This window comes from Populus nigra, chromosome 4, assembly GCF_951802175.1.
Source record: "Populus nigra chromosome 4, ddPopNigr1.1, whole genome shotgun sequence".
Taxonomy (NCBI): domain Eukaryota; kingdom Viridiplantae; phylum Streptophyta; class Magnoliopsida; order Malpighiales; family Salicaceae; genus Populus; species Populus nigra.
The window spans coordinates 14,497,066-14,569,154 of NC_084855.1; the positions used below are offsets into that span (position 1 = coordinate 14,497,066).

At 32.3% G+C, this 72,089-nt stretch overlaps 5 protein-coding genes across 6 annotated transcripts; 2 read left to right on the top strand and 3 right to left on the bottom strand.

Moving 5' to 3' along the window:
• Positions 1 to 4,283: 4,283 nt before the first annotated feature.
• LOC133692625 (protein ABC transporter 1, mitochondrial) lies at positions 4,284 to 12,103 on the top strand. The gene is made up of 8 exons (XM_062113702.1): positions 4,284 to 5,043; positions 5,346 to 5,571; positions 6,131 to 6,283; positions 7,091 to 7,246; positions 7,525 to 7,684; positions 8,397 to 8,506; positions 8,668 to 8,784; positions 11,414 to 12,103. The coding sequence occupies exons 1-8, from the start codon at positions 4,511 to 4,513 to the stop codon at positions 11,807 to 11,809; spliced, it is 1,851 nt and encodes a 616-aa protein (XP_061969686.1). The 5' UTR covers positions 4,284 to 4,510; the 3' UTR covers positions 11,810 to 12,103.
• A 1,426-nt stretch (positions 12,104 to 13,529) lies between these two features.
• Positions 13,530 to 14,354, bottom strand: LOC133691716 (uncharacterized). The gene has a single exon (XM_062112324.1). It carries the CDS (start codon positions 14,352 to 14,354, stop codon positions 13,530 to 13,532), a length of 825 nt encoding a protein of 274 aa, XP_061968308.1.
• A 13,467-nt stretch (positions 14,355 to 27,821) lies between these two features.
• Positions 27,822 to 29,349, bottom strand: LOC133691413 (uncharacterized). Its single transcript, XM_062111905.1, has 2 exons — positions 28,321 to 29,349; positions 27,822 to 28,036 (listed from the first exon to the last, which is right to left on the bottom strand). Exons 1-2 carry the CDS (start codon positions 29,117 to 29,119, stop codon positions 27,948 to 27,950), a joined length of 888 nt encoding a protein of 295 aa, XP_061967889.1. The 5' UTR covers positions 29,120 to 29,349; the 3' UTR covers positions 27,822 to 27,947.
• Positions 29,350 to 43,929: 14,580 nt separating this feature from the next.
• On the top strand, positions 43,930 to 47,940 carry LOC133691681 (uncharacterized). 2 transcript variants are annotated; one of them, XM_062112286.1, is made up of 4 exons: positions 43,930 to 44,099; positions 44,781 to 44,961; positions 46,057 to 46,214; positions 46,660 to 47,155. In XM_062112286.1, exons 2-4 carry the CDS (start codon positions 44,799 to 44,801, stop codon positions 46,765 to 46,767), a joined length of 429 nt encoding a protein of 142 aa, XP_061968270.1. In that variant the 5' UTR covers positions 43,930 to 44,099; positions 44,781 to 44,798; the 3' UTR covers positions 46,768 to 47,155. The 2 variants fall into 2 exon arrangements, 1 of the variants encoding a protein (XP_061968270.1); XR_009841723.1 differs by lacking the exon at positions 43,930 to 44,099 and adding an exon at positions 47,436 to 47,940 and having other exon boundaries at positions 44,442 to 44,961; positions 46,660 to 46,849.
• A 9,220-nt stretch (positions 47,941 to 57,160) lies between these two features.
• LOC133690894 (transcription factor MYB61-like) lies at positions 57,161 to 59,320 on the bottom strand. Its single transcript, XM_062111169.1, has 3 exons — positions 58,998 to 59,320; positions 58,735 to 58,864; positions 57,161 to 58,636 (listed from the first exon to the last, which is right to left on the bottom strand). Exons 1-3 carry the CDS (start codon positions 59,128 to 59,130, stop codon positions 57,505 to 57,507), a joined length of 1,395 nt encoding a protein of 464 aa, XP_061967153.1. The 5' UTR covers positions 59,131 to 59,320; the 3' UTR covers positions 57,161 to 57,504.
• Positions 59,321 to 72,089: the final 12,769 nt, after the last annotated feature.

Here is a 72,089-nt window from a genome sequence, read left to right on the forward strand (position 1 = left end):
GAACAACTCTGAATTAGTTAACAGTCATGGATCATGGATCATCTTCCATCTTTCTGTTACCTGTCATTGTCTTGGATTTTGCGAGTGCTTTTTGAGACTTCCCAAGTGCCCCCTTAACCCACTTCGCACATTAATATAGATTACAGGGCTTGGTTCGGAATTTAAAAGCAAAATCCCGTCCATAACTCCGAGCAGCTGCACAGATTTTAGAAATTAAGCCTGGAGTTCTTCAGATCAAGCACTTATTCTAAATATTTAATAACTTTTTAATTACATATCTTGGCTAAGAAGGTGACTAGCTAAATGCTAATTAAATCCATTATCTGGTGGAAGTGCCAATGAAAATAATAAAACAATAAGAATCAGTGCTCTTTTACGTGGCTAATAATAATCGTGCGTTTGGTTTTTCTTGGTTTGCAAGAAGCTACAAGAGAGGTTTGAACAAATGTTTTGGCATTCGAAGTGTGGGGCAAATCAATGGCAGGACAAAGTAAAGGATTCCGATTCTGTTTTGGAAGTGTTGCAATCCTCCTCCTCCTCCTATTATTATTATTATTATTAACAAAAACAATTATTTTTCTTGACAAACATAATCTTGGAGTTGAGCTTGAGCTTGCACTTTAGAGCTCTCATTTTGAAAAAAAAAACCCTCAAATTTGTCCTTGCGTGTGTATGTATCAATTTACCAAATAAATCCTTATAAAAAGATTTGATCAACTTTTATCCTATATTATCAAATTAAATTTAGTTCATTCAATTATATTTATGAATACCAATTAAAATCCTTAAAAATGTTTGAGAAGTTCTTTTTCTCAAACTCTTTTTCTAAAACAAAGAAAAGTCATAGACAATATTTGATAAAAAGTAATATTTTATTTAAGAATACTCTTTCCATTTTTAAAAAATAAAAAAAGTGCTAAAAATATTGGTTGTTAAAATCCTTAAAATTTTTAAGAGTATATATATATATACAAACTAAGCTTTCTAAAATGTTTAAGAAAGAAAAGAAATTCCAAAAAACTTGATAAGAGTTTTTTTTTTTTTTTTAGAAATTTAAATCATTTTTAGTTATTTAAAATTTTAAAAGAAACTTAATGATGTAGTTGGGTTTGCGATAAAATGTGATTTTGAGTCATCAAGTGTGAGTTTGCCACAACTAGATGATGATCTGTCAGAAACAAATTACATGGATGGCTTAACAGATGCATTTATGGACCATTGAGATATGTCAAGACCCAAGAGGATGTTTGGTCGCGTCAAGCTAGAATAACAACTCAAAAATATCATAACTTTTGATCTAATTGTTGGATCATTCTCGGGTTTTTATAGGAGTTTTTGGAGGCCGTTTTCCCTATATTAGCTACTATGTCGATATGCGGACTGTCAGATCTTTTCATATAAAAAATCTTGTCGAGACCTCCTCGATTTTGGCAGTTTTAATGTTTTTCATTATTATTTTTAGATTTCTTGCTTATTTTGGATTTTATGCTTTTTTGTGAATTTGAGGCTCATATTTATAGCTCTTTTCGTTCATTTAAAAGTTTTGTGTTCTTTATTTAATTGTTATCTTTAGCTTTGGCCTACATCACTTAATGTCAAAGTACTTTTTAATTTTTTTAAGCATTTTGATTTGTTTTTTATTTCTTAAAAATGTTCAAAAGCTTAATTTAAAAAAAAACATTTTTTTATTTATTATATATTTTGAAAAATTATAATGACTAATTATTGTTTGAATTATTTTTATCTCTCAATTTTTATTGAAAACATATTAATTTTCTAATTCTTAAATAAATTTTAATTGGTAATTATCTTAAAATATAACATGATTTAGTTTAATTGGATTGAGTTTAGTTAAATTTGAAAATATATAGTCAAATTTGACCAAATTGTTTTTCATACATATTTATCTTCCTTTCTAATACAAACATAAGGGAAATCTGAAGATGATTTTCCTGTTATTTTAATCAAAATGATGAGAAATTATTTGATGTTTATGATTCATTGTCCTCTCACAAAAAAAACACAACTCACAAATAGTTATCACAATAAATCTTTTTTTTTTGCTAGTGGAGAAGCTAGCTCTGAATCGGAAGTGGCTAATAATAATTTTCTTTGTTTTAAATTGTATTTGATTAATGTTTTAAGATAAATATTAAAGGAATAAAAATGTGTTGGCTAATAATGTTTTAAGTTTGTTGGGCTTAGTGAGCGTTTTGGTTGTTGGTTTCTTCTTTTCTACTTTAGTTTTCTCTAATTTTTTTTATATTAAAGTAGAACAAATTAAAATTTTAAAAAACTTTTAGATTAAGGTCTCACGGTATATCCAAACTCATTGCATTGTAAATTAAAACTATGCAATGATAAATTTTTCCTTCCAATAAAAATTTATTAAACTAGTTGCTAGAGATAATATGATTTTTTTATAAGTTCCATTAATTATTATTATATTGGTCAGAGATAAATCGATCTTTTCATATTTTTATAGTATATTGTAATGACTAAATTACCTTTCAAAGCAAAAATTTTAAAATTTATGCCAAGAGGTTTTTTTCATATTTTTATCCTAGCTTCTTAGTTATAATCAAGCTAATTAATGAACAATTTAATATTTTAACAAATATAAATATAATTTTAAAACAAAAACAAGAAGACACTAGTTAGCATGTGGAGAGCCTTAGCCATCTTTGGACGATGCATAAGGTGTCATACAATGACGAAGCCCATCCCACCCTAGGTGATGTTAGAATCATATCGACAACCTCTTAATCTCTAGGTGGTGTTAGAATCATCTTGACACCCTCTTTCTCCTTAGACGGTGTTGGAATAATCTTGGTAGCCCTTTATTTTCTAGGTTGTTGTTTGACTTATTAATCTTTATTTTGATGTTAGTGACCTTTGTTTCCCTTTTGTTTTTCTTTCTTCTTCTTAATTTTCACGTCTAGCCTCTAAAAATTTAAAGAAGCCTTTCAATTGGTTTTTCTTTCATATTTGGTTCATGTTTTTTTTATTACTATTTATTTTATATAAAATAATTTATAAATTTGGATTTTTTTCAATTTCATACTACTTCAATTTCTTTCATATGTTAAATTGCTCAAGATTATTTTGATTACTATTTGTTTTACTAGAGATAATTTTTAAAAATAGTTTTTTTTATTATTTCATCATACTTTAGTTTTTTTTCCTATCAGATTTGAGCTTCATTTTTTTATTGTTTTTTTTTACTTCAGCAAAAAATTTTAATTGATATTGTTTATTTTATTTTACCCTTCAACTTTAAATTGGTTGAAAATTGAGATTTTTTATTGAGTCAGGGTTTATGATTTTATTGGTTGCGAGTTTGGAAGGTTAACTTAAGTTTAAGAGATTTTCTCGGGTTTGCTTGGTGTTTTTTTTCCTTTTATAAGCTCATGTTTTTTTTTTAGTTTTATCATTCAGTATTTATTTAATTGGAGATTGAGCTGTTCCGTAATTTTTTTATTTGCTTTCTATAAGATTTTCACTAATTCTAAAAATTACTTAGGTTATCTTGGATTTTTTTTTTGTTGTTCTTTGTAAAATTTACCATTTTTTTTGAAAAATAAATTTATTTTTTTATTTAAATCAAACTAATTAATTAAATATAAGTATAGGATGCTTATTTCATGCTATTTTTATTTGATTTGCTTTACGGATCGTTGCTCAGAAGATGAGTGCAACCTCTTATGGTGTCACGATAGAGTTACGATGAGTCTCTACTGAATTTTTCTTTATTTTCTACTCGAATATGATATTGACAATTTATTTTTATAGTTAATTATCACCAAATTTTTTTATTCACTCTATTTATTGGTAATGTATTTTTAATTATATTATTAAATTAACTAAACTTATATAATCTAATCAAGTTAATGATTCAAGTCTTTGATTTTTTTCATGTATTAAAAAATTCTAGATATTTTTTTATATTAGAAAAAACTTGACCCTGCATCACCTATTTATTACAATACAATAAACGAGGAGACATTTGTTTTTTTTTTTGGTTTATGGGCTGTTACAAAGTAAAATAAACAAAATGCAAATAAATATACAGCTAGCAGTTATAGCCCGTATATTTGCAGCTGGGCTGCAATCCACACAATCTTCTTACTCAGGCCTCGTGGTCACTGACAAACCTAAAACATTTGCAAGAAGACTTTCGGGCCATGTGTCCCTTCGGCTTTGGGACGTCATCACGTGTGACTTCCCTCTTGGATGGCCTGGTTTCCAAATCCAATTTGGTCTCTGCCTGTGCGTTAGCAGGCTTTGCTTTTCAACTTCTAACCGATCGACTTTTCCTTTGCTTTCTCCCCAAACTCATGGAAGGGACGAGTACCACGTAGCCTCTCTCCCTCTCGCTCGCGTAACCAAAAGCTTTCGCTCTAAAATTTAGTGTTGACTGATCGATTGATTTGATTGCACTACTAACAACAATAATCGGATAAAGGTGAAAACAATTTAACCGAAAACCAAATCTACAGGGCGCCATGCAATGAGTTCGTTTAATCACATAGGAAGACTGCTGAGCGGCATTTCTCTAGTAGCCAAGGAAATTGCCAAACGCTCCAAAGCTCTCGAAACTGGAGATTTCGAAACCCTAATAGCCTCCACCGCTAAGAAAGCGCTAGTCTCCGTCACCGATCTATCGGGCCTCACTAAAGGGAAAGTACGCGAGTTTTCGCCTCCCAGGCACAATGGATCCGTCGCTTATTTCAACAATTCACCTGACTTGGCAGCAGAAGCAACCCCAGCTGAATCGCAGCTGCCAATTGGCGACAACGGAAAGGAAAGCAGCGCCAGTGATGGTGTCGTGACTCCTTCAGTTTCTTTTCAAGACAAGATTTTAGAGGAGAAACGAATTTCACAGGAGGAAATTGGTGATTTGGATAGAGATAATAAAGGCCATGCAGGTGCTGGAGAGGTGGCTGTGGCACCGGCGGAAACCGTGGCGGCGCCGCCAGTGGTAAAGAGGAGGAAGCCTCGGGAGAGGAGAGTTCCTTCCAGTCCGTTTACAAGAGCGCTTGGGTGAGTAGTTTTTTTTTTTAATTATTATTATCGATTGAAATTCATTCTTTTGTATTATTTGCTTTATATATATATATAATTTGGCTGAGATTGAATTAATGGCATATGCACACCAGTAAAGTTTATATATAACATTTTCCAATATATTTGGAAATCAAAACTTGATGATGATATGTTAATTCACATATTGGCTCAATTTAGTAGAGGATAATAGAGCATTAGTCTTGATGATTCAACAAATTATAAGTTAATGACATGAATAATGGAGTCTATGTTTAACTTATATCCTATAACTTCTAAAGGTTTGCTGGTCTAGGAGCCGGGCTTGCATGGGGAACAGTTCAGGAATCTGCAAAGAGACTTGCCTTTGGTACACCAAGTTCACAAGACAAACAATCTGCTTATTCTCCATTTTTGTCCGATAAGAATGCAGAACGCCTGGCTCTTGCATTATGCAGAATGCGTGGAGCTGCGCTCAAGATAGGACAAATGCTGAGCATACAGGACGAATCTCTTGTTCCTGCTCCGGTATGCTCAGTCTATTCGCTTATCTATTTCATTTGTTTATTTAGATAGCAGGATGTCATGTTTGCGCACCTCAGGTGCATTGCTGAGGAGTCCTCGTGGCTCTAAATTCTCAAAATTGTAAATCTTGCATTCCAACTTTTTATCTGAAGGTTTGAATTCATGAGTCATAGAAACTCATCTAAGGAGTAGCTATATGGGGTATCTTGAATTGGTACTCATAAATTGATAATAAAATGTCATCCCTTCCTTATCTTGGAGGTGCTAACTTCTCTTCTATGGGAGACTGTCGTTTGCTGAGATTTCTGGCATTGCTGAAGAATATTTGTTTAAGCTGCAAAATAGAGCAAGAGTAATAGTATAATTGCTTTATTAAAGCTTTTTTGGCTCTACTTTTACTGCCCCAGCTTAGAGAAGGTGTTTTTCGAAAAAAAAAAGAAAAGAAAAGAAAGGAAACAACGGATCATCATTTGTCTTGACTATGGCTTCCAAACTGTTGACTAACTTTTTGTTGACGTATTTTTCCTTCAATTATATATTTGATTTCTTCTACCTTTTATAGATCTTGGCTGCTTTAGATATTGTACGTCAAGGTGCAGATGTGATGCCCAAGAGCCAGCTGAATCAAGTTTTGGATGCTGAGTTGGGTGCTGACTGGTCAACCAAGTTAACTAGTTTTGATTATGAACCAATTGCTGCTGCAAGTATAGGCCAGGTGAAGCATTCTAGCTACATATCTCATTTTTATGTTCAATCAATAGCAGTTGACTCTTGGCCCTGGCATTCCATTCATTTTTTCTTTGACCTTTATGTGTCTTTTCAAATTGAGACAGACCGGCTATTGTTTAGAAGCGTTTTTTAAACCAACTATGGGGGTGTTTAAGAGGGTGATAGCAGTTGCTTTTCGCTCGGAAATGCATCAAAATAATATTTTTTATTTTTTAAAAAACTATTTTTAACAGGAGCATACTAGAACGATCCGAAAACATAAAAAAATTTAATTTCAAGCAAAAACAAAAATTTCAAATTTTCATGAAACCCCATTTGGAACGTAATTCCAAATGGCACATACAATGCCTTATATCCAGTTGGGCTGCTCTACACTGTTGTGCTACGCAAACAGTTCAGTACTTTGTTGTTTTTTCCTGCTTCAGTTTGATTTTCCAACTAAGATGTGAATATTCATTTAATTGTTATTATTTAAACTATTGGATTTTTATGTTCGTACTTATAATTATGTGAAACTTTTGAAGCATACAGCTTAAATTCTTATTCTCTATGAATTTTATGACCTCATAAGCTGATTTTGTCCTTTCTTCCCCACCTTTTCTCTTGTTTTTCCAGTTTACATTTCTGTTATTCATATTTGAAACGCTTGTCTCTAATTTATAGAATCCTTTTAGAAGCTTTTTTAAATATGTTATATGATATTTATTTTATTATGTAAACTTATATATCTTCCCCACATGCGTTTTCATGCTTCATACTCTTATTGTGGCTTAATTATTGTTAATGATTATAGGTGCACAAAGCGACAAAGGATGGTATGGAGGTCGCAATGAAAATTCAGTACCCTGGTGTTGCAGATAGTATTGAGAGCGACATTGAGAATGTGAAACTTCTTTTAGATTATACAAACCTGATTCCAAAAGGACTATTTCTTGACAGAGCTATAAAGGTATTCATATTTTCCCGTGGATTTGCATTACTGTATTAGGATTGCCACTACATGCTACCGAGTGGTTTTTAGTCCTTAATTAGTGAGATTCAAAATAGAGCCTGTCTTATGGTTGTTTGATCAGCTACCAATCGTGCCTTTTATCTTGTCTTTGGTGTATGCTTTGGTGCTATCCATCGCTCCTTGCTGCAAAAACTGGTTAATTATTGACTGTAGTTGTAAAGCTATGTTGTACTGTTGGGATTGGATGCTAATTTTCCTTTTGCCGTTCTTTGAAGGTGGCAAAAGTAGAACTGTCTCGAGAATGTGACTATGAGTTGGAGGCCGCCAATCAGAAACAGTTCCGTAGTCTGCTATCTGATGCTGAGGGCTTTTATGTTCCATTGGTTGTGGATGATCTTTCATGTAAAAGAGTCTTAAGTACCGAGTTTGTTTCTGGTAATTGCTGAGTATTTTGTGTTACTTTCCTGCATAAATATGCTGTTCTAATTTAACCTTGAAAGCTAAGGTTATTAACAAATTTATCACACTGTAAATGTCCACTTGCGAGAGTTTCTGATGGTTTCATGCACATGAATGATTGGTCATTCTTCATGTCTTAGATTTATCATGCTTTTCACCTTTGAAAATCTTGTTTTATGACTTGGTACTCCATTTTTCTATCCTTTCTTTATCTAGAATATTACTTATGAATGTACATTTCAAGATACTCTTGGACTGCTGCTATAAAAGTACGACATTTGATGAGCAAAAGGTTCATGTAAAAAGCTGATTTTTGGTTGAAGTGGTTGTGGCCATCAATTTAGATTTGCAATGGCGTTGGAACCTTAACTTAAAATTTTCTAGAAGCATGAATAGATTTAGCCCAAAGATAATCCTTTTATCACTTTTAACAATCTTCTAGCTGTATAATATGTATACAGAATTGACTAGCACAACCAATTCTTCTTAGTTCTTATCATGGTTTGTGTTAACATTAGCATATAACTATTCTTTGCTTTTTTTTTTTTTTCAAAAAAGAAAGCTATGGTAGCTTTCCTACAATATAATGTAGACTGTGCGTGCGCTTGAGTGTGCACCCGTGTTTCTCTGTAGATCATGAAACTTTGGTTTTGGTCATCTTTTAATGCAATGTTTGTCCTTGCTACAGGAATTCCAATTGATAAAGTAGCATCACTGAACCAAGAAACTCGTAATTATGTTGGGAGAAAGTTGCTAGAACTCACATTGATGGAATTGTTTGTCTTCCGCTTCATGCAGGCAGGCCCCTGTTTTTACCTTACAAATTTTTTGAGTACTTGCATTTGATCTTCTTTATGAAGTGTGCTCTCTCCAAGCATGCAAATATCCTTGCATCTTTTTGGTTCATTTCACATTGATCTGGTAGTCACCTTTACTTGTGTTGCACTTTTCTTATGCAGACTGATCCTAACTGGAGTAATTTCTTGTATGATGAGGCAACAAACACCATCAATCTCATTGACTTTGGAGCAGCTCGAGATTATCCTAAAAGATTTGTTGATGACTACTTAAGAATGGTAATCCTTTCGATTCTTGGACAAACAAGATTAGTTCAAAAGAATAAATTATTAATTTAAAGCTAAAATTAAAAGAAGATACAATAGCCAATAATAGTGCAAAGAAATTAGAAAGATTAGATTATCTTAGTTTAGAATTACCAGATAACAGAAAATACAAGTTAAGTGATCGAAAAGAGTTCAATATAAAGTGCAATTTTTTAGATCTAGGCTTTAATCATTATTTTCACATTAAAGAACATAAGCATCTAAACACAGTAGTAGATTCGATTATAAATCTAGGAGTAAAATTAGAAAACAAAAAAAAAAAGAAATTCACAGAAGAATTTAATCAATTTAAAAAAGAGTATAAAAATAAGTTTAAAGATTTAGCAGAACATTTTGATTATATTAAAGAACAGCTAGTAGATCAAAACAGAGCTATATCTAATCTTAAGAAGAACTTTAATTTAGAAAAAATCCCTACAACAGAGAAGTTAACTAGATTAATAGATAAAATAAATCAGAAGCCAAACGATATAGAGTTAGAATCTGAAATTTTTTTAAGAAATATAAAATCACCAACAGATAAGTTTAAAGATGAGATTAAGGTTATAGCCCCAAATATTAAAGAAATAGCACTTTCATGAGCGGAGTAGAAAACAGACCAGAATATCAAAGAGCTTTGCTAAAAGCAAAAATTTACAGGGCCCAGAAGGATTCACATCTTACGAGCCAACTTCTAAAGGAGATAAAATTCAGATGAAACAGAATAATACTATTCAGGCCTTAATATTAGAATTATCAGAATTAGTAATCAAATTAGGAGCTAGAATTTCACTATTAGAAAACAGAGTTGTTAATATTGAAAAAGAAGTAAAAAATAATAGTAAAGGTAAAGAAATAACAACTGATAATTCAGAATTACTAAACACTATCAAAAGACTAACAACTAGGCTAAGTGAAAAAGAAGAATCAGAAAGAACGTTAGCAGAAATCATTAAAAGTCAAGAAAGGAGATTAAAAGAAAAACAGGACATAGCTATATCAGAAATATCTACTGAGTTAGACAATTTTAAAATAGATTCTTCAGATAAAGGACCTAAAAAGATTAAAACCCAGCCAGCTTGGAATTTTATAGCAGTACAGCCTAAAGATAGCAAATATAAGATTATCCCAGGATTTACTTCAGACACAAAATGAGTAATTTTAGACCCTTCACCGGCACTAGTAGAACTATACAAGAAAATAGACACAACACTTCAGAGGCTAGTACAAGTGGTAAAGGTGGTATAATAGATATATAATTTAGTAGAAATAGAACAAGAGAAGATGTTCAATTAGACGAAGTTGTAGATGTAGATCAAGATTATAATACTTTTGTAAATCAGACGCTATGAACCATGAGAGCTAGAGCTTTATATGGTTCACCAGGTACTTTTGCAATAAAAACAGGGTTTTACAAGAATAATAGAGAAGTAACAATAAGTTGCTGTGGTAATGACACAGTAGATGTCAATCTTATTTCGCCAGATACAGGAAAAGAATTAAAAAGAGAAGAATATAACCTAATGCATCTAGGAATGATAACTATAGGAGTTAAAAAGTATGTTTAGAAAACATTTAGGAGCTAAGGTAATGATATGTATTTATGATGATAGATGGCAAGATCCATCAAGAGCTAGATTTGAATGAAAACAGAGGATTCTTATGTTGAAGTCCAGATTTCTTATTAGATATGAAAGACTTTAAAGATCATATAAAAATAGGAATTCAGACTAAAGGATTTGAACAATTCGAAGGCAATAATTTATTATTGTGTATTGGATTCCTAGGAAAAATGGGAAGAAGTAGTAATACTAGATACAGATTTGAGAGTTGATGATGCAGTAGAAATGTTAGGAAATAAAGGTTTAAAAATGATAAAACCAACCAAGTGTAGTGCAGAAGATTTAGCCGGTTTAGAATGGAAATTAGATGATTTTATAAAAAGAGAAAGTATATTAGCACCACAGTCACCTTTAACCTATAAAAATAATAGAGGAGAAACTTCAGTAAGGTTTACAGACTATACTAAGACACTAGCTAGAGATATAGATTCAGATCAAGAGACAGATATAGAAATGAATTTGGCTCATATTCATTTAGTAACAGATAGAATAGCTTTTCCTAAAGAATCAGGAATGACTAATTTAACAGAACAAGAATTAATGGAATTAGACGGACAGATATTTATAAACAAACAAGTAACTGAAGAAGAGTATCTATATTATTATGAAGAAAGAAATATAAGAATAGGAACTCAGAAAGATATAACTGATACAATCAGTACAGTAACCGGAAGCTTAACAGTAGAATTAATGGATGAACAAGAAGTAAGTTCAGTAGATAATTCACCTTTTGATATAACAAGAACAGGCTCAGTAGTTTATTCAGCAGGAAATTTACCTAGACATAGAGTAGCGAATATTATAAAAAGCCGACTCAAATAATTGTAGGGGAGCATCTTATTATTTTTGTTTGTTTGCGGTGGTTCTCAGCTTTTCATTACTCAAGTACCAAAAAGAAGACATTTTTGTAAACATGCTTGGACTTTAATTTATCTTTAATGTTTTATGTGCTGAGGGCTTTGATCTGGATATTTGATCAGGTTGTAGCCTGTGCAAATGGTGAAAGAGATGTTGTGATTGAGATGTCAAAAAGGCTTGGATTCCTCACAGGAGAAGAATCAGAGGCAATGCTGGACGCTCATGTTCAGGCTGGTTTTATCGTGGGACTGCCATTCTCTAATCCTGGCGGGTATGACTTCCGATCCTCTAATATCACTCACAGTATGTCAAACCTTGGGGCAACAATGCTAAGGCACAGGCTCACTCCACCTCCAGATGAGGTATATAGCCTTCATAGAAAGCTTTCAGGTGCTTTCTTGGCTTGCATCAAGATTGGAGCCGTTGTACCATGTAGGGAACTATTACTCGAAGTCTACAAGGATTATCAGTTTGGTGAAGATAGGGACAACCAGATGCTCAGTGGCTCAATTTCTTGATATATTTTTGACATTTGTTAATTTAATTTTGTTTTTTTTTACTTAATAAAGTGTGGGATGAGAACGTGTATCCCAAGCAAGTAAGAATATTTTGTTGCCTTTAAAATCAGAATGAGGGGTTTGTTTAGGATTTTGATGATTAGAGGGCTGTACTTTGCCCTTCTGAGATAAAGTTGAATCACCCCAAGGCTACATGCTACTGATCATTTGTACTTCATTCTTTTATGTACGAGAGAAACACATGTAGGGAACTGATGATTTAGAATTTTTAAAGTTTATTGCGCGTTAAAAATATATCCCGGCGAAATAGCTATATTGACACTGTTATTAAATGTTAATTTTAAAACCTTTTTACCAGATATTTTACCATTCCAATTTAAAATTAATTTGTGTGGGAATTGTTTTGATATAATATAATTATTTTTTTTAATATTAAAATAGTGATGTATTAATTCGATTAAGGTTTAGCAGTTTAACTTTCTAAGAATGTGATTCAAGTGAAGAATTATATTGAGTTGAAAATTTTTATTTTTTTTTAATTATTTTTTTTTAATTATATAATAACAAAAATAAATGTTTGAAAAATCAAGTAGAATTAAGTATAAATTAATTGTGAAGATTTTTGTTTGAGAGTTTCATAATGTAATAAAAATAAATTAAAATAATTTATAAATTAAATAAATGTTGAAGAATGAGAAAAAAAGAGGGGGAAATGAAAATAAAAAAAAAAGAAGAGAAAAACAAAAGAAGCTATTTCACCGAAAACGTGTTTCCCCCCAAGTTTTTTATAATATATAAAGTATAATGTTTTCAATTGGTGCTTTTATTTGGTGTAACCTAATTAATTGATTTTGAGAAGCTGGTGAAATGGAGAAGCCTGCCTCCTTTCAACTTGGAACATATTGCCTTTGGGTGGTGGTGGTTCCTTCGCCATCTACTTGGAATTTTCTCTTCTTTCTGTTGCAGTAGTCTGTTAGACAACTGATCGTCCCAGCTAGGGTGGAGGCCCGTGCACTTTCAAATTTTTGCTCTACTTCTTGCCAGGTGTCAATAATCTGTTGGCCAATAGTTGTAATTCGCAATATTCAGTTGTACGGCACAGTAGAATTTGCGCTATAACGGGTCTCTACAATATTGGAATTGGGAACAGCTAGGATCGTTCTTTTAAGGAGTTGGTTTTTGGGCCCCCGAAGAGAGTTTTACCCCTCCTTTGGCAAACAATAACGTTCGCAGCAAGCCTATCAAATTAATTAATGGGATCCAAATTCTAATTAAATTCTAATTTCATCAGGAGGAGCAAAACAGAATCATCAACAGTGCCATAAAATCCCCCCCAGCATATCCATACAGCATGCGCGCAGCACACAGCTCCCAAACACCCGACGACAAATTTAAAACGAAAACATTGAACAACACATGAATTAAAGCATAACTCTCATATATAGTTGTAAAATCTATATAGCATTCCTTCATTGATCACATAGGCCAGAGACTAATTATGATCAGTTGCATTCGCAAATGAAATATGACTGATCAAATTAAGATAGAGATAGTACTGACCAGTCATCCACGTACATGTCCAGAATATTCCACCACTACTCAACACCGCTGCTGCTGCTGCTGGTAAAATTAAGTAGTAACCAAAACTAAAGCGAGCAGCAACTCCTAATACTAGCCTCTTAATAGCTAGCCGGACAGAGACTAAGTAAGTCTTTACGAACTACCAAACCATACCATCCCTGAAATCCATCCTTGATCTCTTAAACAATATCTTGATCTTCCTTTTCCTATGATTCTTCAGATGCTTACTCTCCTTCTTCATCTTCTGCTTTAAGGCAACAGAAACATTGCGCTTACACTCATCCGCATCATATAACAGCTCCCAACCCATCAAAAAACAGAGATAAGCATCCACAGTTGCTAACTTCACCTTCTCACCAGTCTTAGTATACCACTCCGCTTTCTCCTCAGGCCTCACAACATCCATGTGTTTTCCTAGCAAAGCCTTAGCCATATTATCCAAGTCAAACTTGCTCAGATTCAGATCTAACAACTCTTGCCCTATCTTCTTCACAGCTAGCTCATGGACATCTATCACTTTCTCAAACTTAATCTCAAACTCCTTCTCTAACTGTTTAGCCACCGGCTTTATGTTAACACCTACAGCTATGACTTTAGGATTGGAGAAGAAGTCTCGGAGAGACTTACAGGTGTAGTAACACTCAGGGTGCGGGAGGTGGTAGATGAGACAGTGAGAGCCGACGCAGAGCTGCAGGATGTTGTACGGACTGTAATTCTCGGAGCCTTTACTGCCGGAAATGTACTGCTTATCGGTGGAGACACCGACAATGAGAGATTTCTTGGAGGAGGAGGAAGCAGAGTCGTTGTTGGTTTTGGAGACATGTTTGATCCACTTGCTGACAGTGAGGTCGCATCCAGAGATGACGGTGAGGATGCGGTGGTTCTCGACGTGGATGGTGTAGCCGTTGTAATGGTAGTAAGGGTCTTTGAGCGATTCCTTGAACATTTCAACAGTGATTTCCATTTTTTTGGTATTTGAGAGAGAGAGCGAGAGAGAGGTGAAGGAGGAGGTTGTTATTTTCTGTTGCCAAAGGCGCGAGGGAATGAGAAACGTGAATGCAGGTAGTTTTATAGCGAGTATCTTGAGGGGCCCACAAATTTCTTGCTTCCCAAGCAAGAAGGAAATGGGTGCAGTGTCTGTAGCTATAGATCGAGAGAGAGCTCTTCTCGTTTCAAAATGGTTGGAGTATTAGGGACTTAGATATGCTAAATGACAGGCCTTGGAGATTTACGAAATTGGGTTTCATTTTGTACCCTAAAAGGGAAAATAAATTTTCTTTTTTCTTTTTTTTTTAATGCAAGAAAAGGGAAATAAATGTTTCCAATTGAAATTAACATGCACAACCAATGCCATGCTTTAATTAATCACCGGCTTTGTCAACTAATTATAAAAACAATACTTTAAGATAAATTTGAAGAAAACTTCTAAGAATTAATGTGCTTTAGATTAAGTCATTGGAGATTGTTGTCAAAATTCAACTTCACACGCACCTGTACTAAATCAAAGTTTATAGATATATATTAAACCAGTAAGGAGTGATATTTAGTTTATCATAACTAGACATGCTAAATATAAAAAGGTTTTCAAAAAAAAAAACCCTAGAGTTTATACGATTTTAAATCTATAAGCATGCAAAGACATAACTAATGATAAATATGCTTTTAACATAAAAATAATAATAGAATACTAACATGCATACTAAGTATATGATGCGAAACTCATAATCAGGTGATCATGCAACCCACAATAAAATTAATAATAAATCCCAAGAAAATCAAATAATCAGGTTTAGTTGAACTTTGACCCAGACTTAACCGATAACTAAGAACCAGAGGTATTGGATGATTGTGAATAACGTCAAAGGATCAATTATATCCTGATAAATCGGATTTACTCTTTGTCCCAACAAAGAAGAAGAAGTTTGCTTAAGAAAAATTGAATTTTATTAATATCTAAAAGCTATCCAAATTTTAAAAACATTGTTCTCTCTCATCCAAATAAATTAACAGGCCTACTATATATTGTTAAAAGGTACAAATGTCTAATTTCCAATCCAATTGGAATCACATAAAAAAATCTTCATGTAGTTGAATATATGACCTGAAAAGTACATAAAGGTTCAGAGTGATAAATGTGAACCTTTTTAACCCAACTCTTTTAACTTAGTCCATTGAACTCCTTTTGAATCCATTTTATTTTAGGCTTTAGAATAGACCTAATGGGCACTCCTAATGGATCCTTTGATTTCATATCCAAGATTGCATCATTTCCATTTAGTAGCACCTTAGAATGGGGTAGCCTTAAAGTTAAGGGTGACGTTCAAACGAGGAAAGATTTATGGTGGATACTTAGTCTTGATAAAATCACGATTAAGAATGCGAGGTGAATTTACCATTATTGTTGTTGATTTACTAATTTATTGTTTTTGATTGATTCTATTTCTACACTCTATCTCTTTCTATGCGCTAGTAGAAAACTTTCATTTGGTATTAGTTTGTCCAAGAAAATTAATTTTTTTATTGGATGTATAACAATAAGTTTTAGATTTTATGACATGCTAAATATATTAGGTCATGTTCAACTTTAATAATAGCTCTTATTATGCAGTTAATTTGTTCATTCCTAACAAAGTTTGGGAATCACTGAGTTTTATGTTCTTGTGGCTTTGAAAATCACAAATGATGAGAAGATTGTCAAAGTAACGATGTCTTGCTTATGATTAAGCAATATAATTTGTTGTTGACAATGTTGTGCTCTATGATTTTAAGTGGATGAGTTGCAAAAGATGAAACCAGATGGATTTGCATGAAAAAAGAATATAAGATATAAAAAAAGAATGAACAAAAGCTAGCATTAATAAAGTATAAGAAAGAAATTGCAGTGAAGTTTAAAAGGAATATGTAAAAAAGAAAGGTCTTAAATTATTTGTAAAGATACACGAAAGATTAAGTCAAATGAGAAAGTCTTTTTAAAGAACTTCTAATAATGAGAAAGTATGTATTTTTCCATCGTAAACACATGCTACACACACACAATAAAGGTATCAATTACTAAATATATTTTAAAAAAATAGGTATAATAAATTAATTTAATCATAACAATTAAGTCTTTAAAACTTATTAATTGCTAAAAACAAACTATCATTAATTATGATTTTAAATCAAGATCCTAACAGAACCTAGTCAAGTCAATGACCCGAGTCTTGAATTTTTCTTGCTTCTTTAAAAACTATAAAGTCACATGAGCATCTTTTTTATGTTAGAAAAAATTTGGCTCGGTATGTGATGTAGTGTCACATCTGACATCGCGACAAATTAAAGTCGTCTTTCCTAGAAAGAGGAAAGGTTGTTTGTGTTTAGAAGAGAGGGAGATCTCATGTTAAAAATAAATCACCACCTAATATTATACTCACCATGTAAAGGACTAGTTATTCTAAATGGAAGATACTATCACCCTAAAACATCTTACATGAGATAAGCTGCATTGCTACTTTTGTTTTTTATTCCTAACAACTGTTATGCTTAATGTATCAGTATTCTATATAACTGGGTGATAGTACGTCTACTATTATGAGTTAAACTTTGGATGAATATATGGGCTCAAGCTTAACCATTCTAAGACATGATTCATCTTTTCCACCCCAACTTATTATCCTTTAATAATAATCAGTGAATTAACATGTTTATAGTTGGTGAATCTTGATCATTACCTATAATCAATAGTTTATCAAGTTATGCTAATGAATAATAAATGAGGTTATTTTAGGCTCATTGAACTCAACCTAAATTCTAGAAAGGGTCTATGAATAATACCTTATTAAGATTCATTTAAAATATAGTATCCACAATTCATTCACAATATTTATTGAATGAATGAATATTGTATGCCTCAATCCTACCTAAGTAGTGACCATAATGAGTTCATTTACTTGGAATAAGATCTAGTGCTATGAGGGTCCCTTATGGATTAAGTCTTGGCAATAACTCTTTTAAGGTTCATTTTCCATGTGGTATGCTATTTATCAATCACCTCTTTTCATTTCAATTTTAGTTGGTTACCCTTCATTAATGTTTGTATACACTAGTGCTATAACTTGTGTATGTACATAAGTGAATAAATTTTTGGATTCTTATTAACATGTGAGAAATTATTAAAGAGGCTAATACACTAAATTTATTTGGTGAATATTAGACTTAGATATTTCTATGACTTATTTTCGTTTAAAATCAAAAGAACAATCTACTCTTTTTAATATTCAAAGTAATGGCCCATGTTAATTTCATTTACCCTAAATATCAAGAGTGAATAGCAAGATATGATTTTTAAGAATAAAAAGGGTGTATTTTTAAAAAATTGAAATGTCAGCCCAAAAAACCTTTTAACATGAACTGAACCCTTAATAGGTTTTATAAATACGTTATAAAACCCAAAAAAATATATGTAAGAATGAGCATCGATTTTGTATCATTTGGAACAAAAGACCATCTCAATACATATTGTTTAATAGATCATTGTTTATACACAAAGAAATACATGTTACAATGCTAAGAATAATAATGAAATGATCAAGAATATGAGAGAAAACAAGATGCAAAATTAAAAGGCATTCAACACAAATATCAATTCAATAAACATTGTTTAATCCTAAAATATCATCATAAACACATCAAAATCAATAATAAAACAAGATGCAAGATTAAAGGACTTGGCCAACATCATTCAAATACAAATATCAATCCCATAAAACTATTTAATCTCAAAATTCATCACAAAACACATCAAAATCATTAATAAAGCACGATAATTATTCAATGGATATTTAGGTTTTAAAATAAACCTTTTATAAGTGGAAGAGAAGGATCAAAGGAGGTTGGAATAGTGGAGAAGAAGCCAACAACGGGCATCACGGACACAAGATTTCTAAGGCAAGTAGAAGAGTCCTCAATCGGTTTAAATAGGACTGTAGGTGAAGACAACTTTTTATTATAAAAATGGAGATTTTATTGAAAACAAGAAAACAAAAGATAGAAAAGAATGAACAACAGAGCAGCTAGTAGGAAAAAGGGCTAAAAAAATTGCATGTGAACACTGCTAAAACATTAAAATCGACAATTGTAGTTTATTTTATGACCTGGGTGATTTCCTGAAGGGTGGATAGTTTAAGTATAATTTCTTTTCTTTATTTTTGACAGGTGTGAAGCAGTTTAGCTTCACCATCAGCTGATCATAGTGATACCTAGAAACAATGTAAACAAAATCATGCACGATGTAATTCATCATAGATCCAATTTTTGCAAGGTAATTTATTTTGCTTGGTCTTTGAATCTCTGGATCAATATTCAGTTTGAAATATAACATATGATTCATATATATAGTGGTCTGTCCTTTGTCTATTATGGAACAGACTTCAGGAATCAAATGTTGGATGCCATAAAAGTTTTCACAACATCCCATCAAAATGGTTTGTTCATAAATTCTTGTTTTGGTCATTGCCAATATGAGAAACAAGAAACATGGTTCACTGATAATTCTCCCCATATAGGGATGATAGGATAGATATTCATATGTGATCTGTTTGTCCCTTATTCTTTTCAAAGAATATACGAATTATTTGGCGTCAAAAGTAACACTAAAATCTTAGAAAGTTTTGGTGCACACACAAGATGCTTGCGTGCGTTCATGTACAGAACTTCAAAACTTACACTAATTAAATTTCCACCGTGCAGATGATTGCACAATATGTTGGAGACTGGTATTATGAACGAGAAGTTGCCAAAACTGTTGGCGGTCCATACCCTTTTGACAACACCTGCTATAATCTCAAACCCTTGTGAGTGATAACCTATCCGTTGGCTCTCATAGCTTCCTCTTCTTTCATTCCCTGATTGTCTCATATAGAACTTGGCACATTTGTTTGTGGTGATGGTTACAGTTATGGCATCACTTGGTTGAGTGAAGGTCGTGAATAACATCATTGTCTCTTTGTCTGTTTACTATCCCAGTAGAACATAAAAGTACTCTGGGCTTAAAATTGAAATGAATAATTATTCTTTTTCCTACCAATGTACCCATCAATTACATACTAAGAATTGCAGGAAATTCAATCCAATCACAGATTTATATTCCGTTCATTGTATGAGGAAATGTCTTTTTTTGTCAGAATTGCAAGTCTATGTTGTTTACATATATTTTAGCTTGAGATCATTGAATTTGAATTAAGATGGGTAAAATGACGACACTGTTGTTGCCAAGAACACGTTAAATAATTTGTTTTGCCCTGGTTGTCACCATGTATCCCACAAGTGATGTGCTTTGAGTCATGTGAATGGTAATAGCAAGTTTATATCATCGTAGTTTATATCATCGTACAGTTTCTTCTCTTTCTATATAATTCGTGCACCATTTTTACTTAGTTTCAACTGTCGAAAACTAAAATTAGCATCTCCATCTACAGTGGTGTGGTTTCAAACATAACGTTCTCCTAGTCTACAAGGTTAAATTTTACCCCCATTAAACCTGTTTATCATATTCTTGGTGTTGTTATGTTTTATAAGCACCATGAGTTTAAGTTTGACCAGTGACAACTATCTTCCAAGGACATATCAATGAAGAAAACGGGGAAATTTGTTTGCTGACAGCCATGCGAATCCATTGGCTCTAGATTAAGGGTGTTGGACCTAAAATGCTCAAGGTTTTTATCAATGCCTTGTAAACAAATACAATGGTTGTTTCTGTTCTAAAAAAGAACGGGGGGCACACACCTAGCATAAAAAAGCTACCAATCCTGAAGAATCAAACTATCTTCTCTCTGTAAGCAAATAACAAGTAAAACAGGCTCCATCAATATCACCATGCAAGGCTCTAGATAGCCTCATACATTTTTTTTCCTTTTTAGATATACAATGTAACATAATCTCAATCGCAGTGCTGTTCCCACCCAAATCAATTATTTGTTACAACACAATCAAGAGGATAAGGAATGAAAGCACACGTGATACTAAAGAATATGCTGGAGGAAAACATGGGAAAGAAAAAGAAGCTGGAGTCATATCACTTAGAATAATAGTTGGATAACTAACCAACTATCATGTGATTGTGTTAGTTAGTAGTTAGAACTGTTAATAGTTAGGAGTTTGTTAGAATGATAGTTTCTTTTTTAAGGGAATCTTATTGTATATAGTGCAGGCAACTCAAGAAATAACACAAGAAAGTTCTGCGATGTACAGGTTCAATATTTCCCTCGTTTTTGCTCTTTTCCTCTCTCAATTTCTCAAAATCTTCTCTTGTTTGTTCATGAGCTAACAATTAGGTATCGGAGCTGCCAAAGATCCACCCTCAATCTTGTTTATACACTCAATCATTAACCATGGTAGAAAACAATAAGGTCAGAGCCTTGGAACAACAGAGAAAGAAATTGGAAGAGCAAGTACAGTGAATACACGAGGAATTGCAGAACATGCATGATGAATTCATGCAAATGGAAGAACTTAGTCAGAAATAACAAGAGGAACAACATAGAAATAATGATCAATTCAATGCACGGTTGGATTCGATCCTGGCAACATTACAGACCATTGTTAACAATCAAGAAGATGAGAAGTTTAATGGTAGGAACTGTTCGGTATCTGATGGAATTCTTCCAAATCCAAGGAGTAACATAAAAATGAAATAGATGGATTCTCATGAAGGAAACAAGATGGGATATAATATGGCTCTTTCTAGAATGGAGTTAACGTCATTTCATGGAGAAAACTTTGGAGGTTAGCTGAGGAGATGCAGGAAGTTTTTTAAGTTGCACCTCACTATAGTTTTCTAATAGGTTGAGATTGTGTGCGTCCATATACTTGAAAGGGAGGGCATTTGTTTGGTTTGACAACTTTGTTTTAAGTAGTAGAGATGTAGGTAAATGGGATGAGTTCAAAAAACAAATTTGTATGAGGTTTGGAAATAGAGAAGATGTGGTAGAAGAATTCAATAAATTGACCCCAGAAAGAGGAATACATAGAGAAGTTTGAAGAACAAATCTCTTATGACTATTTTGAACCCTATTTTGCTAGAATTATACTATTTATCTAGTTCAATAAGTAGTTTCAAAAAAGATTTTAAACTAATATTGAAGATCTAAAACTAATCACCTTGACGCAGGCTTTTGAACAAGCCAATGATAGGAGGAATAAAGTTTAGCTACACTTAAAAGAGTACGTAGATTGGTTAGCAGATCAATTGTTTCAATTGGTATAAGTACATAGATAGGAAATCAACCTTCAAAACCTTATAATCTAGTTAAAAAATGACACATCTCAAAGCCTAAAACAACATCCTAAGACATTTTATGAGCAAAGAAGACGACTGAGGCAACACTATAAATATGGAGTAAAATACAATCCAAGCCATCGATGCAACAAAAAAGGAATACATATGATTGAAAGCAATGGAGAAAATGGGGAGGAGTTTGTGGAAGCCGAGGAAGAGGGTAATAATAGAGTTAATGTAGAGAAAGAAAATGCAATTGAAGAGTATGGTTTTTTACAGAAAGCTATGCCCATCATACAATAAGAATCAAATAAAGCTATTAGGGAAGAGAATTGGTGATCTTGATTGACAATAAAAGAACCTATAATTTTATAGATGAGATAATCATTATATACAAATCAAAGTTATGGTTAGGAAAACTATTGTATTGGCTATGATTGTGACCAATGATAGTCTTATGAAGTGCAATACTTATTGTCCAAAGTTCACATAGTTAATGCAAAGGCATGAATTCTTTACTGATTTGAGATTGTTAAAGTTAGGAAAATGTGACATGGTTTTGGGTGTGGATTGGTTAAGAAGACAGTCATGTTTTATTTGACTTTATTAAGATGAAAATCTCATTTAAGAAAGATGATAGAATAATAGAGCTTAAAGAAATAGTTGATAAGGCTACATTGCATTTAATTACAGCTAAAAAGGTTTATAAGGATTTAAAGGAAGATATTTTTGGTTTTTGTGGGACAATTATTTTCTATCACTACCGCTAAGGAGATTACTTCAAATACTAGGAATGCAAAGGTTAAAGCATTTTTGGAAGAGTTTAAGATTGTATTTGAAGAACTAATGTATTTACCACCAATAACGAAGTTAGATAATATAATTCCTCTTATACGTGGTGCAAAACCTGCTAAAATCAGACCTTATAGGAGTTCCTTCATTCTTAAAGAAGAGATTGAGAAATTGGTGAAAGATATGCTATCTAATAGAGTCATTAGGTAGAGTTGCAACCCTTTTGCATCGCCAGCTCTTTTAGTTAAAAAATGACAGTACATGAAATTTTTGTGTGGACTATAGATAGTTAAATAACTTCATTATCAAGAATAAATTCTCAATTCCTCTCACAAATGAGTTAGTGGATGAACTAAATGAATTTAAGTTCTTTTCAAAACCAGATTGAAGGTTAGGTTATCATCAAGTGAGGATAAATGCGAAAGATAAGGAAAAGACTTCCTTCAAAACACCATGGGCATTACAAATTCAAGGTAATGCTATGTGACTTGACTAATGCTTTTACAACATTTCAACCTTTAATGAATAATGTGTTAGAGCCTTAAAAAAGTTTGTGTTAGTTTTTTTATGACATATTGATATATAGTTATTCTATGGAGTTGCATATCAACCCCTTTAGAACTAAGTCAGTGACATTAAGAAGTAACCAATTATATATTAAGTAGTCCAAGTGTTCGCTCTTTAAAGAAAAGGTACAATATCTATGTCATATTATCTCTTCTAAAGGGGTGAGAACTGACTCTAAAAAGATTGAAGATATAAGATCCAAGTTTATTCCATATCTATCAAAGAATTAAAAGGATTCCTTTAATAAATAGGTTATTAAAGAAAATTCATTAGAGAGTATGGTATCATCAATAATCCACTCACTGAATTATTTAAAAAGACAACTTCAAATGGAATAAAAAAGCACAAGATTGATTAACTTAAAAAAGCATTGTGTGAAGCTCTAATGTTAGCTTCACCTGGTTATCACAAGGTTTTTATGCTTGAAACTGATGTTTGTGTTATAAAATTAAGAGTTGTGTTTAATCAAGAGGAAATGCCTTTAAGTTTTATTAGTAAAGTCTTAAGTCCTTAGCATATAGGGTTATCCATATATGAAAAACAATTCATAACCATTCTAATGATAATTGATATGTGGAGACCCTATTTAGAACATGATTAGTTCATCATAAATACTAATCATGAAAGTCTAAAATACCTATTGGAACGAAGGATACACATACCCTTACAAAGAAAAGGCTTAATTAAGTTTTTTGTTTTGAGATATGTTATATGGTATAAGAGAGGAAAAGAGAATCTGGTTGCAGATGCCTTATCAAGGAATGATGATTTGCTTAATAGTTTAATTACCGGTAAGGAGTCATGACATGAAGAGCACAATAACATTTATACTATGACAACAATTGTACCATTATGGTATGAAGAAATTAACAAGTCATATGAATTGGATCCTAAGCTAAACAATATGGTAACTAAGAGATTATTGAATATGAATAGTTGGCTAGAATGTACTTTGTCAAATGGAGTGTCGAGGTATAAGAGCATAACTTTTATTGGTAACAATGAAATGTTGAGGAATAGATTTGTAAATGTTGCTCATGAATATTATATGCGAGGTTATGTTGGAGTTTAAAATTCCTATAAGAGGCTGAAGGTTTGCTTTATTTGTCAACCATGAAAAAGTTGGAGAGAGTGATATACCATTAACTGTTACAACCTTTACCCTTATCAGGTGGCACATGGAAGAATATCACAATGGACTTCATTAAATCACTACCAAAGTTTGAGGGAAAAGACACTATTATGGTAGTATTGGATCAATTCATGATGTATGCTTATTTTATTGTATTAGCATATCTGTTTTCTACTCAAGATATTGCTCGGACATTCTTGGATCACTTTTATAAGTTTCATGAATTATTAACCTCAATTATGATTGATAGAGACAAGATATTCATAAGTCTGTTCTAGAAAGAATTGTTTAAAAAAGCTTAGAGTTAAGTTACTCATAAGTTCTGCATATCACCCTTAAACATATGGGTAGATTGAAAGATTTAACCAATGCTTAGAAATCTACGTAAGATTTATAGTGATGTACAATCCTAATAAATAGTATTTGTGGCTGACAATGGTTTAATGATGGTACATACTAGTTATCATTCAACTATTAAAATGTGCCCCTTTCAAGCATTATATGGATACTCTCCTCTTAATAGAGAGATTGTGACACAAAAGGTTTCTTTAGTAGCTATTGTGGAAGAAATACTTCAAGTTAGGGTGAGCATGGATCAATTTCTTCATAAACAATTAGAAATAGCAAGGTATAGGATAAAACAAGTAGTTGTTAAGGGTATATCAAAAAAAGGAATTCAATGTAGGAGATTTTATGTATTTGAAATTGCAACCCTGCAAACATACTAATGTTGCTTTAAAGAAATCTTTCAAGGTTAGTCCTTAATTTTATGCCCCTTAAAAGGTAATTCAAAATGTTAGAGTTGTGGCTTAAAAATTACAACTTCTAGAAGATGCTAAAATCCATTTTGTTTTCTACGTTTTATTATTAAAGAAGAAGATTAGAGATATTTTTTTTTATTGTACTTTATCATGTCCGGAAGCTTCTTATTAAAAGGAGACAATCAATAGTAAAATTAAATCCATTATAAATAATCATACATAAAAACTAGTAGATCTTCTTACCAGAAATAAACCATTAGGCCATAAATGGTTATACAAAAAAAAAGATTAAAATTGATGGCATTATTGATAGATATAAAGCTACACTTATTAAAGGTTTTAAATAATAAAAAGGTGTTAAAATTTTGACACATTCTCAAATGTGTTAAGAATAATTCATATGAACGTTAATAGCCATTGTAGCTATTAATAAGCTTAAAATACATCAAATAAATATAAAAACAACTTTTTTTTTAAAATAACAACCTTTATGAGGAGGTTAATATGGAACAACCTGAGGGGTTTGTTGTTAATGAAAAAGAAAAGAAAGTCTGTAAACTTGTCAATTCATTATATGGTTTGAAATAAGCACCTAAATAATGATATGAAAAATTTAACAAGGTTATGCTATCAAATAAATTTAAAATTTTAAAAAAGTTAATAAATGTGTTTATGTGAAAAACACAGATAAATATTGTATCATTGTATATCTCTATGTGAAAGATATGCTTATTTTGTGCAGTAATGATTACATAATCAAGTCTACTAAGAAAATGTTAACTAAACAAGTTTGACATGAAAGACTTGGGTGTTGCACATATCATACCAGGAATAAATATTTCTAGGACATATGATGGATTGGTATTGTTCTAATTTCATTATGTTGAGAAAGTTCTCGACAATTTTTTTAAAGATGACAATAACATTGTGAACACACTAATGGACATAAATGTCTATTTGTCAAAAAATAAAGGCAAGAGAATAGAACCAATTAGAATATTCTTGGATAATTAAGAGTTTAATGTATGTTATGAACCATACAAGACTTGATGTTGCTTATTGAGTAGATTTTTAAGTAATCCAACTATGGATTATTAAAAAGTAATACGAAGGGCACTCAAATATTTGAGTTACATCGCTAACTATGGACGACATTATACTGGTTACCTAGCAGTATTAGAAGGGTATAATAATGCTAATTGGATATCCAACACTAAGGATATGTCTTCACACATTGTGGATCAGTTGTGTCATAAAAATCCTCTAAACAAATGTGTATCATTAAATCCATGATATAATCAAAGTTTATTACTCTTGATAAAGCTGAAAAGAAAGCTGGAAGGATTTGAAATTTCTTAGAGGATATTTCATTTTAGCCAAAATTTGTTTCAGTTATTTATGTCCATTGTGACAATTAGTCAGCAATTAAAAAGGCATAAAGTGGTATGCATAATTGTAAGTCTAGATATATATGTCGTAAACACTTGCTCTCAAATAAAATTATTTTCATTGACTTTGTAAAGTCAAATGAAAATATTACGGATCCGCTAATCAAAGGTTTGTCAAGAGAGCTTTTGTGTAATTCTTATATAGGGAAAATAAGCCTAAAGTTTTTGAAAGATGAAAAAAGTGTAATGATAGTAACCATATCTAGTTGATTGAAGATCCCAATATCTAAGTTCAAATAGAAAACTAAGTCATATAACATTCTCGATAGCACTAGGAGATTATTATTTCCTGCTTGTTTCTATGATGAAATAAGTGTTAATTGCAGCGTGATAAAGGATGAGTTAAGCTCCTATTAATTTTCATATCTTGGTATACCAAGTTGAATATAACAAAATACTCTTAATGAAAAATGATCTATATGAGTGAGAAATATGATTATTTCTTTGAGACTTTTGATAAAGGTTTAATTATCTAAAGCACTCATGAATCTAATAGTTGTTTAGAACCAAAATAAACACAACAATGAGAACTAAAGAAAATCTATAGATAGAGAATTGTGTGAGTACTATTGTCATGGTTTGCATAAAAGGCCAAATAGTTGAAGACATCGCGTTCATTATTTAGCCGAGTAAATTCAATAGTATTTCATTAAGAAATTAAGGTTCAAGGTCAAAATCTATATATTCTGATGTAGTAATCTATCAAATCAATATCTCTCAACAAATCTTTGAGTCATTTTCAAACTGATGAGAAAATTTGCATTCATGTGGGGAAATTTGTTTTAATTAAACAAATTATAGGTAAATGAGAAATTAATCTCTAAGAACCCTTGCTTTTTCTACTCAAAGAACCCTTGGTTTTTCTATATTGAATTCTTTATTTATAGCGGCTAATTAAATGTTGATAATGGTAGGAATTAATTCTTATTAATTATTTAACATTTTAGCTTTCAAAATTCACTAAAAAAGAGAGGAGGGGATGAAGGAAGAGTTTAATCTAAGAATTTTTCAGTTTTTTACACTTTTTCTTACCTCATATTTAAGTGTTTTATTTTCATTTTATGCTTTGGTTTTCTTTCCAAATCTAAAATTGAGGTTAATGTTGTTGACAGATTTTTAAGTTTCATAATTTTTTATTCAAAGATCTAAATTTAGAAGTACATTTAAATCATGTGGTGTATTATTGGAACTTTATGAGATATATTATATGCATTCTAGTTGCATAAATAAGAAGCAATAAAATCTTAAGAATAAATGATTCATCCTTGACGATAATAAAAAATTTATTACTTTAAAGTGTTTCAACAAATAAGTATTTTTTTTATTTTAATTTAAGAATAGTTGATTTAAACTTTTTTGTCTTGAATTTATATGTTTAAAAATGTATAACTCTCATTTTTCCAAAAATATCTTTCGTTTAACATATTTTTGTAATTATAAATTATCAATACATACTAATTATTTTTTGACTACAAACTTGTTATTATAAATTAAGTATATTTTCAAACTAATTTATTTAATACAAGTAAGGTAAACTCTCTTCATCCCACAAAAGAAAGTGAAAACAAAAAAAGTATAGATTAGAATCCGCAAACATCAGCAGTCAGATGCCACCATGTCTAGATGCAGACGCCATTGCCACTGCCTGTGCCCATGCTTTAAGCCTAGCCTTAACATCCCGCGGATCATCACCTACACAAGAAATTTCTCTCTCAATCAGACACAAAAACTTAACTTTCAGATCACTATGAGAAACACTGAAAAAGTTAGGTGAAACTCAACGGTCCTTATAATACGCTAAGTCAAGAATCACGCTAAGTCAAGAATCATCAGTGACAGTGCTGACAATATTCAGAACTCTTAATCACCCATGATCTCAATTTATGGTCCATAAATCATAACAAGGATTCTATCTTTTGTTATCTGTAAGCCTATCACAGAAAGAAAGAGAGAGACACTCGTAAATGTACACTAACCAGGGCTAGAGATGCGCCAGTTAGCAATAGGAGAATCGCCACCACTACTAGTGTCAAGAGTGGATCCTGAAAGAGAGACACGACTACTAGGCATCTCCAGCATCCTTTCATGTTCCAATTCAAACCCAAGATCCCTACAAGCCTTCACTTCTTCCAAGTCCATACACAATGACCTCCTCCCTCCTTTTGGCCTTGTTATCACTACCAACCCACCACCTTCACTCTCCCCACTAAAACTATTACAAGAACCGTAATTACTCAGCCCTGTGATCTCCTCTTCTTTCTTTTTAAAACTCGTATTGCTGTTGTCCATCCGTCTTTCTCTTATGACCCTTCTTTTCCTCAAATTCTTTCTCATCTTTTGCCTCATAATACCCTTTTGAGCTTCATTTTCACTGGCATAATCTGTTGCTCCGATTAATTGCACTTGATTTCTTAAGCCACCGCGATTTCTCCAACGAGGTGGTGTTGCTGGAAGCGAGTAGCAGCCTGTTTCTTTATCAGAATCAGAAGAGAGGTGCAGTATGTTTTTGTGATTACCTTCTTTTTGATCATCAGAGAGTTCCTCATCAGCATCGAAACTTTCTATAGCCAGTCTTGACGCAAACATCGTCATCCCATCACAATCTTGATAATCATCGTCTTCATTAGTGTACATGGAACTTGTACACATGGACAGCCTAGACAAGTTATGAAGACTAGGGGGGTGATACCCATCATCCGTGTCATGATCATGATCATATTGATCATCTTCTTGAACAGAAGAAGACAGCGTGGCCATGCTCGCATCAGAAGCCATTTGCCAACTGACAAGTACTGAGGATCACCAGCTATCAAAATTCAAACGTGTATCTGTGTCAGGAAAAGGAAGGAGAAGTGAAGTAGTGAAAGGGTTTCAATTTTTTCAAGGAAGTGCGAAAGAGAAAGTGCAGTACTTTTTGTAGGAGTGATCAAGTAAATGATTGTTGCTTTTGGATTTTTGTGAATCGTTCGTTTCTCATTCCACGATGAGGTAAAGTGTAAACATGATTCCCGGACCAAATATTCGTATTTATACAATGTTGTTTGTTTGCATCCCTAATATGCCCTTTCCAGGTGTCCCTCTGTGTCTATCTTTTCTCGTATGGGAGGATTTGACTGGGAGGGCTGTTTTGGTAATATGAATAGGGTACGCGACATTTTAAGCGCTAATGCGACCCTTCGTAGGCTGAGTGTTTAGAAGTATTTTCGTATTTTAAAGTATTTTTGTTTAAAAATATATTAAAATAATATTTTATTAATTTAAAAATTAGTTTTAATAGTAAAATGATTTCAAAACATAATTTTTTTTTAAAAAAATACAATTTCAACTAACACTGTAATTCTGACAGTGAAAAAATCATCACGGCAAGGTTAAAGATAATAGACGAACTGGATCGGTGTAGTTAGTGACACGTTCTCACAGATAATAGCAGTGTATGATTCGTTATTGTTAATGGGTCGACACGACTAGCTAGCTACACCATTAGAGCAATTGTGAACCAAAGGAAAGGAATATAGATAACGACATGCCTGCACGAGGTCCTGGACATGGCCAAACGGAGATTAATACAGGCAATGCTCACGGGTCCATCTGACGAACCACCAACCACTTCATATCAGCTCGATTTGCCCTGATTTGCCGTGCCTGTGGCTAGTCACAGAATAATACAACTGCAAGAAAAACAAAAAACAAAAGATCTTCACATGGATGCCCTTGTTCAATCTCTTCTCACACTGTTTGCCCATGTTTTTTGTGGTTTGGTTTTGAAGTGGACAGCGTTTTTTATATCGAGTTTGTTTCTTAAAATATTTTTTAAAATAATATATATTTTTTATTTTTTAAAATTTATTTTAAACATTAATATAAAAAATAATTTGAAGCGACTGCCAATTTGCCTTTCCTTCTTCACTTTTAGAAAATCTAGCTAGCGAGTTGAGTTGAGATGTGACATTAAATATTCTCACCCATACACAGATGTTAATCACGTAAAACATTTCAGTCACATAAAACAAGTATTCTAAATTGCACTTGCATTTCCAAGATTACCCTCCTCAGTATGTGCAGTGTGGAGAGTAATTCTATAAATTTGGCTCCGTCAGGCCCACCAGACAGTGCCTGATTTGATAATGATGTTTCTGCTGTTGATGACGATGATGTATATAACCGCGTTTAAGTGGACAGCTGTCCGCGTTTATTCCACTCCTCCTCTCAAAGCCAAGGGAGTGGAGGGTTTACAGCACCTAGGGCCCAACGGGGTCCACCCAACGACACGAACGCAAAATTACCAGCTTAAATTATTGCACCAAACGCACACGCCACGTGGCATCATTCCATTGAAGAGGAGTGAGTGGGTCCCCATATCTCACTCCTATACATATCAGGAACTCTTGCTTTTGCTCTAGAAAATCTTGTTTTTATATAATTTCTTTAGCCACCTTTTTATCTGCCAAGATTATATAATAAATTCTATATAATTACTTAGACAATGTGCTTTGGACCAAGAATATTGATAAAACAGACACAGAGCATGGCTTAATGGGCATGGTAAACACTGCCGCTCGCCGACCGTTGATCTATTGACTAGCTGCTATCTCAAGCCATCTCTTTTGATGGCAATGGAAATGAACGGTTGGTATGGCAAGAAGAGTGATTGGGATAGGTACACGTATTTCTTTTTTCTTGATCACAATAAACATTAAATATATCTGGAGAGGCCAATCTCACGCACAAAACTTATGATTCAGGCCGGCTCGGAGTTTATGTGGCTAGGATTGCTCTTTAGCGACTGGACCCCACCTAAAATTTGAGGTCATGATCCTTTCAAGCACGCAAGGGTTGAATATTATTATGCATGTATTTTTAATTAGACATAACCACTAACACTGTCACGCGCTACGCTCCCATTGCATAAAAAAAATTGAATGTGAAAAAATTATTTAGTTCTAAAAAGATATTTGGTATTTTTATTAAATTTAACCCAACTAATTAATCTTAAAATCTTCTTACTGAATTCTTTATTTATTTTCAGTTTAAAATTAATTTGTTTAAAAATTATTTTAACATAACTCCGTCGACTTATAACAAACTCAAATGATTAGTTAAAAACATGGTTTAATTTTTAAAAAATAAATTAAGATGACATTTTTTATATTTTATATTGAGACTACGATATATTAGATCGATCTAAATTTTATAGTTTAATTAGCTAAACTTGTAACCCAAATCATGGACTTCACTGGGTTTAACAACTTTGTTTTTTTAATAAATTACTTTTTTACTTAATGATATAACAATAAAAATAGACATTCATAAAATTGAGTATCAATCAATTATCAGGATATTTATTTGGGACTGCAATAATCTCATAAAAGGCAAACTCAAATAAATTATGAAGATCAATTCAAAATAAATCCAATGTTAAATAATGAAATTGAAAAGGTAAAAGCAAAAAAGGATTCAATTGAAAGAAAAAAATTGGAAGAAAAAATTTATATAAAAAACAAATAAGGGGAAAGGAGCCCCAGTCCAGCGGGTCATCCTTGAAATCTCTCGAATTAACTCCTTGCCTAGCATGAGTTTAAAATTAATCAGCATAGAAGTTGCTCTAACGTGATCTAATCGATTTGAAGAGTCCAAAGACAACTTGGATATCTAATAAAAAATATAATTTGGCTTTAAGAAAAATCTCAAGATGATATTTTTTTTCATATTGAGAATGTGACATATTGGATCGACCCGGGTTTCGCGATTTAACCCGTCAAACCTGTAATCTGGATCATGAACTCCATTGGATTTAACAACTTTATTTTTTAAAAACTATTTTTTACTTAATGGTGTGATGACAAATATAGATGATAAAAAAAATTAGAAATCAATCCAATTGGAAGATATTTGTTTGAGATTGCGATAACCTCATTTAAAAAAATAAAAAAAAGACCAAATCAAAATCAATGCAATTTTAAAGAATAAAATTAAAAAATAATAATAATACTCTAGTTTTTTTTTTTTAGGGAAGGTAATTCGGCATGATCGAGACACATAATGAAAATTGTCAACATTAGTTATTACTACCATAATTCACAAAATTCGAATCCTAATTGAAGAAAATATTGAAATACATAAACTCTCACTAATTATAGATATTCTAAGAATACTATAATAGCAGTCGTTATAAGTTTTTTTCGATGAGAAATATTTTTAAATCAAATTGTATATCAATTAAAATTATTTTTTTCTACAAATGAAATTAAAAACATATTTTATATATTAATCTAATATATCCATAAAAGTTAATAATTTTTCTAGATATTAGAAACATAATGATATGATAAAAAGAATATAATTAGAAGGGTTGAGAATGAAATAGTAAAAAATATATCTAGATTGAGCCGTCAAAACAATAAGGAAAAAATAAGTTAAAATAAAAAAGTACTTTCATTTAATTAAACCTTAGTGGGTGTGGCATGTTAATGGCATACTTTCATTTTGAACTTTTAGATGTTGATATTAAATTTAAATTTGTTTTTATAGTTAAAAGTGCAACAAAGATGCCAAAACATTTTATAGTTTTTTAGTTAAAACCATTACTTTTTATATCAAATAAACTAGCATGCCTTCTTTTTTTCTTTTTTCTTTTTTTCTAATAGTAACACAATGTTTTTAGGCAATTGATATGGACAATGTTACAAAATCTAATATGCAAAGCAATGAGGATATTTTTAGGAAGTGTACAAAAAAAATCCTTGTCAGATTCAAACTTTTCCAACAAAAAGAATCTAGTAAGATTCTAACCACAACAAGGCTCTTAATATTTCAAAACAAGTTTCTTAAAGACAACATATTTAACACTATTCGACTATGCTTTCTAGCCCCCATCTATCAGATAGTGCGCTTTCAGGCCTTATCTTTTTCATTTCAAGTGCATTTTTAAGATCTCATCCATTAGATAGTGCGCTTTCAAACCTTGTCTCTTTCCTTTTGAGTAAGCTTTTGGATAAGCCCTCATCCATCAAATAATATGCTTTCAAGCCCTTTTTTTTCCCCTTTCTAGTGTGTTTGTAGGCCTTTATTCATCAGGTAGTATGCTTTCAGACCCCATCTCTTGCCTTTTAAGTGTATTTTCTAGCTCTCATATATTAGATGGTGTGCTTTCTAGCCCTATCTATTTTTTATTGAGTGCGCTTTTTAGCCCTATCTATCAGATAATGTATTTTCAAGCCCTATCTATTTTCTTTTAAGTGTGCTTTGAGGCATCCATCCATCAAATATTATGTTTTCATGCTTTATCTCTTTCCTTTTGAATGCACTTTCAGACCCTCATCTATCAGATAATGTGTTTTCAAGCCTTATTTCTTTCCTTACGAGTGTGTTTTCAGACCTTCATCTATCAAATAGCACGCTTTCAGGCTCTATCTCTCTCCTTTCAAGTGCACTTTGAAGTCCTCTTTCATCAAATAATGTGTCTTCTAGCTCTATTTATTTCCTTTGAGTGCGCTTTCTAGTCCTCGTATCCCAGATAATGCATTTTCTTGCCCTATCCATTTTCCTTTAAGTACGCTTTCTATGCCTATCTCTTTTCTTTTCTTACACGCTTTTGAGCTCTTATTTCTAATACTTTTTAAGGATTGATCATTTCTTGATCTAGTGAATCCACAAACCATAATCTCTTTTTTTTTTCTTCATTAGAAGCTTACTATTTAAAGTCTCTCGTAAGATTTTCTATCATAAGCATTGTAAAGAGGGGGTAATGGTTATAACTCAATTTTGGGTTTCCCTCCAAAATTACCATTTTCTTTTGAAAAAAATAAAACTAAAACAAAACTAAAAATAAAAAAGATTGACAACTTGACAAGAGCTGGCTAAGAAGGGTTTCAAATGTATGGAGGAACTAAGCTAGAATTTTAAACAAAATTAGAAGTCTAATTTTAAACCCAAGACTAAAGGACAATACAGATTTAAAGTCAAATTAAATAATTATTGGATAAATCTTCATAAAAATTAAGTGAGAGGGCTTAATTAGACTTTCAATAAGTCAATTAGATTTAATCATGAGCCTAATTAAAGGTTCAATTAAGTTTAAAAATTAATCTGGGTCAAATTAAAAGATTTAATTAAGTGCAAACACTTGATTGGACTTTTAACATGTCAAATTAATTTTATTAAGGACTTTATTGGTGAAAAAATAAGCTTGGAAGCTTAATTTAAGCTTAATTGAGAAGATTGGAGTTTTAGAGAACCAGATTTAATTTTTCCAAATTTATTTAGGTAAAATCAAGGATAAAATTACAAGAAAATCAAAGTTTAAAAATCAATCATGGCACAAGACTGTCCAACAAAGATGTCCAATAGCTCTCTACACTAGCATTATGACATTATCCATTAGCAATCGTCGTGATTTCAGTCTTTGCACCTGCCAATGTGGAACTCTTCTCAACATAGCGAACAACATCGCAGTCCAACTCATTACCAAACAAAACCTTCTTGGCATAGCATCGTGAGCTCCATTCTAGTTTAGTAACACATGTACCAACTCCCCACGGTACAAGCTTCTAGAACGTGAATTATAATCACGTCCTGCAAGTTTTGTTGCAATTTGGTCTTTAGTCCGGGTTAGTGATCAGGTTATGTAGACTGAATTAGACCCAACCTATATGGTCAAGCTAGGTTTAACCCCACTAAAAAAAGAGATAACGGTTGGACCTTCTATCCATTCCCACTAGAAACGTGGTAATGTCCACATTATACACTACAATGGCTCCATCAATCTGATATATCACCTGAAATATAAATTACAATAAGAAAATGTGATAATAATCAATGTGTTACACGAGAGTTGATTTCATTATATATATATATATATATATATATATATATATATATATATATATATATATATATATTGCAAGATATTATGGCCTCGATTTTCAAACTTGATGATAGATGCAATGCTCTTACATTTAAATATTAATTACCGACCACGCGCATTGGTAAGTAAGAAAGGGAGCGGGGAAATGAGCTCCAAAGGCATGGATTGTTGTTCGAGGGAGATATATTGTTTGGGCATGCCTGAAAAGTCCGTCAAGAAGGGGTTTTTTTTAATACAATACTTGACTAAACATTTTGTTGCTATCCTGAGATACTGTAATTTTGGAGAACAGAACATTAAAGGATGGAAAGTTGAAGTAAAGTTGATAGGACGGCGTTGGAGATTTTTTTCACTGCAAAAAAAAAAAAAAAAAAAAAAGAGAGAGAAGTGTTTTGCTTCAACAAATTGAAAGGGTTTTTAGTAATTTTAATAGGAAGTGGATGGATCTGGTGACATGAAACATTTTGTCATTTGCAACTGTAAATGGGCCTCGTGTCACCTTGGTGGGAAGAAAAACTTAAGTGCAAGAGACCAAGTCTTAGAAGTATACCAATTTAGTACTTTATAATAATTAGCAAATCAAATCCATTGCTTAGTGAGGTAGTGAAAAGCAATAGTCATTTAAACTCAAGATTTTTCCCACCTTTTAAAACATTTTTCATATCTAGTTTGATGCGAATTGTAATATAATTTTATCTTTTTAATAAATATATGGTAAATATTAAAGAGTTTCTTTTTAATAAATGTGAGGGAAATATAAAAAATATAGATACATATACAAATTTTATGCTATCTTTTGACATGAGTTTTCTTTAATAGGAAGAGTTTCTCAAACGAAATATATAATTTAATCTCATGGTGATAAATATAAGATTAGACTATAGCTAAATGTCTATTTTAAAAAATAAGATCCAATTAATAATATTTTAAATTTTAATATAATTGATTATTTTAGAATTGAAATTATATGTTGGATGATAGAAAATAAAAATATAGGCAAGAATATAAATGGTATAAATTGTTTTGTTTAAATGAGTCTTTTTGTTAATATTTATAGCTATGGTAAAAAATAATAATATATTTTTCTTAAATTTTGTAACTATTGAGTCAAAGCTAATTCCAAAAGTTAACTCGTAAACTCGGTTTGATTTTACTAATTTTGCATGAGTCAAGTTTGATTTTATTGGTTATCAAATTTTTAGTATGATTATAGATGTTAGATACATGTTGACTCGTAAAACTCGTATCATTTTACAAGTCAACTCGTAATTTTGACAATAATGACCCGATGCATGTAAAAATAAGGACTGGAATAGATATTAAAGTTCTTCATAAATTTTTATATTAATTGGGATAAAACTTTAAAATTAATGTGATATCACCATCATTGGAAAAACACGGTTATACATTTCAAGTATTTGCAACTCACATGCAAGTGTCACCAATTATTTGTATATCAATAATTAATGTTCTTCAATTTATGTTATGTAGATTTCCATTATACATCATTTGATGAAAAAATTAATAAAAACTTATTAATTAGCATTCACTAGCTAATTATACATTCTAAGGCAGTTTTGATGTCTTGAAAATCAAGGTTCAAGTTTTGGGATCCTGAAAACCCATATTTCAACTATTTTTTAATCCAAAAACATGAAAAAAATCTCATGAACCACTATAAACTCGCTTCTAAAAACAAAACACATTCTAATCGGCTTAAAATAAAAAAACATTTTTTAGCTCCGATTTTTCCAATATCATAAAGGTGAAAATCATCTACATTAAGTTTCACTCTCAAACATGAATTCATAGACACCAAAATTAAAGTTATTGGTGGCAAGAGTTTGGCCACCTAAAAGCTTTATCTCTCCTAAGAATATTTCAGTGACGTTTTCACTTCTCTTTTTAGTTCGAGGGACTGAAACATAAAATAAATGAGTTTTGGGACATAAATGAACATTCTAAAACCATAAGGGACCAAACTTTAAAAAATTAAAATTGAGGGATTAAACTATAGATCTACTCGCTTGGTATCAATAAACATGGAAAATTTGACAGATATCCATTCTGGTTATTGTTCTTGATTTTATTTTAAATTAATTACACTTGAGTCTTATTTAGTTTACTCATTTTTTCATTTTATCTTCACTTTTTTTAAAATTACATTTTACATCATAAAGTTTACAAGTTTATAATGCTTTAAATCTCCACTAACAAACATTAAAAATAAGTTAACCAAAAGACCGAATTATTTATAGAATTGTTATTATATCTCATTTAATGACTAAAAAACTCTTATATTAAATGTTTCAACTTTATCATTGAATTAGAAATAAATCCTAGCCACTACCCTCTTATCCAAAACCTAGATCTCTAACAACAACAACAACAAAAAAAAACACCTAGATAAAACCATGTCCATTCCTCTCTTTCCACTAACCCCTTTTACCCCCCCCTTCATATAAACCTTTTATTCTCTTCCTAAAAAACCCAACTTTTGTGCTTCAGATAACAAAATGGAAATGACCCAAAAGAATAATCTTAATCAAATCCAATGATAACATTTAGCAAACATAACTTACTAGATAATTTTACCTGTTTATTACTTCACCTATTATCTACTAAAATCTAGTACAACAACTTCATCATAACCCATTTCTCTTTTATATGGTGGGGTTTGCTTTGGGCCGTATCACTACTATAATTTTATATATTATTAACAGATTATTCCATCACTATTTAGATAGTAATTCTATTAGAAAAACATTAACTGATGGCATTATGGACCTTTAATGTTTGTTGAGAAACTTTTTATCGATGATTTTTATTATGTCAGTCAGCCTGTCAGCAATATAAACACCGATGAATTTATAAAAAAACAAAATGTGTTAAATAAAAAATATTACCGGCATCATTTTATCGGTAATTCCATCAATGAGTAAGTTATATCACTGACAGATAAAATCGTTTGTAATTCTATCGTTGATTTATTTCATATTACTAAAAGACAAAATCCATTGGTGATAAACATATTATCAGTGGCATTTCATGTAATGTTTTTCAACTTTTTAGAACTTTCTAACATTCTTGGTCTGTAAGTAATTTTATCAGTGCTATGTTTAATATTTTTTTAAAAAAAATTCAAATAAACAGACTAGAAAAAAATTAAAAGAAATAAAACTAAAATAAAAGGATTAAAAAAGACAAAAAAAATATATTTTAAAAAAAATCGACAACACTTCCCTTATACAAGAGACTACCTAAAATTCATGTAACTACAAATATGCATAAATAAATAAAGCTACAAATCAATTGATTTTATTTAAGACTAATATTTTTTTATAAATTGATTATTTTATAAGATGAACAAGACAGTGAATTGAAAAAGAAAATATAACATTTAAAACTAATTATTTCCAAACACTTAAATTACCAATCAAACTTTAAATTGAGATTTAATTTAACCCCAACAAACACATTATTTAACACGCCTTAATCAATTCCCTCCAAATTAACCCCAAATCCTAAACTATAAAATAAATCTTTTCTAACAAGGTAATTCCCATGTCAACTTTAAAATGAGATGGCTTCAACCATAAAAACAATTTATTTTATGAAAAACACATCCTGATCAATTATTTCAAATTTAACATTAAACCTTAAATCAAAATATTATTTTCTCTTATCACCTGCATTACTAATTAAAATTTAAATTGAGATTGAATTCAACAACAATAAAAAAAATAATTATTTTATGAAAAACATTTTCTAATCAATTTCTTTCAAATTTCACCAAATCCTAAATCCTAAATTAATTCATTCCTAACTTGTTAAAATTTTAGACATAACTTTAAATTGAGATTCAATTCAACCCCAACAAATACACTATTTATTAAAAATATATTATAATTAGTTTTTTTTTATCAATTAACCTGAAACCCTAAATTGTCAAATTTTAACACAAACATATCAAAACTACCAACACCAATAATAACAATAAAAAACATATAATGTAAAATAAACAAAAACTAAATGGATTTTTTTTATCAGATAATGGTTTTTTAGGAAATTTAAAAAATAGAGCAAAAGCTATCATAAAGCAACACAAGCTCCAAACTCATAAAAATAACACATAAAACCCAATAAAAAGAAGAAAATGAAAAACATTACCTTTTAATCCAACTCAGTGAGGCTTACACAATTGCTTGCATGGATTAAAAAAAAAGAGCACAAGTTAGGAGCATCATAAGGCAAAACATTAAGCACAAGTTGTGGATGCGTGGTGGAAGAATGATGAAAAAGTTTAGGGAAAAGAAAGGGGGGGGGGGGAGAGAGAGAAAGAGAGAAGAAACAAGAAGATGTGTCTGGTAATTAAAACTTGAAATTTTTAATTAAATCTAAAATTCTTCAATAAATCTTTAGTCTGTCAGTAATTTTATTTGTAATGGTCAGTGATAAAGTCATGTAATTTTTTTCAACTCTCTAGAACTCCCTGACCGACTTAGTCCATCGGTAATTCTATCTCTAATTACATTAAAGTCAATTTCATTACACATTGACGTTTACAATTTAATCAAAAATATCTTTTTCTTTAATTTTATCATCGACATGTCCATCATAGTTTTCTTTATTGAATTGATGCTTGTTCATTCAAAACATCATTTATCTCCTCAACATCAAAATCAACATCAATAAAAATATTCTCAGCTACACAAAAATTTAAATTTTCTTCTACATCGATAGACAGAGTAACTCGATATACATCAACTAACTTATCAATTTGAAAGACATTGTTTACCACATTTAAATCACAGTTATCTTCCTAAATAACTTGAACATGACCCCTAAGTTTGATTTCACTATGAACAACCAATCAACCTTAGAACAATCATTTTTTTATGTGAAGTCTAGCTTTTGTATTAATTTTGACCAAACCATGAAGTTCAAGGCCTCGATTATAGGTTAGCAGATCGACTCAAGTTGACCTGGTTAAATCCAAAATGATGTAATTTAATTTTTTTTTTAACAAAATGTTGTTTATGAGTTTTTTAGGTAAATTGAGTCTCACTTAGATTTAGACCAGCTCACAAATTAACTGGATCAACTTTCAACCTATTTCGATATAAAATTAGTTTAAGTTAAGTCCTAAATAGATAGGTCATCCTTGCTTTTCAAATGTTGTCCCTACCAACATTTCATTTTGTTCACCTATATGGGTCTATTTTTTAACCAAAAGATACCCTATGTTGTTAACTTCCTCTTGCGATGACCATGAGCCATAAGGTGCCTTCCACAATCAAAATTACACAATTATTCTATGTCATTTCTATTCACATGAAATACATTTAGAAAAAAAAATTATTGAGTTATCAATATTTTTTTTCTGATGATAATGGATATTCGAGATTCAAAAAATTTAACTCTACTAAAAAAACAATCTGAAGATTTATATTACTTAAAAACTTCAAAAAAATAAAAAAAAAGTAGAATATAGTTTTTCATTTTTTTTCTTGGGCATGCTCCATTAAATTGGGTCAACCGATGCCACTAGGTTATAGAACAAAGCAAACAAATTCCTGTAATGGTGATGTAGTGCATGAGTTTTGACTTCTTAAGGAACATTCCATTTGCTAGGAGGCTAGTGTTGTCGGGAGTTAGTTAACTAACGTATCACATAATTTATACATAATACAACACTCTTGTTTATTGATATGACTAGGCCAGCAAGCTGGAGAAAATTTCCAGCTTCCTTCTTTTTTAGAATCACATAAACTGAACGAGTAGCTAGTGATCTTTTGCTCTTTTGTTTTTTAGAAAAATGGAAGAAGAAAAAAAAAATAAGGGATAGGGAGAAAGGAGTTGATTTCCAGGTTATAACTTAAAAACTACCAATAGATTCACCGATAGATATTAGTGACAAGTTTATTTCGTATGTAATACTATCTGTAATAATGACACGTCATTTTTTTTCATTCCTTCATTTTCAACTGTAATTTCCTCGGTATACACTAACCAAAAAACTTTGTCAGTAAATATTAAAAGGCATAGTGATGAAATATTCCGTTAGTAAATGTCACTATAATTTATCAATGAAAATATTTTTATCAGTATTTCCGCTTGTTTTTGCCAATTTTCTGGTAATGTATAAATGGTGGCAGTGATGAGTGATTTGAAGTGCAATGGAATTATGGTCTTGGAGAAAGAAATTAAGGGATCAAGACTTTTTATAGAATAATTTCCAGATTTCCTCTGTTGATTTCTTACAACTGCAATCAGTCTCAACTAGTTTAGGATTGTCTCTTCACAATATCCATGTTTCATCTTCTAGTTATTTGACTTTGTTATTGCTAATAGATGATGATATTGATATTGAATTCCAACGACATGATATGGAGATTGATAAATTTGTTGGGATTTGTTTGTAGATAACAACTTTGTTTTGATGCAAAATTTCACATGTTTGCCTCTTATCACTGCGAAGCTACCAAAATGATACTTCATGATGTATAAATGTCACATTGCCTTAGGATTTGAAGTCTTTCTGTTGATCATTTTAACTTAGTTCGCACACGTTTTTCAATATCTAAATCTTGAATCCTTGATCTCCCTTATCTTGTCAAAATCTTTAACTAACAACCCATATTTCATTTTCTTTCCTCTTGTTGGCAACACAACAACCCTAACAACCCTAAATATAGTATCATATATAGGGTTTGAATGAGTTAAACATAAAGAAAATAAAGAAAAAGAAAATGCAGATCTAGCTAGATGAGTGGTAATGTGATAGAGAAATCATTTCTAATATGTTATATGTGAAAATAATTTGGTTTTTGTATTAAAATTGAAAAATTTCTTTGACCCGAATATAAAGTATAATTTTTTAAAAAATAGAGGTAGAGTAAAAAAAAAAAAAGAAGCAAACTATAGGAGGCTTGGTGTAATTAACCCTTTTTTTATTTTATATTTTTCTATGTAAAATTGATATATCATTCACTACTGAAACAATCTAAAACATCCAGGAAATATGGAAAAAGCAATCCAAAGAGAATGAAAAAATATAGAATAAAAACAAAGAAACTTTTAAGAACTAAAATGAATGAAACTAAAGTTGGATAACCATAAAAAAAATAAAGTATTATAAAGAAACACGCGCAAGGCACCATGTTTCTAAATAGTTATTTATAAAGAGATGAATAAAAGAAGAGTTACAATATTTTTTTGTCTTTTTTAATATTCCTTTTTAATTAATTAATTAATATTGTTAATTTACCAAAAATATATAAGGCATGAAAAATACATTATATCACTAGACAAACTTTATTGGATTGTAATAGTAAATTAAAGTTTTTGCCCTTCATCAAATTAGCCAAGAAAACTTAGATTAAGGATAAAATGACTTTTTACATGCGATCAATTTGTTATTTTTGCTTTGTTTGGGAGTACAAAGGTCTTTTTCCTTTTCTTAGAATAAAAAAAATACCTTCACTACACTTGAAAGCAAAAAAAATTAGATAATTGGTTTCATTTTTTTACTTGTGATCAATTTGTCATTTTTTAGTTTACAATTTGGTCCTGCTTATTTTTTTTCTTTATTTTGTTTCTTGTCTTTTTTGTAAACTTTCAATTGTTTTCAATTTTATCTTTTAATAAAAAAATTTAATTTATTATATTTTTAGATTTGACCCTTATTTTCTTGGTGGTTTCTTCTTTAATTCTTTTTATGAAATTGATTTTTCTTTTCAATTTCACCTTTAAATCCAAAATTGTCCATCCATTATTTTTTTAAAAAAATTGATCCCCATTCTTTTAATTGCTATTTTTTATTTGTGATTGATTTTTCTCTTAACTTCACCATTTGACATTTGATTTCTTGAAAATTAGCTCTCATGGTTGTTTCAAGTTTGGTAATTCTAATCAAATGGCTCGGGTCACGGGTTTACATTATTTTTTTATTTTACTTATTTTCTTTTTCAATCTCATTACTTGACATTAAATTTTTTTTAAATAAGCTTCATGGTTTTCTTTATTTTTTTATAATATTATCCTGATCTTATGACTTGACCCGTTAGTATGACAGGTTAACTCAAGTGGGCTAACACATTTTCTTGTGCTTTTAATTATTGTATTTTTTTAGATCATTTTATGTGGTTGATTTTATTTATTTATTTATTTCATCATTTAATATTTAATTTGTTAAGAATTGATCTTCATGAATTTTCTATGTTTAATGCTTTTGATCAAATGACGTATATGAGGTTTATAAGCTTACAAGGGTTAACATCAGTTTTTTTTTTTTTACTTATTTTTTCCATCTCATAATTTAATATTAATCTTTTTAAAATTTGAATTTCATGATTTTCTTTGTTTTATTTTCTATCAGGTTATCCTGATTTCATAACCTGACTTATTGGTTTAGCGGATTAACATGGGCGAAATCAAGCTATTTTTTTGGAATAATGTTTCTTTTTCTTATTTTATTTTTTGTTTTTATCATTTGATATTAATTATTCTTATTCGATATTGATTTTTTTCTTTCTTTAAAACACACTTGCATCGACAAACATCAATTTTTTTTTATCCGACTTAATGTTAATTTTCGTAGCATTTACGAAAAAATAAAATAAGATGTAAAACCCCAAACCTTTTCACCTGGCCCATTTCCACAATCTTCAAATAGCACACATCTGTAGAAAGTCCAAAACTAAGCCCATTTCCACCATAAAACCCCAGTCCTGCAAAGCCACTCCAATACCCCCAGCAGCCGAAGCGGCGACCAGCCTCTTCAACTGACTTCCCTGCATCCCCTGTTGATGCCATAACACTTCCATCACCAGTTATTTAGTTAGAGGATGACTTTAGGTACAAATATCTTTGATTTTGAAATGCCTTGGAGTAAGTATGGGTGATTGTTCGAATATGATCGGAACTTTCATAAGCATGAATTGAGTCTTAATATGTCATTAACTCAGTTAATAAGCTTTAGGGTCGTTCGGGTTTCGGTATCTCTCATTGATGATTTTCAGTTTAAAAGGAACTCGAGAACAGTTAGGGCTTTGAGTAACTAATGATGATTCTGCCGTTTGTGTTTGAAAATGCTTGAAAAGAGTCTGTTTTGTGTTGGGCTTTTGAGAAAATTCCACTTGCTTGTTCTCTGTTTGCTTTATGTTTGGCATAATTTTACTTTTGTTGAAATTTATAATCACTTGGGATAATTTCTTAAAAACAAATCTGTATTAACTGTTTGACGTGGGATTCACACTTATCTATTTTGGATTTCAGAAGCATCATAAATCCCAGCTGCCGTTTTCATTTATATTTTGATTAAGTTGATTAGAAGGATTTTAATTGAAAAATTGAATGATTTGGTTTTAAAAGCTCAGATGGCTTTCTTTTTATTTATTTATTTTTTTATAATAAAATTGCATGCCAACGCATATTTGGTCCAAAATATGTGAATACAGGCCCAAATGTTGATATATCCCATCACCACAAACGATTTGTTTTCTAGTGTTTGTCTTTGTCTTTATTTTCTGGTTTTCCCTAATTCATTTTCTTGCTCAATTGTGTGTGCAGATATCTGATTTTTCAATCATGTTTTTGACAAGATTTACTGGGAGGACACTCCTTGCTGCTGCTAAATCTGAAACTGCCGCTGCCTCTGCTGCTGCTGCTACAGCTACATTTGGACATAACCCACTTAAGGACTTCTTTGAGTTTGACAGGAGCCAGGATGAGGATAAACTGATTGTATACGGTATGATATGATGGTCTTATTCTCTTCTTTTATTTTACTAATTGAGTACCACACCACCCTTCATTTCATCATATTGCTGGTAAACAATTTATTGTTTCTTTTCTGATTAGTGAAACGAGAGCAGCATTCAACACATGAAGATTAAGAAATTGAAAAGAAAACAAAAGGAAAAATTGAAGCACAATATCAGTATAATATCCAATCATTTATGTATACGTAGGATCAAACGCCTCTGGTTGTAGCAAACTGATCACCTTTCACGTGATTGATTCTGTCATCAAAGGTGATGCATATATGGTTTTATAAATGCAAGATATTCTTCATTTTCTAAAATGTTTACCAGAGTTATTTCCTTGTTACCATCTTGCCCATTAGGCAATCTGGTGGAGCACATGGTTTTAAAATATATATAGTGTTACATACAGGCATAGCTGAAATAGAAGGGCCTTACAACAAGCCATGTGGAATCAAGATAAGATTTTGGGAAAGATTGGGATGCATTTGTTGGACTGGCTTACTCTGAAACCTATTTTATTGGATGTGTGGGATTGTGATAATGAGCACTATAAAATAAACTGTTGTATGGGCAATTATATATTTTTGCTGCAATTTCTTTATTGTCGATTCAATTTGTGTGACAAAAAGTTCATGAGTCCAAGTGCTTTAAGGTCCAAAATTTTCTTGGCTTGAACAATTGAACTGATAAATTAGCAGTACATATTTGCATGACTTGATATTATTTTGAAGCCTGCTATATTAGACTTGTGCACTTGCATGGTTCTTATACCTAGTTTTTGTGTTTCGTGAATGAATGATAGAGCAAAGACTCAATATCAATTTATATGATATTAACCTCGCAGATAAATTGCCTCTGAATGTACTGAAAATCCCCCAAGTGTAAATTATTTTCTTTTTGACAATTTTATGGTTTCTTATTCTGCACATCATGGCATTTTCTTTGCAAGTGTAATACAAAGTACTTTAATCAACTTAGAAAACTTTGTCTTATCTATGAAAACTCTATGTTCTGTTCCTCTCAGCAAAACGAGTTATTTTTACTGAATGTGTTTTCCTCTTAACCTGTACCTTCTCCAGGGCGAAGTTGGAAAGCTTCTGAACTACGCTTAAAGGCCTGGGATGATCTTCATAAGTTATGGTATGTTATGTTGAAGGAGAAAAACATGCTGATGACTCAACGCCAGATGCTTCATGCCCAGAACTTCAGATTTCCCAATCCAGAACGCTTACCCAAGGTATATCAAATTTTCTTTGCTTGTATAGTGATACGAGTGTGTCATTATTGTTTCTCTCAGCTCAAATGCTTTCCTTTATCTACCTGCACCAATACTGACTTGACTATGTTAGCCTTAAAACCAGTGAATCATTAAAAATAAATCTCACCTATTCTTCTTACTAGTCAGAAAGACCAAGGAAATGATTTGGCTTTTCATATGCATGCAAACATGGGCTTAATGTGTTTCATAATCATTTTCTCCCTTTTGTTCTCCCTTGCGTTATCTATAGAGAAGCCGATGCATTTAGAAACTAAAAAGCTTGCTTTCATGCCAGATGAATTAGGACAACTATAAGCTGCCTTGCCATGTACTCTCACCTGTGTTTTGATATTTTGCAAAGACGATTAAGTAAAAGAAACCTAATGGGAAATTCTGTTCCATATGAATGAACAATGAAATTCAGGTGAGGAAGTCAATGTGTCGTATCAAGCATGTTCTCACCGAGAGAGCAATTGAAGAGCTAGATCCCAGGAGGTCTGCCGAGATGAAGAGGATGATAAATACATTTTGATAACACCCAACTTCTGTTTCTGCTCCCCTGGGCACTGGATGAGGTCTACTTGAGGGATGCGATGCTGCTATAATTTTCCTGGGTAGGCTACATCCCTTTTGTTTAATGACCTAGTGTCTTATCATCACAAGCATTCTTATTGTGAACTTCTGGAGTATTTCGTTTCTACGAGAAAGTATAGCAGGAGGTAGTGACTCCTGAACACATAATTAGGAATGCCAATTGTGGTGTATCCCGTGGAAAATTTGTAAGCAGTTTCTCTTGCATTAAGAAATTACTGTGTTGAAGAGAATAATGCGAATTACAAAGCTCTATGTGGTAGTGTCCTGCAATGAAGGTTGTACTAAAATCACGTAAAAGGGGGGAGAGAGAGAGATTACACTGATTAGTTCATTGTTCTTTCCTCATTTCATAATCATGCACTCTGTTACAATTTGATGCATATATAATAGCTTGTGCATTCTAGAAGAGAAGAAGAAAGAAAGAAAATCAGCCTTTTTTCCACACATGCGCATTTACTAAATACTAAAACATTAAACAAAATGGTGCGTGGTAAGTGAGGTGCAGTGTTTAAGACAAAACGACGCGTTGTTATTTAGTTGAGAATAATAACGGTTATCTCTTTCACTTGATAATTTATGTATGTTTCCCTCTTAAACTCTTGACAGTTCTCTCCTTTTCGATTCAACCTTGTCCTCATGGGAGAACTGAGGAAACCTGAAATTGAATTCTTCCACAAATTCCCAAGTAGCGTCCGATGGGGATTGGTTCTTCCAGTGAATCAAAACCTGGGTTGCTACCTTATTACTCCTTTTAACCATTCTGCAGTTGAGAACAACCTGAGGTTGAAGAGTTGGCGCCTTGGGAAATTGGGGTGGAGAAGATTCAACCACTTTGTTGCCAATATGCTTCTTCAGTTGTGACACATGGAACACCGGTTGTATTGCTACGGAGGAGGGCAGGTCCAAACGATATGCCACAAAGCCAATTCTCTCCAAATCCAAGTATTGACCATGGTGTTTTGATGCCAATTTCTACGAAATTTTGTGTGCTATAGTTTTTTTATCGATATGGTTGCAATTTGAGATAAGACAAGGTCTTCTGTTTCAAATGTTCTTTCACTCCTTTTTTTTGTTTTCCACGTGAACAATAATTTGCTGAGCAGATTGTAAATTGGTCTTAACATTTCTTTTCTAGTGGTCAAGTAATTATCATCAGCCTCCACCATATAATCTTTAGGGAAAAAGGGTATATGAGTTGGTGGAGTAAGCCCATACAATATCTTATAGTGAGTAGCCTTAGTCGAGGTATGAAAATTGATGTTATACCACCACTCAGCTAGAGATAATCATTTGATTTAGTTTGTTGGTAATTCATCTATTATGCATCATCATAAATAATTCTCTAAAAACTTGTTAACTATCTGACTGAGGTAATAGGCAATAGAATAGTGTAAATCAACTTCTTAGTGAATTAAAAGTTGTTTCCAGAATTAACTGAGAAAGATTGGATCTCGGTCACTTACAATGATAGTTGGTAAGCCATGTAACTTGTAAACACCATCCAAGAAAGATTAGATCTCGGTTACTTACAATGATAGTTAGTAAGTCATGTAACTTATAAACACCATCCATAAAAACCTTAGCCACTGATGAAGTAGTATAAGGATGAGTTAAAGACAGTAAAGTGTGCATATTTGCTAAATTGGTTCACCACCACCAAAATGATTTCATTTTCATCAGATTTAGACAAGCTTTCAATGAAATCCATATTAATGTCTATGAATGGTGCTTTTAGAATGGGGAGAGGCTGTAATGATCTTAATGGAAGTATATTTTCACCTTATTCTTCTGATATACGAGGCATTTTCTTATTAATTGTTTAATATGCTTCTATTGTTCCTTCTAGTAGAATAACTTTTTCACACTCTTAATAGTAACAATGACACCTAGATGCCTTCCCATAGCAACATCATAATAAAATGATATTAGTTTCTAATGCAATACAAGATCATTACCAACCAAACCTTCCTTTTATGTTAAAGTGGTTATTGATCCATTTGCAGTAAAAATAGAATGTAGGATCCTAGTGAAGGTCCGGGATAATAACCTATACTATCCTTCACTTATGAGGCTTTGATTTCTTCTATAAGATTGGTTGAAATGGTAGATAACTCCAAAATACATAACTTTATACTAGTGATTCTAGAAAGTGTACCAATGACTATATTTTCTCTTCCTTTTTTATACTCAATTTCATAGTCATAACCCATCAATTCAGCTAGCCACAAGTATTGAGAGGGAAAAGTTACCATTTGGTCCAATAAATACTTCAAGATGATATGATTTGTCTTGATTTTAAAATGTATGTCCCATAAACAATGTCTCCATTTGGTTATAATATGGAATATTGTCAACATTTTCCTTTCATACACAAAATACTTATGCTAATAAAAGCTATAAGTCCTTTTTGCATAAGAACTACCCTTATACCACACTTGAAGCATCAAACTCTACCATAAACAATTTATTCAAATCTGACAATTTTAGAACAAATGGTTTAGTCATTACTTTCTTAAGAAGTCTAAATGTTGGAATAACTTCTTCATTCCTATTCAAACCCATATTTTTTAAGTAAATTAGTTAAGGGTTTATATATAGAACCATGGTCTTTAACAAAAATTTTATAGTAACCAGTTAGCTCCAAGAACCCTCTAAGTTGTTTGATGATGTTGGAAATTTATCAGTCCACTATTGCCTTTTTTTTTTAAGGTTAGTAGCCATCCTTATCTTATATAAAATATGCCCAAAGTACTCTATTGTGTCACTACAGAAAATACACTTACTATTTTTAACAACCAATTTATGGGACCATAGCAACTTAAACACAATTTGTAGATGTCTTAAGTGGTCATTGGAAGTTTGGTTATAGATTAAAATATCATCAGAGTATTACTAAGACAAACTTCCTGAGATGCTTACGAGAGACTTCATTCATCAAATTTTAGAAAGTGGTTGGAGCATTGGTTAAGCTAAAATGTATAACAAAAAATTCATAATGGTTATTATGGGTTTTGAATGTAGTCTTAGAAATATCCTTGTGACTTATTCTAATTTTATGGTAGTCAAACCTTAAATCAATCTTAGAAAAGATAGTTGTGCCTACTAATTATTCTAATAATTCATCAATCAGAGGAATATAATATTTTTTTATTGATTATGAGTTTATGCTTTGTTAATCCATACAAAGTCTCCATGAATTGTCTTTTTTCTTCATTAAGACAATTGAGGAAGTAAAAGGACTGTGACTTGGCTATATAATCCTATATTCTAACATTTCAGACACCATCTTTTTTACCACATCTTTTTGGAGTCCAAAGTGTTTCTAAAGCCTGAAATTAATTCCATCTTTCTGAGGAGTTGAATGATCTTGTAGCCTTAGTGGTGGTAAGCCTCTAGGTTCTTTAAATAGGTTTTGATATGTTTTCAGTATTAGTTCTAGAGCAGGGTTCTCTTTGGCGTTAGGTAAAAAGGTAACAAACATCAAATGCAAGTGATCACCCACTTCTGAAATTAGTCTTAGGCTGCAAAAGTTAACCTCTGCTATTCGAGTAGAATTCTCTAGTAGACTATTGAACTTTTTAAATTTGATAGTCTGTAACTTGATGGGATTATCCCCTTTAATTATCATTTCCTACCATTACCAATTAAAAGACATCCACATCTCCTTTTAATTTGATACAATGTCTCTTAAAGTTGTTAACCATCACAACTATTCAGTTCAACAATGAATATATCAGTTATGAAATTTTCTACCTGTATATTTCACTTAAAATTCTTGCAAACAATTATAAACAACATTGTTCCCCCATTAACTACCTCCATTGTTAATAGCTTGATTATTCTAAGGTCGCATTACAACTTGATAGCTATGTTGGAGTCAATGAAGTTATGGATACTTCTTGAGTTTAACATAATAAAAGAACGGGTGTTTATCCACCTTACCAATCATCCCGAGAGTGTGGAAACTAGTAACTCCTTTCAATGTATTGATAGATATGTGAGGGGTCACCTGTTCAAGACTAGGTTCTTCCTTAATAATATTCTTATCGTCATCTACCTCCTTACTATCACTATCCACTATACATAAGAAATATAGTTTTTTATTTCTACATTTATAGCTTGGTACATATACCTTTCATCACACCAAAAACACAATCTCTTGGCTCTCCTCTAATCTAACTCATTATTCCTCACAAATTTAATGGGTTTCATGGTAGGTTTGTATAGGAGATGTGGGTTAGAAGTGGGTAATAGGTTGTTTTGTGGTTGTTTAAGATTATTATATATTAACATAGGTGAAATTTTATAAGGTTTATTATTGTTGTTGTTGTTGTTGTTGTTGTTGTTGTTGTTGTTGCTAGGCCTAGATTGAGTTGTTTGGTTGGTGTTTAATGAGGCAAGTTTATTGTAATTTTGGTGAAATTTTTTATAGGCTAAAGTGTTGTCTTATAAACGTGTCAGGTTGTAGGCTTGATTTAAGACTTTAGGTTTAAATATCTTAACTAAGTTAATGATTTTCACTTTTAATCATGCTAAAAAAAATACCAAGGCTTGCTTCTCACTAATTTCATCTTTATTCCATAGTATGTCAAAGTTCATAATATAACTTTCTAAATCTCTCATCTATCTAAGATTCTTAAGCTCTTTTAGTGGATCATTTTGACCCTCAAATCGACAACATATTGCCTCTATATATTCATCCCAAGTCACCCTTTGATCACTTTTGCTTTTTTCATAAAGTTCTGGTGCTAATACGAGGTCATTCCATCTAGATAGTAGAAAGTTAACATAAGTCTTTTAGCCTTAACAATTTCTTCTATATTAAAATATTGATTACATTTATATAACCACTTATACACATCTTCACCATCAAAATTGGAAAAGTCTCTTTTGGGTTTGTGTACCTTATAGGTAGAGTAGCTACCATCATAAACCTAACTTGATTTTGTAATAAAATCCTCTTGGTTGAATGCTAGATAGTCAATCTTAGTGTTGGGCTCACTAGAAATATGTTCTAACTTCTGTAAAAGAGTGTTTTGCTGATGGGACAACCCACTAATGAGTTCTTCGAGCTTTTTAAACTTAGTTTCTTTAACAAACTTGGTAACTTTTAGTGATTTCATAACTTGCCTATATTTTATGATTATTTATTGTTCATAACTTCCAATGATTCTTCTAACCTTCTGAGAACTTAGGACTTGGTGTCATGAGCAATAGCTTGCATCCGAAGATCAATGACTCTAATACCACTTCTTGCGAGCAACAATATAATAGAACCAGCCTAAACAAAACCCAGGAGTGGCTAAAATACAAAGCTATGTTTGGTGGTGGCCTACAATGAAGGTTGTACTGAAATCACATAAAAGAAGAAGAAAGGAAGTGTGTGTGTGTGTGTGTGTGTGTGTGTGTGTGTGAGAGAGAGAGAGAGAGAGAGAGAGAGATTGCACTGATCAATTCATCATTTTATAATCATGTATTTTGTTGTAATTTGTTTCATATATAACATCCTAAGCATTCTAGAAGAGAATAATAATAATAATAATAATAAAAAGAAAATCAGCCTTTTTCCCATACATATAGCATTACTAAAAACTATAATATTAAACAAAAAAATACGTAACAAATAAGTGAGGTGAAGCGTTTTAGACAAAACGATGTGTTATTATTTAGTAGAAAACTAGAATGGTGACCCGTGTTATGCTGCGGGCCTGTCCAAATTTTCTCATGCCAAAAAAATAATATTCAAACGATGATAACACGAGAAAAATCGGGTTAAATTTACCAAAGCATGACTCACGATATAAGACTGAAATAACACGCAGAAAGAAAATCACAAAGAAATTGCAAAGTTCAACACCTAATAACCTAAAGTCAAAGATGAAAAAAAATCTAAAAATTTAATGTCAAAGAAGCGAACCCGAGTCAACTCGACTTAACTTGATAAACTTACAACCCGTAATATGAGATAAGGATAAAAAAAAAAATTAAAAGAAGCACCTAGCAAACAAAAAAAAGTTCAATAAAAAAAACTCCGAGGTAACCCGAGTTAACTTTACCAACCCACCATCGTAATAAACAAATAGAAAGAAAATCGAAAAAATGACAAAGCTCAGGGGCAAATTATTTCATGCAAAACGATGAAATTAAAAAATAAAAACCCATAAAAAATCAAAGAAACAAAATTCAAACCTTCAAAAGAAGCAATTAGCAAAAAATACCAAAGTTAAATAAAAAAAAAACTTAGTAGGAAAATGCAAGCTAACTCGAGTTAATTTTACCACCCCGCACTCGGGATAACCCATCACGCGTGCATTTATTTTTAAATAATATTTAATAAAACACACTCAAGGGTCAATAATTCAATGGAAACGAAAAAAAAAATTTAAAAAAAAACAAGTCAACCCAGGTTTGCTCAACTAACTTTCAATCTGAGATATGAGGAAGAGATAACCAAACAAAAAGGAAAGCTGAACAAATTAAAAAGCTCAAGACCCAACAATTCAATGTCAAATGATGAAAAAAAAATTAAAATTTAAAAAAACCTAAAAAAGATCGAACTTAAACTAGGTTCATCGTCGAAACTGGTGGACTAGGTTATGAAACTGAAATTACCTTGTAAAAAGCAAACATGAAAAAACCACACAGAAAAATTTCAAACGATTAAAAAATAAAATTTAAAATAACTAAAATTAAAACAATGAGGATTAAACAATGCACAAAAATAATTGAAAGAAACTAATTAAGGACTAAATTAAAAACAAAATAAATGAAGAAAAGGATATATAAAAAAAAGAGTAATAAAAAAAATGATGACCAAAATTGGAAACCAAACAAAATTAAATCAAACTCCCAATTACATAATAAAAATAATAATAATGAAAAGGATAAAAAAAAAATAGCAATAAAAAAAATGAGAACTAAATTTGATAAAAAAAAATCTAATTAGATTAAATGATTAAGGACAAATTAAAAACAAAACAAACTTAAAGAAGCATCAAATCTAACAAAAATAAAAATCAAAAGAATAAGGACCAAACCCAAAACAAATTTAAATAGGAGAACACAATTGAATTTGTCAAAGCTCTGCACGTATACCGAGGCATGAGAGAGAGAGAGAGAGAGAAAAGAAAGGGAGGAGAAAAAAGATCAATCGTCGTTGAGCCGCCGCTTAAATGACAACACAAGCCACCCTAAAAGATGATCTGCCATCTTCCGTGTCGAGTGAATAGGCAATCAGCCTTTTTTAACCACCGTATGTGCCCCCATGCGCCACCTGAATAGAGCAAGGAGTGATGATGCACCTATGCATGCATGGCACGCATGGGCTAACTTTATCAATTTATTAATATTATGATAATACAAATTACTAAAATGGTTTTAAAGGCATACAAATATTACAAAAAAAACCATGATACAAATACCAAATTACCTTCCCAAACAGCCTTTAATTTATCGAACTCAAAGGACAAAAGTGAAATTTTACTATACATAAAGTATGCAAAGACATAACAACTCCGCACTCAAAAGTCAATATTTCTCATACTTAAAGGACACAAACGTTATTTCACTATACAAATAAACCTGTGAAGATGCAAACGCTCCTAGATTGAAAACCAAATCTTTTGAGTCCTAGGGACAATATAGTATTTTCACTGTACATAAAATACACAGAATGATAATTTTGTCCCCGATATTCTCAAATGAAATTTGAATCCCATAAAAATACGGTTTTACCCTAAGTGACAATACAATTGTTAAGAGAAATGAAGGGTAAAATAGTAATTGTACTATTTGAATCAACAATGAATCTCTCACATACTGCACTAAAATTAATAATAATGGTTATCTTTTTCTCCACTCGACAATTCAGCACGTTTCCCTCTTCTTCAAATTTAAACTCTTTGACAATTCTTTTTCCGTTTCTGTCTTTTGATTGGATTTTAACGCCACCCCATCACATGGCCTGAAGTTCAGAAATGGTTCAAGAAAAATAGAAAATTGAGTGGCAAAGCAAGAATGGGAGTCAGAGGAAGAAAATTATTATTATTATTCTTATTATTATTATGAAAGAAGATAATTATTTTAAGAATAATAATAATAAATATATTTAAAACTTATTTATTTTTACGTTTTAAAAGTGTTTTTAAAAAAATTAAATTTTTTTTATTTTTTTATTTTAAATTAATATTTTTTTGATATTTTCTGATATTTTAATGCGCTGATATTTAAAATAATTTAAAAAAAGTAAAAAATATTATGTTAATATATTTCTAATTAAAAAAAAATTATAACAAACCTCACAAGCATAATTTTAGTACCGTGAGTGTTCTTCGACTTTAATTAGAGGGTTTCCCGAAAAGAAAACAAAATAATTGGGGATTTGAAATTCTTGTAAATTTGAAAGTCAAATCAAGGACTAGAGGTCTTTTTTTTTTGTTGGATAGTATTGACTTCGTAATTTCCTGACAATTGTTTTATCTTATTGCCATTCAGTCATTTCCTCAATAATTGGATTGCATAACTGGAAATAATTCGTTTATTTATTTATTTATTTCTTTTATGGTCCAAAACTGCGAATAATTCTATTTTCTTTAGAATATTGTTCGTTCTACTGTCAATAATTTAAGAATGAACAACATTTCTTGAAGTTAGTATGAGCTCTAAGGAACTCCCAACAAATGGAAAGCATATCAATTTAACAAAAAATTAAATATAACATATATTACTATATTGTCCCTTATCAGCATTTTAATGTGTATGCCCTTGTGCTCAATATATATATATATATATAGTTGCTTTTACCGGCAGGGAGTACTGAGCTAAACTAATTTATGAAGGCCTGCAGTGCTGTGGCCTTGGGGAAAGAAATGGGACGGTGGGGAGTATGTGTTAGAGCCAAATTCCAAGGGCAAATAATTGAACGGTGGTCACCCATCAATTATTAGTTTGAAAGAATTCACAGATGAAACAAAAAGGCCCAATAATTTGGCCTGCTCATTTGATGATCCATCTGCTGAGCTGAGAGTGGAGGAGGGCATGGCTGTCCATGCGGCTGCGCAAAGGATTATCTTCCTCGGCTCGCTTCGAGTCACGTAAGAAGGATTATATGTCTATAGTGGGTCCTCCTCTGACCCAGTCCAATCCAGTCCACAACTAGTTCTGTTGTCCATTAATCATTGGAATTCTGATGAGAGAAAGTTTGCCCTTCCTTTTATCCAGACCCATCAATGTCACTAGTGATTTTCATTTGAATGTTAATTTCCCATCAATTTCCTCCAATCCCTCTAGCTGATCTTATGAACTTGCTGCCTATGAAAAGGTAGAAACAACTGGAAAGTGTGCTTGTGCTCTGAAGTTGATATATACAAGTGCTATCAAGATATCGATCTCTTTTGGTTAAGCAAGGGAGTTTCCTCCTCCTTTCCTCACTCTTATGTCAACAATATGATCCTTCTCATCAAGACTTCCGAGGAAGGAAGGAAGGAGCCCTAGCATTTTCAACTGATTTTAACTCTACAGGCTCGTTTCTTAAATCCCAAGCAAATTTCAACTGCGGCCAATAAACGGTAATGAAAATGTGTGTAGTCTCATATCAGTGTATCAGTTGTGCGTTGGACCAGTATCGTAAAAGGACAACTCTCTTCAGAATGCTGACAAGTAGATGACAGTGATTTGCTATATATGTGCGTGTACAGATATACAATTTCTTCTTTAATTCACTATAGACTTGACAGATCTTTTCACATGAATTGGAAGTTTCTTGCTTTACATATAAAATGTTTTTTTTAAGATAATGTTAGTGTTTTAAGAAAGCTAGAGGTCATGAGCATATGTACATATACATATGGCCCTTGTTAGATTGACAGTCATTATCCCCCATGTACGGACTAGAAAGTGAAGAACTCTCTGTTTCCCTTTCCTAATTTGCTTCTATTATTAAATGGTACCCTCACCTCTTCTCTTCTTCAGCCATATTAATCTGCACACTTTCACATGTGTGATTATGTTCATTGCGTGTGTGTGTGTGTGGGGCGCGCGCATGCAAATGAAAAGGGGAGCGGGGAGGAATGGCTTCTTGAGTCTTAAAGGAATGAGACGTATTGCAAGTGCTGTGCTCTTTAAATTGTAAGTGAACAAATGCAGCTGTTCAAGTGATTAGTATCAGTTGTCTCCCGGGGCCGATCGAGGATAGTGATATATACAGGAGAAAAAGATTTCAGGTTCAGCTGATTATCAATTTACCAATTCCTAGAGGAAGGTTTTGGATAAATGGAAAAAAAAAACTAAATTATCCAATTTGAAAAGGATGGTCAGATCACTAAGAAGAAAGATTGAAAAAAACCCTTTGACAAATAACGTTTGTTTTGGATTGTTTACAGAGAGAATTGCAACATGATGATGAATATGCAATGAGGCAAAGAAGAGAACATACACAAGAAGTAGTAGCCTTATTCTGCAATTCTACCCCACACCCAAAAGTAAAAAAGCTAACAAAAAGGATTTGTTTTGCTCACAACTATTCCAAAACCAGAGGTTAAGAAATGTTTTAACTGTATCAGACCTATGTACAAGAGAAAAATCTATGGCACGCACACTTGTAAATGAAAAAAAGCTTCTGTTCAAGCCTCTCTAATTAATATTTCCTCTAAATTGAGGCTCCATATACCAATGCAAGCTAAACATATCCATAAGATGCTGTGATTCTCTGCATATCTTTCGGACATATATCAGGATTCTGTAAAGGTTCTTGTTCCTGCTGGTTATCAGGCCACATACCACTTGGATTTTCTGTTAGGAGATGTGTTTCTGTTTTTATCTCATTGTACAAGGATTGCTGATTTTGATTTTGCAAAGCAGCAGCCATGAGCAATGGATTTTGAAGATATTCAGGCCACCTGATGTCCTCCTGTTGACTTCCAATCAAGTGGTTCTGTGCCTCCTTTTCTGTTGAGCTACAGTCTCCTAATCCCCAAGAAAAGATGGTGTTCTCAAAGAAGGAGCTGTTGCTTTGCAGCTCAGTACTGCCATTGCTTCCAGTACTGCTGTTACTATTGTTGCTGGGAGCACCGGTTTCCCACGGCCGATAACTGTTGGTTGTAAAAGAGGGCAATGAAGGATTGTCTGGTGGAACAGTAATGGAAGGCTTGTAGCCCATAGAAGAAGAAATAAATGAGCTTGTTACAGCTGGTGGAGGAATGGAGGGTATCATAGTCGAAGAGAATTCACAATTCATGCCAAAAGCTTTACTGGTTTGGCTCAACCAAAGAGAAGGAATTGAGTTCGTCGCGAGCCTGGCATTGGATCCATAATTCAATTGCTGAAGAGGGAAATGTCCCAAAAAACCCGAGGGCGGGCAATTACTCGTGGAGCCTTCATGGAGGAAAGCTGTAAACCTATCCAAGAAAAGGTCCTTGTTGCTTGTTGGTGTCATCAAATTATTGTTACCATGGTCATTGGTGGTGTTGTTGTTGTCATTCATGGCCTTGAAGCTGGAAGTACTTTCCCTCTCCAATTGATTGCCATGAGGAGAAATTGAAGATGATCTTTTTTCTTGTAAATTTGCTCCTGATGGCTTAGAATGATCAGCTTTGAGGAGGTTGAGTTCAGTATTGGATACTGCAGAGGCTTTATCTTGGTTTCTACTGGCAGCTGGATTCTTGTCTTCTCCATCTTCAACCTCAGAAAGTGGTTTATGGGTGACAGGGTCAATGCCTCTCTGCTTAAGTTTTTTCTTTAAGCAAGAGTTCCACAGATTCTTTATTTCATTGTCAGTCCTTCCAGGCAACTGCGCCGCAATCTGAGACCACCTGAGGATTCATATAAACAAGCTCAACAGTATCAGCTTCCATGAGAAAAAAGAAGACATTCAAAATGAGGGGTAACGAATTATGGGTAGTGAGAATACCTGTTTCCTAGAACCGCATGGAGTTCAATTATGAGGTTCTCTTCCAGATGTGAGAATGTGCCTCTCTTCAAATCAGGCCTCAAGTAATTAATCCATCTTAGTCTGCAGCTCTTGCCACACCTTTGCAAACCTGAAGAACTCAATACAAATCTGATTAATGCCCATCAACTGGGCACTCTTTTTTTACTGAAGATTGCAAAAACACACTTTAGTTTCAGAGGATACCGTAAACAAAGTGATGAAGAAAGTGAAGTTGTTCTTACCAGCTTGCTTTGGGACAGAACTCCAACAACCATGACCATACTTAGTAATATGACTTAAAAGTTTCTCATCTTCCTCAGGTGACCACAGGCCTTTCCGTAGCTTCTGCTTGTAGCAACAAGAGTGCCTCCCCATTTAGAGAAAGACTCCCCTGCAATGAGGGAAAGATAGCTTTCCTAGAACAGCAATTTTTGTTGAATCCTAGGTGAAGTGTCAGCAATGAACACAGATGTCTGTGAAATGGATTTGTAAGGAGCGCTTTAGTAGAAAAGATGTAAGCAGAGAGAGAGAGAGAGAGGCCAGGAAAAATGAAGCATCAGCGGAGAAAGGGAGTTGAGTTAATATAAGGAGTAGCCTTCAAGAGAGATAAGTCACCATCAATAAGGTGTTAAAGTCACCTCTCCATTTCTCTCTGCTCCCTTAATATTATTTTCATTTTCTTTTTTTGATGATTATGTATTTCATTTTGTTGTCAGGAAGTGGAAATGAATTACCAGTACAGCCTGAGTCGCATACATACGTCTAATCAGAGGGGGCCTCAAAAATAATGTCTTTTGCAAAAATGGTGGGGCATCTCATTGATTGTATTATATGTTTTGGACGAAATTTAAACAATGGTTGATAATAACCTATGCTTGTAACTTAAGTAAGTTCAATGCCAACGGACGGAAGTTCGCAAGCTGTTCAAGATCTCAGTGAATGCTCATACATAGTCCTTCCAATAGAGGTAAAAAGTATAAATTTCCTGTGATGATTGTCAATTAATATTCTTTGTTTTATGATTCTTCCAGGGACATATGATGTAGGAAAAAAAAGGCTAAAGATAAGGGGGCATATTGGACAATTAGCTTAGAAAGTTAAAAGAATAGGTGAATTGACACTGTAGTAAAAATTTTGATAAAATAGTACACTTTCAAATGTTATGGTTCAAAACCGTGATAATTAATTAATATTGCAATTCAGAAACATGATAATTAATTGATGTTGCATTTCAGAACTGTGACATCAATTAAATTCTGGTAGCCTCCCAGCCTTTCCACGAAAATCCAGCAACAATTTCAGCTGCTGCCTAACTAGCTCATTCTGATAAAATGACAACTCATGTGTTGCATTGTTATAAAATACTCTACTTGTGCACCACCTATCATTACAAATATGTTTGTGTATACCATATTCAAGCTCTACTGCATGACATCATCAAGCGTAGTTGCTAATATTATTAGCTGATTCCAGCTAATCCACCCAAAATCTCTATTTTAGAAACCTATCCAAAATTTAACGCATCACATAATTTATTAAAATAATTAATTTATAATTTATTTAATTTATTTTCATGTTTAATCATAATTGATGGTATTCATAGCTAATTCATCATTAATTCAACGTAAACCCTAAACAATGATTTCATTTCAACTAAATCAAACACAAATTTATAATAATGTAGTATGTTTACCTCACTTGTAGGACTAGAAAAAGGGTTGGGGTGGCGGCGGCAGCAACAATAATAACAAAAGTGGATTTTGAAAAGAAAAATGTCCTAGAATGCTTGTAGACTAAAATAAGTTCGACTTATGGGTGTTTAAGGGGGAAAGTGATTGGTGGGTTTTTTCAGAAAAAGAAAGGTAATGAACGATGATTTTTAGAGAGAGGGGTTGTGTATGTCTGCGTTCTTCAATCTATAAAGGGGTTTAAATTTCATGACATGTCGCGTTTCTAAAGCGTGACATGTTAAGTTGTCACACTTCTTAAGCTCGACATATTTAATTGTCGCTCTTTTAAAGCGTGACAACTATCTTGTCGCTCTTACAAATAGCGATATTTAGTAAATATCATGTTTTATGAGCGCAAAAGGTTAAAGTGTGCTATTTTACCAAAATGTTCTTAAATAGTGCTATTTTGTTTTTTTTTAAAAAAAAAAACTAAAGATAGGTTATATAGCTAAAGCTTATTGTCTGAGCTAAATAGTAGGAAAAAAATTTATAAATTATCATAATATGAAAGTTGTTACTTTATACCATAGTAACATCTTTTAAATTTTTTTAAAAAAAAAACTTAATGCATAAAGAATTTATTGTGCTTTTATGCACATATTACTATTTACCACAATAATATAATTATTATTTTATCCTTTAAAAAAATCAATGGCCTCGGTGTTCGGTTAGAATGGTCTTTTTCTAAGGGTCATTTGGTCATTATGAAATTGATTATGGACAATTCCGTCTTTTTACCTTTCAAATGCATAATGTAATGCCTATATTTGTCTAAAAAACAACATTGTTTAAAAGGTTGAATGGGGGAAATCAACCTTTTTATATTTTAAAGTCACAATGGAAAGATTATTTTACCCTAAAAAACAAAAAATAATAATAATAAACTTATATCCAAGGGCTTTTTCGTATATTTCATATTGTTTTTTATTTAATAAACAAGTTGGTATGGGGTGATTTAGTCTTTTGATCAATATAAATATTATTAAAAAAAACTTGTTGGCAGTTGCGAGTGGGTGGCGAGTGTTTTTTCATCCCATCTCCAAACATAGCCTTCTGCTACGACGTTGAAAATGCCTCGCTATCCTCTTTCTGTTAGTGCAGCGTGTGTGCACGATAATGTGGTGGGTGAGCTCCGATGATCTTTTTCTTCTCCCTTTTTTTTCCTCTATCCTCTTGCCAAAATATAAAAAGTGTCATTTAATTTATTTTTTTGTTTTCAATTTGATTCCCATTCTTTTGATTGCTATTTATTTTGTGTTTTTAACTCATTTTTATTGTTTTTTTTTACATTTTCACCCCTCGTTATTTAGTTTCATTTAATCTTTATATCAAATTTGGTCATCATTCTTTCGATTGTTGTTTGAATTTTGTTTTCAATATCATCCTTTAACATTTGATTTTGAGTTATTTTTATATCAAATTTAGTTTTTATTCTTTTAATTGTTATTTATTTTGTTTTAGATTTTTTTTATTATATTTGTTTTTTAATTTCATCACTTATTATTTTGATGATTTGAAATATTCCTTCATTATTTTTTAGGGTTTACCTTCTATGGAATTAGTTTTGAGCTCATGACTAATGTCATGAATTTTGAAGGTTAACATGGGTTTACTTTGTTTTTTAGGTCCTTTTTTATTTTATTTTTTCAATTTCATTCTTCAATATTCAATTTATTGGAAACCGGTCTTCATGCTTCTTCTTTTTTATTTCCTTTGAATGGGGTTAACTCAATCATATGCCAATAGTCATGAGGCTAGTGAGTTAACCCGGGTTGACTTGGATTTTTTTTTTAATTATTTTTTTTTCAGTTTTGCCCTTCAACATTTTTATTATTTAATAATTGAGCTTCATATTTTTATTCAGTTTTTTTTATAGGGTTACCCGGTATCACAACCTAGTCATAGATTTGACATGCTAACATGGATAGGCTCGAATGGGTTGTCAATTTCTTTGTTAGTTTATTTATCATCGTTGCATTTTATTAATCATATTATTCGAATTAGTTGAGTTTATTAAACATAATTAAGTCAATGACCCACTTTTTAGGAACGCTTGTGTTGCCTTAACATTCTTTTTTATGTTAAAAAAATTTAGACCGGCCTGCAGCATAGAGCGAGCCTTATATCTAGTACTAACTAAAACACTAGATCCTTATATAAAAATGATTCACAGTCTTGGTCCACTATAAAACCACTTAACTTATAAAAAAGATACTTCAAAACGTTGCATGTTAATTACATGTCCCTTGATCAATTAAGCAATCTTAATACTATAAATATTTCTTAGGTCAGAAGAGACTCATGTTCTAATTGAAACCGTACTTGCCTCAATCTCATAGATGCTTAATCAAGACTCTCCAACTCTTTTTCTTTCTTTGCGTCAAGTATATAACAATTCTAGATATCTACTTTAGTCATTTCATGTTAAATTTTGCATAAGAAACATTAACGACAACTTATTTCTTTTTTATTAACTTCTAGAGCAATGAATTGCAAACCTTAAATTTGTTCCTTCAACATTTATTGTATCCATATAATCATTTTGTCAAGCACCTTATGATTATATAAAACTTGTAATAAAAAGATCAACTTAGTCTAAATCAACGAGGGTATTTTTTTTATTTTTTATTGTGAACATTTCGCGAGTATTTAGGAACGCAGTGCAAACGATATTCTCAAAAAAATTTGAATTTTTTTTGCTTAAAATGAAAAAAAAAATTTATGTTTTCAGATTGTTTTGATATGCTGATATAAAAAATAATTTTTAAAAAATAAAAAAACTTTATTTTGATGCATTTCTAAGCGAACCGTCAGCGCTATCACAATCCCAAACAGGTCATGTTCTCTTTACACTCAATTTTCTAGCTTGTCAATGAAAACATCATTGATGATATCATCTCTACTATTAGTGTTATTGTTAATGACATAATTAATATTATAATCATCATTAAAATAAACATCATAAATTGATAAATAATCTCAATCCACGTCTATTTCATCATAGAATAGTGAAGTATCATATGATGGTATGATTACCTATTTGGTATGATTACCTCAGGTCATATAGAAATATTTGGTATTTCCCCTTTTATTCCAATCCACCTCCTATCATATTTATTAGATTATTTTAACTTGTGTTTATCAAAATCATCAAAATATAATTGAAAAGGCATAAAAGGAGAAAAATATTAAAAAAATTATATCTCAAATGCATTATCAACCCTCACCCCCCATTAAATAAAAAAAATATTTACGAGTTAAAGAAGCCTGGATGATTCATGAGTGTTTAGTCTAATGGATTAATAGTGAAGATTATAAATTTATGAAAAGAGTTAGAGAAAGGAAATAAAATCTTGGGATATTAAATTAAGCCCAGCTGCCCCATGATATTTCAAAGAACAAAAAAACAAGATAAGTTGCAAAAGAATTATTTACTGTGTAATCCTTTCAGGCCACAGTATCAGAAAATTTTTTGTGCCTAAAGAAACAATGAACGGGACCGTGTGTAATATTGCTTTGCTTGTGCATAACAACTCTAGTGTCTCAAAGAAACAGGTTTCCTGTCACTTCTTTATTCTGAGCTTTTTGGGGCAATTCTTCCGAATCATGATCACCTACAAAAGTTTCATCATTACGTCGAAAGAACAAATTGTTTCGGTTATTTTCTTTTAAAAAAAATAAAAAAAATTTATCTTGCCATTTCTGATGAAATCCATTTAATATGCTTGCTAGTGATGTGGTAGATTATTTTTTAAAGTATTTATTATTTGAAAATTTATAAAAATAATATTTTTATATTTTTAAAATTTATTTTTAATATTAACGTAATATGAACGTTACTTAGGGTTGATATTTTGATGTAATAAATATTTTTTTATTTTATTTGGCCTCACGTGTGAAAAAAAAATATTCAAGATAGGGATCCCTTGTCAACACGGCAACCCCCCAATGTCTCTAATTTCTGCTAAATGAAATTTAATGTGATGCAGCCAAATATCAGTACATAAAATTGATTGACAATTAAAGAGTACGTAGAGGTTGTATTTTACCATTCCTGTACAGATAGTATTGTTCTCTGTCAAGATGAATATCCATCTTTAGTTATTTTTCTGGCTCATTTGTAGACATACAAATTGAAGAAATTTCTTGACACTGACCAGTTTTCTTGTTGCTGTGATGCCTACTAGTCAAAACGAATCTTTAATGTCGCCGGAGGACAGGTCAACTCATCACCCGCTCACACCATTAATCTTCTAGCTAATTAATCACTAAGAAAGCCACCGCCACTAGCTCACAGATGCCACACCAACACCACCAGGCCCACCACCGGCTATATAGTTTTGCCCGCCACCGCCAACCCCACCAGCAAACACGGCCAGCGTGGTTTTAATCCCCGTGTTCTTTTTAATACATAATCTTTAACCAGATAAAAATTAAAACAAAAATCTCATTTACACGACTGAGGGTGGTTTCATTATATATATGAGCCATGGCGCAAGGGAGTCTGCTGCATTTTACTTCCATCATGATCATATGGGACTAATGAACCATTTATTCTGTAACCAATTTGAAGTATTCTTACACTTCCTTTATTTACAGCCTCTGCTGCATGGTGAACAGTATAACCCGCTGCACAGTTTCATGGCGGAGAGAAATGACGAAGGTTTGAGCTTTTGGGCCATATAAAAACGACGTTCAATCTATCAGGATCGATAATTCAAGCTTGAAAACGTTAATAAAGCTTTACTCTTTGTAAGACGAAGTCATTTTGAACGAGAAACCATTTATAAAAAGTCCTAATGACTTGGCGATTAAAAGAACTACACTCTACGATATATGTTAAGTTAAAAAAATTTTATGTAAAAAACAAGCTCAAGTGATGATAATGGTTTTAAAAAATAAAAAAATTTCGGATCCCAATTGATTCAAATAGGTTCAATAAACTTTATTAACTTAATTATAAAAAAAATACCAACAACAATAAAAAAAAACACAGCTAATAAAAAAAATTCTAAATTTTAGTTACCGTTAAATCAAACATTAAAATGATGAATTAAAAAAAAATTATTTTTAAAAAAGACAAAAGAAAAACCTGACTCTATTCATTATGACAAACTCATAGTTTTATTGTGAGGATGGGATAACACCGGATAAAAAAATCTAATAAAACAATGGAGGTGAACTCCCAAGCAAACAAAATAATGAAACACAAAACTTAAACAAAATCAACAAAAAAACATAACAAAAAACCTCGAGTCAACTCAGGTTAACTTGACTACCTCGTGACTCGAGATATCACTACAAGATTTCACAGTTTTACTGACGGAAAAATTCCGTCGGTGTGTGATTAGAAGTTCATTGGTGATTTTTTTACCGACGTACTCACCGACGGATTACGTCCGTCGACTTTCCCTTCGTCGATGATCCCCCATTCCGTCGCTATATTGGTCGGAAAAACAAAAAAAACATTTGCCGATGGTTTTACAGACGGAATTTGCGCACCAAAAAAAAAAGGATTCCCGCTTGAAATATACCGACGGATTTTTAGTCCGTCAGTATATTGTGATTAACCGACAGAAACTATCCGTCGGTAAATCTATCGGTGAATGTATGAAATACCGACAGAATATGTCCGTCTGTAACTTCGTCGGTGATTGTGGAAGCTACTGTTAAATGCCGACGGTTTAATTCCGTCGGTAATTCTGTCGGTGAGTGTTTAAAATACCGACCGAATTAATCCGTCGGTAAAATCCTTGGTTTTTTCTTAATTTGTTTTTAAAAAATTATTTAGGATATATAATATAAAACTATATAAATTAATTGTAATACAAACCAATTATGCAAATAAAATTTATATTAAACATAAAAAAAAAAAACAAAGTTAAATAATATTCATTACAAACTGAATATGTTTCAAGAAAAATAATAAATGAAGTTTTAAAGGTAAATAATGTTGATTACAAATTAATATAAAGATGATGGAGCTTGAGGAGGAGGAGGAGATCCTGGCGGAGGCTGGTGGTTATACGGCCAAAAAGGATTAGGCGCACATGTTCCGCTATTTGATAATTTCATAATCATTTCGTAAAGCTAGTCATAAGCCGCTTTTTGCTGTTCATGAGCTGCTTCATACTCCGCTTTTTGTTGTGCTTGAGACGCTTTGAAGTGCTCAGACTCCGCTCTTTGTTCCGCTCTTTGTTGTGCATGAGACGCTTTGAGTTGTGCGTACTCCGCTTGTAGGTTATCGTATTTCTCGGTGAATTGCTGCAAAGCCACGAACTCCTTAGATTGGGAGCTCGATATTGATTGGGAGCTCCCAACGGTTGAAACACTACAGGTCAACCGCAAGTTGTCGGCCGTAGTGTTGGAGAGCCCGTAAACCCGATTTTTATCGGGTCCACCTGACGAGCCAACCTCCATCCACAAATCCGGATCGAATTCCGGATGGGTCAAAGTATCGTCCCTGTATCTCTCCCTCAACCGATTATTATAGGTCTCCTGAAAATAAAATAAAAAAAGTAATCATCATATTCAATACAATAAACATAATAACTTACAAAATAAAATGGTTGAACAAACATACCATGAAATGCTGAGAACGGTTATCAACGCACGTGCGTATCCACAAACAGCTCCATCGGGCTCGGCTCACGTCCAAGAGACACAACCTATAATGAAAAAAGATATATTAACAACAACTGAATTTAACGATATATTTCATTTAAATAAATCTTACCATCCGTTTCGCATGTGCAGCAAACGGAACGGAGCCGCCAGTGTGAGTTGTCACCCCGCCATGAATTGGCCGATTCCGGTTGCCAGCACCGGACTGTGAGCGTCGTGTGAACCGCTCAGACGTCACGTGCTCAAGATAGTGCGGCCATATATTTTCCGGGATGTATATCGGTTTGAAATCCCTCCAAACCGCAACATCGTTCCAGCCTTGGAAACCCCTATCCCTCGCGGTTTTTTTTGCCTTTTTCTGTGCTTCATACCAAAAATCACGCAACCTGCTTCACGCAACCAAAAATTACATTTCGAAACATAAATTTTTGTCTAAAAAAAATCCTGTATTGTTTTCGATCTTACCTAGTTGCCGCGTGATTTTCCCACACCCTCCTCACAACAGTGTTATGCTCAATGTCCCAGCAGAATTTGTGCTTTGTATAAATAAACAAGTTTAAATAAAAATAATAATTTATTTACAATTATATTAATAAGCTGAAAATTATAAATTAATACAAACCTCAAACCTGTTAAACCATGCATTGATTTGAGGCATCCATTCAGGATGCTTGGATATCTGACTCCATTGAAACAATGGAATCTCCATCGACGATTTAAACGCCGATGATATTACTCGGGCGGCTTCAATGTTTGTGAACCTGAAAATAAATGAAATAAATTCAATAGTGATTACTTCATACATTATGTTGTAATTTTTTAAAAAAAAAACTCAAACCTTAACAAATTTACATTGAAAGGTCGTCCTTCCACTGTGCCTCGTACTTGCGGGTAAATTGATTCCGCTGCGAAGGCACACCGCCTCTGCGCTGTGAAGTACCGCTGGAAGAGGCAGCATCGGTTGACGACGCAGGTGGTGTAGGTGCCTCTTCTTGAGAGGCACCTAAGGAAATATCATCATCGCTGCTAGACGAACTAGCTGCGACCGTATGTGAGCGACCAGCTCTGCTTTTCATTCTACGCATCTACACAATTTTATACAAATAATTATATAATTAAATTCAAATGTTAAAAAAAAATTCGACAGCACCTCCCCTATATCGGATACTACCCAAATCCACAAACCTGCACATATTAACAATAGCCACAACTAATTTACCCAATCTATACTTATTATTCAAACATATTCAATTACTAATCCTAAGGTAAATTCAACATTAAGAATTACAATTCAAGTAATTATTCAATAAATATGCCAATACAACAAAACAATAAATTAAAAAAAACTCTAGAATAACAATCAAAATAAATGGAAAAAATTAAACACAAATCATGCAATAATAAAGTAAAATTAATAATTATTCCAACATATTCAATTACTAATTCTATGGTAAATTCAACATTAACAATAAATATTCAACAAATTAACTAATAATAATTATGCCAAAAAAACAATAAAAAATATTCAATAAATTCAAAAAAAAAACTATAGACTTTAGCAATGAATTATGCAAAAAAAACTATAGACTTTATCTACATTACAAAAAATACACCAAAACAAAAAAAATAACCAAAAAAATAGCAAAAAAAAACCATGAAAGTAAAATGAAATAGAGGAAACACTAACCTTTTAATCTGATGGAGATTCACGATAAAAAAAGCTTGAGATCGGAGTGAAGAACGGAGAGGAAAAAAATGGTGAAAAATTGAGGAGAAGAGAAAATGAACTGAAGAGACGGTCGGGGTAGGTTAGAAGCCAGTTTTACCGACGGATATAAAATTAATTATTATTTTAATTTATTCCGTCGGTGATGTGTTATAACTCCGTCGGTAAATTTTGAATTTCGCACCAAAATTTTTAATGCCCCTCCGTGGTCTGTCGGTAATTCTGTCGGCAAGATTACGCGGTCAGAGGCGCATTTAATGCGCAACCCTTTGAAATTTGTGCGGTCCGTCGGTAATTTTATCGGTAAAATTGACCCGCCGACAACGTACCGACGGATTTAAATACGTCTGTATTTATCGTCGGTGATCGGGTGGCATTTCAAGTAATTATTTCCGAACTCTCTGTGAAATGCCGACGGATTTAAGGCCGTCGGTATTGCCGTCGGTGATCGGGTGGCATTTCAAGTAATTATTTCCAAACTCTCTGTGAAATGCCGACAGACTTAAGGCCGTCAGTGTCGCCGTCGGTGATCGGGTGGCATTTCAAGTAATTATTTCCGAACTCTCTGTGAAAGGCCGACGGACTTAAGGCCATCGGTGTCGCCGTCGGTGATCGGGTGGCATTTCAAGTAATTATTTCCGAACTCTCTGTGAAATGCCGACGGACTTAAGGTCGTCGGTGTCGCCGTTGGTGATTGGGTGGCATTTCAAGTAATTATTTCCAAACTCTCTGTGAAATGCCGACGGACTTAAGGACGTCGGTGTCGCCGTCGGTGATCGGATGGCATTTCAAGTAATTATTTCATGTCACAAAATATATCATCCATGATCAATAATTATTTCAAGTAATTATCTCATAATTGTGGCATTTGAACTAATTATTTCAAGTAATAAATATTTTGTGTTTCAAAATATATATATCATTCATAATCTAAATTACATGAACAAAAGGGTTTTACACAGGGCTTCATTTTGGTAGTTAGTCAGAATTTTCTTCTTCTTCGTCATCAATTGAATTGTCATCACCTTCATCACAATCTTCAATATGAATATCATCTTCTTCATCGATATTTGGTTGTCCGCTAGAGCTCAAAACAAAATTTAACTCCTCTGCGTCAACATCAACAAGACTATCATCGAAAACATGAAAATTTGAATTTTCTTCGAATTCAATCGAAGGAGCAACTCGATATGGTTCAATCACCTCACTAACTTGAAAGACTTCATCTCGCACACTTGTGTCTTCGTTCTCATCCTGAACCATCACTCCATCAACCGCATGGTGTGCTTGGTGCCATGTCATGTGCTCAGCAGTCCTTGATGACATGAATAGCCTCTGCAGTCTAGGTGTGATCGGGAAATATCTAAGTTTTTTATATGCCACTAGAGTCTTTCCCCTGCCAGTTCTAGGTTTGTAACGGGAATGCCCGCATGTCATGCACTCAGTCATCTCAACATTTTTAAGGTAGTATAACATGCAGAAGTTAGGGCACATGTCAATTTTCTGGTATCCTAAACCGAGGGGTTCCATCATGGACTTCGCAGCATAGAAGTTCTCTTTCAGCCTGTTCCCTTCAGGTAAAATGCTTCTTGCCCATTCAATAATCTTGTCATACCCGGCCTCACTCAACCCGTGATCTGACTTGATGGTGAACACCTGTGCTACAGCCAATAATTTACTGTGGTTCGTGCAGCCATCCCATAATGGTTCGTCAGAATCTTTCAACAAATCAAAAAACCTAGCTGCATCTACATTAGGTTCTTCTTCTACGATTGGACATTGACTGCCATTACCTTGATTCATTCTCATTGCATCCATAACCATATTTCTGTAAGGATTAGTGCTGTCATTTGCCGTTTCATGCACGTTGCTAGCACTAGAAGTAGACCCAACCACCGTTTCTTCCATTCTCCTCTCACTCTCGCTAACAAATACTTCTCCATGTGCATACCAACACTGGTAATTCTCCATAAACCCTTTATGTAGAAGATGCATCATTACAACATCTGGATGCAGATACTTTTTATTTTCACACTTCCGGCATGGACACCTAATACCGCCTCCGGTAAAATTTCTGGGAATAGATGTTGCGAAATTAATAAAACCCTGAACCCCATTACAATAATCCATCCTCCGCAATCCTTGGGGTGAATCTCGATACATCCATGAACGATCATCCATGACTTATATCGAACCTCTATAAAATTATGATGACATCATGTATTAATTAACTAAGTTAGGTAAATAAACTTGTAAAAATATTACTTTACCTCGAGATTATCCAACAAACCATTCACAACTTCTTATAAATATTAAATATTCATTATCATTTATCAACGTCCATACGAATTAAAATATATAAATTTACAGAAATTACCACTCCGTAATACCATTGATAAAACTTTAAACGTGCCCATTAAGCAAGCTATTAATTATTTCAAAATAGCACATGTAATTCGGTAATTCCATAAAGAAATAACAAATTACAAACAAATACAATCTTACAAAATCTAAAACAAACCATAACAGGTACAAAATTATACATTCATATACTACAAGTTTGTTTGAGAAATAACAATAAAACATGTACATCTACTAACAAAATACATATACTAAAAAAATAATAAAATTGACATTTAATTAAATCTTAAAATTTAAAAAGATATAATTACTTACAAAAATTGATAAAATCCGTCGGTAAATCAGAACATGGATGTTGTGACCACAAAACTTCAAGAAATATAACTTGTTGTGCTGATATGAGGAAGATTTTTTTTTTTTGAAGGGGGAGGGGGGGCTGGTTGTTTGCAGATGGGGAGAGTTGGGATGAGGAAGAAGAAGGAGAAATAGGGGATGAGAGGGTTGGCAGAGTTGTCATATATTAACTTTTTCCGACGGTTTCACCGACGGAAACTCCGTCGGTGATTATGTCGATGATTCTGACGGAAACATAGACACGTCACCGTACGGATCTGCCATTTCAAATCCCTCGGTGAGTCCATCGGAAATTTAAACGGCGAACCGGTCGCATCACTGTACGGGCTGTCGTTTTGAATCCATCGGTGATGCCGTCGGCAACAAATAACCCGCCAAAACCTCCACGTTAGCGACCCGCCTTTTTTTAAATTCAAAAACTTTTCCGTCCGTAATTCAGTCGGTAACTACCGACGAAAAATTTCCGTCGGTAGTTACCGACTGAATTACGGACGGAAAAGTTTTTGTCGGTAATTACAGACTGAATTACAGACGGAAAA

Bases quoted from the DNA above. Each gene is read 5' to 3' on its own strand.
- LOC133692625 (XM_062113702.1), top strand. From the start codon at position 4,511: ATGAGTTCGTTTAATCACATAGGAAGACTGCTGAGCGGCATTTCTCTA. The intron at 5,044-5,345 runs GTGAGTAGTTTT...TAACTTCTAAAG, and splicing joins CCGTTTACAAGAGCGCTTGG to GTTTGCTGGTCTAGGAGCCG. The intron at 5,572-6,130 runs GTATGCTCAGTC...TACCTTTTATAG, and splicing joins AATCTCTTGTTCCTGCTCCG to ATCTTGGCTGCTTTAGATAT.
- LOC133691716 (XM_062112324.1), bottom strand. From the start codon at position 14,354: ATGGAAATCACTGTTGAAATGTTCAAGGAATCGCTCAAAGACCCTTAC.
- LOC133691413 (XM_062111905.1), bottom strand. From the start codon at position 29,119: ATGGCTTCTGATGCGAGCATGGCCACGCTGTCTTCTTCTGTTCAAGAA. The intron at 28,037-28,320 runs GTTAGTGTACAT...TTTCTTGTGTAG, and splicing joins CTGGCGCATCTCTAGCCCTG to GTGATGATCCGCGGGATGTT.
- LOC133691681 (XM_062112286.1), top strand. From the start codon at position 44,799: ATGTTTTTGACAAGATTTACTGGGAGGACACTCCTTGCTGCTGCTAAA. The intron at 44,962-46,056 runs GTATGATATGAT...TACCTTCTCCAG, and splicing joins GGATAAACTGATTGTATACG to GGCGAAGTTGGAAAGCTTCT. The intron at 46,215-46,659 runs GTATATCAAATT...AATGAAATTCAG, and splicing joins ATCCAGAACGCTTACCCAAG to GTGAGGAAGTCAATGTGTCG.
- LOC133690894 (XM_062111169.1), bottom strand. From the start codon at position 59,130: ATGGGGAGGCACTCTTGTTGCTACAAGCAGAAGCTACGGAAAGGCCTG. The intron at 58,865-58,997 runs GTAAGAACAACT...TGAGTTCTTCAG, and splicing joins TTCTGTCCCAAAGCAAGCTG to GTTTGCAAAGGTGTGGCAAG. The intron at 58,637-58,734 runs GTATTCTCACTA...ATGAATCCTCAG, and splicing joins CATGCGGTTCTAGGAAACAG to GTGGTCTCAGATTGCGGCGC.